This window comes from Lipomyces doorenjongii (assembly GCF_038497915.1).
Source record: "Lipomyces doorenjongii strain NRRL Y-27504 unplaced genomic scaffold V1508scaffold_18, whole genome shotgun sequence".
NCBI lineage: Eukaryota > Fungi > Ascomycota > Lipomycetes > Lipomycetales > Lipomycetaceae > Lipomyces > Lipomyces doorenjongii.
Window position 1 is genome coordinate 1 of NW_027118085.1, and position 64,790 is coordinate 64,790.

The following is a 64,790-nucleotide window of genomic DNA, read 5'->3' on the forward strand; positions in this document are numbered from 1 at the left end:
TGGTTGATGTTGGCGCGAATAGCTTCATGTAGTATTTTTGTGATGGGCAAATGGGCGGTTCGGTGGTGTGGGCGGTTCGCTAGGGAAGTACGTTATATTGTGCGAGAGGATCTTTAAGGGGGCTGCCCGCTTTACGTAAAGCTAACTACCATCGGAATTAACCTATCTCCGACATCTCCGCAATATGCTCTAAGCAGTTCAACTTTAGTAATCTATTGGTTCTTATCTCAAGTTGGCATTTTAAATCATATGTATCTGGTTTATCACACAACCGCCATGCAATAGCAAGCTTCCCACAAACCCTAGTCTGTTAATGTCTGGTGGTACAACTTCATAACGCTCAATAATTCGATTTTCTTATTCTAGGGATATACTCAGAAATGAACTAATTGGCCGTGCTTCAGATAGTATGGAGCTACGTTTGGGTGTCCTTTGATTAGTGCGATTTACAAATAAAACGGAGGGATCCCCGCTGGACTAGACCGATCAGGTTAAGCTACTTCTAACCTCTAATTTCGTATCACAATCGGTAAGGCTGAACGATTAGTGGCACTTTAAATAGCTGATGAGCAAATATGCTCGAATACATTCGATCTACATCATTGTACTGGTGCGTATACACTGTCTTGAGTGTCCTTCGCCATCGCTAGAATGAAGTGCAATTTCGCATGGACTTCCAAGTACTAAATTAAGGTTTCGGCTTCCTAGAACCGCACCCGATGCGGCGATCCTTCTTCTCAGTCTAAGGACCAAGCAAGTCTCATATGAACCTAGAAAGGGGGTTGAGTAATCAATGGACGAATGAGATACATCGATATAGTTAAAGTCGATAGGCGTTCGTGGCAATTGCGCATCGACGACGCTTGACCGCTCCGCAGCCGATCCGAAGCAATCGACCTAATGGCGTAAAGAGGAGCGTGCACATCTATTGCTCACATACACGAATCTGTTTAACATAGATTTTCTGATGATAGTGAGAAAATGGAGCCCTATGGAGTCTGCAATTCTGCCTGATGATTGTCGACACACAATGGTGGAAACTCGATTACATGTCCTCATGCGATCTATGTGCTATGACATATAGGCAGTGACATAGATACCTAATCTAGTGGTTTTTTTATTGCATCGCCAAATTGCTCAAGTTTATAAGTAGAATCGTTGGTCGGACGAGGCTGGCTCCTGGTGAAGAGGAGAGTGATTTAGAAGTCCCCGCCATGTTAAAGTTGTCAGTTTCCGCAGATCATGTAGCTAATCAAATGGTTATATCGGTCAATAAATTTTGCTTGGGTTTTACTGCGTTGCAATAGTTTTGGACGAAACAATCATGCTCATCGGGGTCTTTTAGGAGTCGCGATAATTGAGAAGTTGTTGGAAGACACGGACGACCATCCGTGGACACGGCGGGGGCCGCGGTGGACGGTGCGCCGCTCTACAGTCTATTCGTCGAATTGCCTCGATCGAATCTTGCTCTCTGCAATATTACCCCAGACCAATTATAAGTCGTATACATTGTCAATTCGCAAATATGTCGCAGGTCGAATATCGAAAGTAAGTAGTTTGCTGATTTTTGCCATCGGATCTGTGGATAGAGGTTTTGAGCAACAATCCGAGCCATCGTATGAGCAATTTACTCTTAACACAACACCACAACACTCCCGTTCATTTATGTCAACCAATATTAGTTAGAAACTAACTGGATAGACTTGGCAAATGCGGTCTTCGTGTCTCTGTGCCGATTCTGGGAATGATGTCTATGGGCTGTATGTAGTATTTCCCGAGCTGAATTTATTCGATATTAACTATAGAATTACAGCCTCAACGTGGGAACCCTGGGTTCTCGACAAGGAAGAGGCGCTACCTATCCTTAAGCGCGCTTATGACATGGGAATCACTTCGGTAGGGTTTTACATTTGTTTATATCGTCTGGCAGGGTTTGACCTAGTGACCTAGTGGGATACGGCAAATGCTTACTCCAACGGTGAATCCGAGGTTCTCATTAAAGAAGCCATACAGCACTACAATATTCCTCGCGAAGAGCTCATTATAATGACAAAGATCTACTATCCCGTTCCCAAGGAAAAAGTGGGCGAGGCATTCCTTGTTGATCTGCGCCAACACCCCAGGTTCGTCAACCAGTTCGGCTTGTCCCGTGGTGCGATATTCAAACAGGTTGACGCTTGCCTTGAAAGATTAGGCACTGGTTATATCGATTTGCTTCAGATTCACAGGTATGACAAGGCCATTGACCCAGAAGAGATCATGGAAGCTTTGCACGATCTTGTCAAATCTGGAAAGGTTAGATACATTGGCGCTAGTAGCATGTGGGTCCATGAATTCGCTCGATTACAACATATTGCGGAATTGAAAGGCTGGACAACATTTGTTAGTATGCAGAACATTTACAACTTGGTGTACAGAGAGGAGGAGCGGGAGATAATCCCTTACTGCAACATGAATGGTGTCGGAATCATTCCGTGGAGTCCATTGCACCAGGGTCTGCTGGCGCGCCCGTTGGAAGTCAGCGAGCAAAGTCTCCGCACAAAGACTTCGACTGGCGTTTTCACTCAATTGGAATTGGATGCAGGCGGGAAGGAGATTGTCAGACGACTGGAATTGGTCGCGAAGAAGAGAGGTTGGAGCATGGCCGTCACTGCGTTGGTCTGGCTCACGGGCAAAGTGGTCGCTCCGGTCGTTGGTGTTAACAGTATCAGGCGATTAGAGGAAGCTGCTGAGATTAACGGCAAGAGCCTTACTCCTGAGGAGATCAAGTACTTAGAACAACCCTACTTGCCGCAGAAGATTTTTGGACACTTCTAGACTTTTCAGTGTGATTAGACCCATAAAAGAGGAAGTATGTATATATAATTGAATCATTAACTAATTTGAGTATTCGCAAATATGCCATTAAAACCAAAATTCAATCACCGAACACCTTGCCAGTTATCCCGATCCAAGGTAACGAACATATAAAACAACAGATAGTCTGCTCTACGCATATTGTAGAAGAGTTTGTACCAGCTCTGACTTAGCGTCACTCTTTCCCTCGTTCTTCTCCACCAAGTCTCTCACTCTCTTCAGCAATAGAGCATCGGAGACACTTTGTCGTTCCTTCGCGCTGACGCATTTATTTTGGTTCGTTATCCGTTGCTCCTCCGCAGCAAAATCTGATATGAGTGAGATAATTCCCGCATTTTTGACCAGCGTCCACTCCATTGTTTCAGCAACATGTAGTGCTTTCTTCAGTACTGTTGAATCACTGAGGAGTGTGGCATCCTTCAACGTGGATGCAATACTCCCCATATATCTCTCGCCGTGAATGTCAACAAGGCGATCGACAAACTGGAATACAAACTTATGTATCGGTGGATAGTAAACTGCTGGCACACCACTGAAAAAGTTCCTCGCGATCTCTATAACTCGTGTGTTACCCGTAGTGGCCGCCATGATCCACATTTGCGTAACGGCGTTGACCAAACACGAGGCTCTGACCTTCTCATTCTTGTTCGCATTCTTATCCGTGGACTCGATGCTAGCCCGCCACTTATAAATCGTCGGCGCAACAACATCAAACTGATTCTCAGCTCTTGTGACTAAATACCACATACTTCTCAACGCATCGTTGGAAATTGATAGTCCTTGATCCAAAAATCCAATCCACGAATTCTCAAAAGTAGAACTTATAAGCGCCCGGTACTCCATTTTCCTCTCGGCCGAAACGCTAGTTCTTTGCATCTCACGCATCTCTGTAGATATCAGTTTAATCTCGATCTCGCTCGTAAAAATTTGAAGTCGCAATTCCGACCATCCTGCCAAATATCCTTGATTCTGCACAATTTTCTTCATGTCCAATACGCTATCTTTCGATGAAAACTTGGGGTCCCAAAGTATTTCAGCCGCGGTTGGTGGGCTTATCTTGCCACGAATGAAGAAATATTCGAACAGTTTGAGAAAATCCTCGCTGCGTTGACATGCTTTAAGATCGACGTCCAAGTCTATCCATTTCTGCGAAGGCAGCCGGACGCGTACAGTATTTCGCTGCGATTCTTCCAAGCCTGGACGATAATGAGTTATTAAGTCGTCCAGGACAGAAATAACGGACGAGTAATGTGCATGGACAGGTGACGACGATTCATCTCTCTTTGACCGTGATGAAGAGGGATGCGGTGAATGCTGGAGGTGCTTCCGGAATGAGGCAGATAACTCGTCGAGCTGCTTGCTCTGTGAAATAGTGCCGCCTTCGGGATCTTCCCTTTTTGCATTTGTCGAAGTAGATTTTGTTATTCGCTTTACAAGTGAGTCTATTATTTGAACGGAGGAATCCGAAGACGATGATGAGCTTTTATATCGCACTGAATTCTGTGGTAAACGCGGTAACACCGAGAGCTCTGTCGAATACAAAGACCGTAGAAACTGTGGCCATGTCCTTTGCGCTGAAGGACACATGTTGCGTATCAACGTCTACAGACTTGATGAATCCGTTGAAAATCGACCAATGAATCGGCCGGAATTTCGTTTGGCAGTCAGCAGTCCTCTCGCATATGCCTAAAGCCAAATCTTACTTGGGTTTGGAAACCCCTTACCCAGACACTGCAAATGATCTCCGATCTAACCTTTGTGCTATATCACTATAATGTATAACTGGATATACGTTTACACTATTAGTAAGTCAGACAGTTGAATGATTATTCTAGAGCGTCTTCTTTATTCCCCAAGCTACGATTTTGTGCCTACTCCTTTCGCTTACATGCTCGAAGCTAGACAAGCATCGTTTCGGGTAAGGGCCGACCTTGACTATTAAGCCGCATAAGCAAATTATTGTCAGAAATACTTAATGTCTAAATGGCGTGGCTGATGCTTTCACGGTAAATTGAGGCAACTGAAAACGAACTCTGTTTGCAATATCAATATTTATTAAATACTCGGACTTTGCCATAAACGATGACAAGCAGTATGCCTAACGTCGGCGATCAAAAGGTCAGCTATGTTGAACTCCTCGCCTGATAGTGGCATGGCTAACATGGTGCAATTGCTATAGCAAAGCATTGATCCGGCGACGATTCAGGTTTTGGCTAAGGATGACATGGCATTGGTGGAAATGTGGGACAATTTACTACTGCAGTTTGAGGTTCGTTCTCTTGATATCTGAAGAGATGTGGAAGAATTGCTTATTGACTTTGTGGTTGGTCTTAGACGCATCATGGCCTGCCGCATCAAGCCGCTACGCAGATAGAGGAATCGAATGAAATGACGTTAGGGTCGGCTGAGCAACGAGAAAGCGAAGAAACTGTGACGGAACAGACTGTTCTATCTTCTCCGGCCGGAGCTTCACAACCGGAAAAAGCGTCACATACAAACACTCCAGCTCAAGATATTGAAGACAGCGAGAACTCGGATACGGACGAATGAAGTACTGCTAGCTAGATCGAGCTGCTTCGCTGGCTAACCCTGCGGAGGCGAAAATACAGCGCCGGAATTAGATCAACGTCCTTCTCGCAACAGATGGATAAGACTCTGCAACATATACATCACTCATCTTAGATCGACTTGCAAGGACGAATGACTTAAACCCCTTGTAGCAAGATGAGGTCGTGATGTAACTTTACTCACAATATTGGGTGTAATTAGACGTGCCCTATTAATACAAATGTTGCAAATCGAAATAGTTCATGCATTGCGAAGAAATTTTATATGTGAAAATTGATTCAATCGTGCCTCTTGTCTCATATGTCGGAGGGGGCGCTATACATATGCACCATGGGCATGATGCCCAGCCACCCCATCAGTGTCATCATAAGCGCGTTAATGACAGCAATGGCGACAGCATATAAATCTGCGAGTCTTGTGCACCTCGGCTAAGTGGGAAAGTAGGCCTATTTTCATATCTTTCATGCATGCCGACGACTTCAGGGCCCGAAAATTGTAGCGTAAGACTACCCTGCAACGGAATCGCAAAGACAACAAAGAAACGATGCCGGCGGATGGTGGACCGTAAGTATGCGCTTGATGACAATGCTGTGTATTGCTTCCAGCACAGATATCAATGTGAAAAGTTGTTTAAACACAAGACGGTTTCGGGAGTCAATGAAGGTTATCACAGCGAAATCAGCAATGGTCAGACACCATATCGCCATGGTCAAGCTGCCGGTCAAGCTGCGACCTTTACAAATGAAGTGATTATTCCAATGCGAGAGTCGCTTGCGGAAAAAAAGAAGAATGGATTTTCAAAATTTTGGCGAAGATTGTTTTGCATGTATGTAGATGGTCCATCAGATTTACGCTCAGATCGACAGACTGCAAATCAACATTCTTTCCGCCAGCACAACTTGTCTACTCATCCACCAAGTAGTCACAAGTTGAATAATGCCACAGTGAAGGCTTACAACGTCGCACAGGTTACGCCTGCTGTCAGTGCCAAATATGTCAATCTCTTAGCTGAAGAATTGAAGAAACCGATTTCGCAAGCCGAATGCGACCTTTACAAATGAAGTGATTATTCCAATGCGAGAGTCGCTTGCGGAAAAAAAGAAGAATGGATTTTCAAAATTTTGGCGAAGATTGTTTTGCATGTATGTAGATGGTCCATCAGATTTACGCTCAGATCGACAGACTGCAAATCAACATTCTTTCCGCCAGCACAACTTGTCTACTCATCCACCAAGTAGTCACAAGTTGAATAATGCCACAGTGAAGGCTTACAACGTCGCACAGGTTACGCCTGCTGTCAGTGCCAAATATGTCAATCTCTTAGCTGAAGAATTGAAGAAACCGATTTCGCAAGCCGATGAAGCTGGGTATATCTATATATACGAACTGGCCTTTCCTTGTAAGTTTTTTACGCATTACTGTGATGAGCCACCTAACATTGTTGTATGCAGATCGCAGAAGACAAGTTCACCCCGACACAATATTATATCTCAAAATTGGGCGCGCGAAGAATGTTGACAGGCGAATGCACCAATGGACAACGCAGTGTTCCCATGCCGTAATCCTAACCGGCCATTTCCCGTCTCCTATCGGTATATCTTCCTCAAATATGCACGAACATGTCCGTGGAACCAAATGTCGAGCCGTACACCGCGCCGAACGGTTAATTCATTTGGAACTACGTGCCATGTTTCCGTGTTCTGCTGAAAGAGGCGAGGTGTTTCCGCCTTCGTTGACAGGGTCAGTCAGATATGGAATTTGTAGTAACTGCGGGAAGCGCCATACGGAATGGTTCGCCGTTCGTCAGTTAGATGCGCACGTTGTCCTCAGAATCATATCAAAGTGGATAGAATATGTTGGAGTCATATAAAGCGTGGGATACATGAATCGCTTTTGCTGGTCAATCAATCTTTTGCTACTCAATATATAATTATACAATACGTCAAGCCACGCGATAGTCGTACACGTGAACCTAACTCAAAGAGTAGATCCACATACAATACATAACGATAACTAAAAGTGCGCGTAAATGATGATGATCCAAAGCTAAATCAACTAGAAACACCTATTTACCGCCCTTGCGATACCATAACCCAAAAAGTAACAAAATATAATCCCACGAGACACCGTAATATAACATATGTAACAATTTAATAAATAACATGAACTCATCCCTCACTGTCCCAAAATCATACAAAAATGCCCAATCAAATTTTCGACGCAACTCCGGAAATGTAGTAACCCGCAAACACACTCCAATGGAAGTCACCGAGCAAGCAGATTCTGCCAGCCAGGATGCCGAGTTCTGGCGCAACGTCTTTTGATGCCTGAGACCATCCTGCAGCTTCCTTAGGCTGTGCGGCCGCTGGCTTCCAGTCCGCTGTGGTGGCCGCCACCCCCGCGCCGTTGAAGCAAGCCTTGACGCGACGCTCGAGGTCGCCAAGGATCCGGCCTTCGACTAGTTTGTAGACTTTGGACGCCTCCGCATTCAGATGAGCGGACAGCCACTTCTGGGCGAGATCAGCCATGGCGCTGAGCCCCGGTCCGCGGTTCGGGAAGTGTTCCTTGACCTTGCGGGCGATCTGAAGGGAGATTGCGGTACTGTTTGCCGGCCAACGCAGGTTGTTGGCGATGGACATGGTCGTGTCTGTGGTGGAGATAGTCGACGGCACAACGGGTGATGATGTGGTGGCTGACACCGACGAGGCATCGTCATCAGCGACGAGCACGAGTAGCTCTGCCTTGAGCGCGTCGAGGTCGCGTTGTGTCGGGGTCTCGCCGGGTTGACAGGACGCGACGAGCTGTCTGTACAACGTCAGGCATTGCTGGAGGCATGTGATTTGTGCGACATCAGACTTCAGCGACCGGAGGCGCGACACGTCAAACGCAAACGTCACCGGAAACTCATCCTTCGCGCCTGCTATTGGTTGCTGTGGCGACGCAGACGAAAACAAGGATACCAAGCTCGAAACAAAGACGTCAATATAAGGCACCTTGGGCTCCGTTTTCGACGCTTCTTTGTACGAGTTCTTGAACCACTCGACTGCCTGTTTCACATCAATTTTCCGCCGCTGGACCCGCTGCGCAAAATAATCCTGCTCGAATTCGACCGCAGTCTCAACTAGTAACGGCCGCAGTGTTCGAATCTGGTGGTTCGCGACATCCAACTTCATAGCTTCCAAGATGGTGAAAATCATGCGCAGGCCATCAACCAACTTTGACGAGTCTCGAGTCGCGACACCGGAAGTGATACACGCCAACATCTGATCGACCCAAGCGTCTCGCATGGGCGCACAGTGCGACTTGAATACGCCAGCCAACCAGTTTGCAAGCTTGACGAAGTCAAACGCGGCATGCTGCAACTGCTGGATCTGCAACTCCAAATCCAAAACTTCCTCAATCTGAGGACGATCGCGTGCCGGTAGCAAACTTACGAGGATTTCCCTGAGCGAACTGAGGATACCAGCAAGCTTGCTGCCGCGCTCAATTTGCGCTTCTCGCCGCGAGAGGTATGCCGCCGAAAGAACGTCGCATTCGGCGATGACACCGTCCCAGTATTTGTCTGCCAACGCTTTCTTTCTCCTACCTCGTTCGCCGTCGAGGTTCGGTCGGAACTGGAGCTGCGGGTCGAATACAATGTCGTGACGAAGTTGCGGATTCTTGAAGATTTCCTGGAGGTCGAGTTCTCGCAATCCCTGGAGATTGACCGGTGGCACATTTGAAGATACAGATTCAGATGGAGATGCCACCTTTGACGATCGATGATGGCGATGAGAATGGCGATGATGATGACGACTGCCGCGTTTTTTGACTGACCATTCCTCTATCGCAGACGTATGCAACGACAACAAGCTGATGTCCGGCAATGATTTTGATCTCATTCGGCGATAAGCTGTCCGACTTGGCTCTCCAGCCGGCGACAATTGCAAGGACGGCGGAGCAGGAGATGCAGCCGGAGTCGGAAGCTGTGACCGTGTTATATGCTCCGCTGTTGATGAGGGCATATCGACTTCGGAATCAACATCGGACATAGCACTGTCAGACCTATTTTCATGCTCGAGTTTTGCTCGCTTCGCAACGGAGCACGCGACTGCGTACGGCCGTTTGAGCTTGACGACCGCTATATGACCATCGACAGCGCCTTGTTGCGACGACTGCTGTGACACGACGACTGCTGGCTCCGATACGGCGACCGCGGCAGCTGCAGCAGCAGTTGCCGACGATTCTTCGTATCCTGTCTGGTAGTTCATGGCTTCGAAATCGTCGCAGCGTTCAGCGGCTTCAGTGCCAGGCTGACCGACGGCCGCGGCAACTGCGGCAAGTAAGGAATGGCGCCGTTCTTGCTGATGGTGATGCTGCTGTTGCTGCTGCGCTTGGGTCGAGGCAGAGCCTGGTTTACTGGTCGTTGCCGAAGCAGTGGCTGTGGGGGCAGGGGCCTGGGGCCGCGGTTGTGACTGATGATGGGGATGGTCCATTTGCGTGTTGAATATATAATATGACTAGCTGAGAAGAGTGGTGGTGGCGGTATATTATATTGACATTGCTAATGTGAATTATGAGCGATACGGAGGTTGAGAATGTAAAGGAAGGGAAGGGAAAGGGAAAGGTAACCCGGTTAAATGGGGTGGGAGGCGACGGAATATTTATTCGAAGAGGCACGAGGTGCGGGAGCGGCGGCGGCGTCGGCTACGGTTTAGTTTTACTAATATTTTTGTATTTTCATATCTTTGCCCTTCCCAGTTCCGCGGGATGCCGTCTGACGGCGGTTGAACTACCCGTCCTTAAAATTGGGCATGAGAAGAATAGAGAGACTGCCACGAGTCTTAGGAAGAGTCCGACGCTGCGAGGCGGCGAAAAAACTAGCACAAAGCCAAAAAGTGCGTGTGTATGGAACGTACGGGGATATCTCGAGTCGCCACCAGATATCAAGAGCCGCGTCTTTCAGACGTACCAGCAAATTACAGACTTTGAGACGCAAAGCCACGATACGCCTCGTTCGTCATTGCGCAGAATTCGTAAACTTACATTGCGGCACATCAGCACCCTGAATTGAGCAGGAGGGAACCTGTATTCAATTGTGCATTGAACTGGATCATTCTGATTGCAGTTCTTGGATAACCGTTCACATATTGAAATCCCAAGTTTGATTCATTGGTCACACAGAAGTGAAAGTATTTGCAAGCCATTGCTTGGGAGAAACAACACGCGCGTCCTGTACGAATACGAGTAATATTTCAGTCAGCGACACACGAGTTTCCAAATGCGTCGCAATCAATGCCCATGCCACACTACAGTATTTGGTAAGGATTGCTTGTCATATGAGGTCATCATCAGCAGTCAGCCGAATTGCCTGTTGCGCTCTCATGTGCTCTAGTGATAGGGGCTGTTTGATTTGCAGGTTGCAGCATGTGCGACACCAAAACCTGTCGGAGATCTGGAGATTTACAGCGAAGTTTTGGCGTAGCGCTTTCTTGCAGTAAGTGCACATTCCTACTAGCTTGCCCCGACCCTCTTCAGTATAGAATAAATGCTTCGTTCGCGTCTGAATAGCTTACGATTCTCTGCCAGACGAATAAAGCATGGTACCTGAAGAGATAAGTTGTTTTTATACTTGTTACACAGAATGAAATCGTGTTTTAAAGATCCGCTGCTGATCTTCAACTCGGATTGTGCGACATCTGTCACACGCCCCCTAGATGGTGTTCAATATGGGTTAGGGTATTTATCAAGACTGGGGTCAGGGTTGTGGTTTAGCGCGGATGATGTGGCGCAGATTAGAGTGGCGCGAGGTACGCCCTCTCGGCGGCGCAATTTGATATTTCCAACGCACCAGGTGATATTTTCTACAGCAAGGGAGTCGACACGCTCGATCATTCTCCCACGTTATAAGCATCCACGCCAGTAAGGGGACTTTTTTTTAGCACATTCGACTGCGCCGCCCAGCCGGGTTGCGACTGCGAGTCTGTGCGTTGGATTGCAGTGGGTCCTTCGCATTATTATTACACTCGTGGCAAGAGCACAGCGACAGCTAGCCAGCCGAGCAGCGCTTGCTGCTCACATTTAGAGAACCACTCATGAGGCATCGCAGGTGAATAATACAATTAATCATGTCGATGGACTTAGCAATGCCACTTCTGTGCCTAACACGAATTATACCAACCATATGATATGCAAGGCAGCATACTATACATGACAAGCAAGTTTTATTCCAGCCGTTAGCTGCAACTAGACATTAATGGACTACGCAGTCTTGCTGTGTCTGAGACGTGGCCTCGGTTCTGCGACATTTTGAATCGTCTAGCGATTGCTAGGCGCTTCCTCATATTGCCAGCTTGCAGACTCTACACTGCACTACAGAGGACAAACAAGCGCGTGGTGTGGAGGAGGCGACTATTCATCATCGTGACGGGCGGTACGGCTGTGCTGAATCGAAGGGCATATCTCCCTGATCATGAAAGATGGCGGCTCTAGAAGGTCGATGGGGCTCTGAGCACACCAATCGACGAACAAAGGAAAGCAATAGCGAGCAAGTCTCGGCGCGATCGCGTAGTCTTAAGTGGGGGATGTCGTCGTGTCGCCTCGCCACCCGTGGCATCGACCCTGAAATGACAGCCACTAACTGCCTATAGGTTATCAAACTAGGTAGCGGGTACCAACGAGTCCTCACAAACTCTCAATCTAAATTAACAAAACAGAACAGACAAAGAAGATAATTAGAATATAGTGCTTTGGAATTAACTGGGTTGGCGATTACGATAAATAAGACGTTCTGGAAATTGCCAGGACGCGCTCGTGCCACGACTGCTGCACGACGGCAGTGAGCCTGTACAGTGTGGGCTAGCCATTGGGACACCTAGACAGTGAACAATAATTGGCGTACTGCACCTTGGTTATATATATGTTGTACGTCTTGAAATAAGGTCATCGTTGCGGGGTGGCTAATTTGATTATATCTTAGCGACCTTAACTTACCCCATCAAATACACCCGCCGCGATTTCCAAAACCGTAAGAACAATCAATTCAAACTGTAATAATACCAGACGAAAGATTTGTAGTATTATTGCAATCTATCATGCATACGCCAAGTGCCACATGGCGGACCCGCGGGCAGACCTCTTTTGGTTGGGCCCAACATTTGGACTCGTCATTTGGACTCATCAATCCGGTCGACCGGAACCAAGACCTAGTTTATCGACGCAAATATTATCTTCAATTTGCCCATCGCTTGCTGCTGCTTTGGTTCATGGACAATATCGCCCACACCGCGCTAAAGCATTTGACAGATTAGATAAGACGTAAAAGCACTAGATACGTCTGCAAATAACCGCACTGAAACTGGACCGAAAATCAAAATCAAGAAAAATTGATAATTCTGCTACTTTCGGCGCGCCAAAGCGGACGTTTGAGAATTTAATCAGTGACTAGCCCAGACAATTGCTCTAATGCTTGGAGAATATCCTCCGGTTCCTCAGAAATAGGCACTACTTCAGGAGAATCGTCCTCATCTAAATCCAAATTATCCTGTATGGCTGGCTACTGCAGGAGCTCTTCGTCTGAAGCTTCTGGTAGGATTAAATTTCCTGTTCCGACTTCTCGGCCGATCGAGCTTAAGAAATTTTATGGGGGTAACCATCTGAAGAGGATTCTACACCATTCTCAGAAGTTTCTGAATATAGCTTAGCCATTAGTTCCGGCATCAGATTATATGGTTCTGTAAGGTTGACAGTGGCTGGCAGCTCAAAATGTGAATATTTGGAGGCGAAGCATCTTTGTCTACAATAGTAACCCGAGTCTCGTCCTTCTTAAGCGGGCCCATATTGGATCTATCAACAACAAACCAAACAATTGTCCACTATAAACATCTCCCTAGTTTCTCCGCGAGAGTACAGATCTGTATCTGATGTGGTTTCTTATCGCCGCCTGTTCGGAGACGTAAAGAAATGCGGTTGCAAATTAGTTTCGTTTAATTTGCACTGCATCGAGCGAGTGCAATCTTAACTTTTGCACTCGCGTGGATTTGAGCCGCACGGGGGCTGGCCTCGTGTCGACGACTATCGACACACCGCGTTTGGTGTGGCCACCCAGTCCAGTAGTGCGGGGGCCAAGTTAAATTTCTGTCTGGTCTGTCTGCCGAGCCGGAGGAGACGTTTCGGGCAACTTTGTACGCAAAGGCTCTGCGCCGACCTGCAGCAACAACTCTCAGCTTTCTCCTTGCTTCGTCTGGTCCTTGAGAGAGCCCCACCGTCGCGACCCGCTCCTTGGTCTCAGCACAATATTATTCCAGAGACCGGGACGTTGTGTCGAGTGAGACAGCCCAACCGCGTTCAAGTATTTGGAAGCGCAGGTTGCCAGCATGCGGTGAAATGGTCGACGTGATCATGGAGCTCCTTGCGTCCGCCACTCCACAGGTGGAACTGCGATGTGATACGTCGACCGCAAGACGCAAGACCAAGACGTTCGTCGATCGCTATGCGCCGCTAATGATGCAACGCAGCAATTGTAGCCAGTCCAATCTTGTCCGTTCTCTCGATGCAAATGAGTATGAGCACCATCGAGGGTCCGTGGACGCCAAGTGGACCAACTTCCCTTCCCTCTGATAGATATTAGTCGACTAGAAGGACACGTCTACCACCTGTCTGTCAAAGTATTATTGGAGTAGCGCATCCTTCTCTCTGGCAAGCACTCCTGATTATCCTCGACCCAGCTCCCTGGAAGAAGCCGGGCCACACGATTGCAGTCTGCTCAAATAGGCATTATTCGCGCACTATGCAGACAGTGCAAGCATCTGACGTCTCCCGCTGCCTGCGTTCTTCACACTGTTGCTGTCGGGTGGCGGGCTCATGACTTGACTCAGCAGCACCCGCGCCCCTTTACCTCACTAAACTGTATATTCAAAAACTCTAGAACAACGTCAGTCGCACTGCTCCGCACTCCTTACTAAGCCTTTCAACCTAGTATTCGTCATCAGACGAGGGACTTATCGCCGTTTCTAATCCCGGCTGCGCCGCACGACCACACCACCACACCAGTGGCTATGTCTTCTGAGAGCTAAACAACCAAGGCCAGAGAAACTGACAGCCGTTATGACATGCGATGGAGGACAGGACTGAATTTAGTGTGCAGTGATGTTGTGCGGCTCCCTGCCTTTCGAGAGGGCCCTATTTGGCTGGACGCGTTGAAAACTAATGCGCCTGGCTAGCATATACCGCCAGTCAACCTGTACCATCTAATCTCTTCAGAGGGACAGGAGATGATGTAACAAACAGTATAATAGGAATGAATTCGAATTATCAAATAGCGTCATAGCAATATCAAGTCCTAGGTTCTCACATTTTGTCACGTTCACTAATAATCGAAGAGGTCTGGAGCCGCTTATAGTGCGGCGCTATCGTGATGCCCAGACTCAGCGCCCGAACTGTTCAAGATAATCTCCATGTTTCGTACATCACATATTAATTGCTGGAGCTGACATCCGCGCAAGCAATATCACATTTTGACCGCGTCATTGGATTAGACATGATCTCTCAAGGAAATTTGCAGTGAGTTCACATGCAAACCGGACTACACGACCCTTCTCCGCGGATCTCGTCACATTAGATGCACGGTAGATCACAAAGGGTTTCTTCTCTCGAACGCTTATCATATTGCACTCGTATCTGAGAAGTTTCTCATTTCATTTGCACTATTCCTGCCGGGTTACCAATAATAGAAACCGTTAACTACGAAGGAGACCACGTTCTGTCTTCATGACGTAACACACCAACGTCGCAGCTTAACTTTGCAAACACTGAACACACGATATTGATTATTGACATTGTTTACACTCATTTGGTGACAATTCATGTGTTCTTCAGATTGGCTGTCTATGGCAGATCTTCACACGGTTGATCCTACATGTCCGTGTGATTCATGCGACGACAAGGTTTTATAGTTACAGATATACATGGCATCGACAATGATTAAAGGTCAATAGTTAGAGTTGCCCGAAATCCTGGTAACGAATCTCAACATAGGGTACGATAATCGCACCTCACCAGGGATCATCACCGCAGTGATTTGGCCTATGCAGCTCAATGATAAAGTTATGTTGCGTATTGCGCACAGGCTGAAAGAAGTAAGCCGACAATGAAGCCGAACGTCCCGCAATCCCTTCAGAAACTGCGAAAATTCTTGTCTGTTTGACGTCATTAATATACTCTATTTTGTCACGCAAGTAGATAATAAAATAGACTGTTAACCGCATTTAATGTTGGCTTTATTTTCAGTCTGAAGACGCTAATATACATATATATAAATTGTATAGTTCAGTTGAGTAATTCTATACACAATGAGACAAAATATAGTCGACAGTGCAGAAGTGATTTTGTTCCTGACGAAGCTCGAGTCACACCGGCTGGCAGACCCGCGGCGGCGATTTGTGTTTCAGGGCATCTCAGGATCCGGCGTTGCTCGGTTCCTCGCGGATGGCTGCGCAAAGTCAGCAATTACCTACCACCAACGATCGTACGCGGCCCCCTCGAGATTGCACAGGCGATCAAGGCTCCAGTCCTCGCAAACAATAGATGGAATGCGATAGACCTGTATATTGCTAACAGTAGCGCATCTCACGTTTACGGACGATTAATTGAGCTCACACTCGCTAATAGCAAGCTCGAGAACGCACGGCGGAGATTTACAGGTACACCATCCCGTACTAGTTACTAGTCCTAATTCATGATGCTTTCGCGTCTGAAATACAAATTTGTTAATCAATCGGGACACTTTGACCCCAACCTGTCAGATACGGCGCCGGTACTGCCGCGATCTCGACAGGATAACGCTAGCATAATTACTATCGAGAGACCGCCTATTCACCGAATCGAGACATCATTCAACATCTTCAAGACAATCGCAAATGTACGAGGGCATAAATTATGTGCCACAGATTTACAATACGTGTTTTTATTCTTTGTCGGTGTATTTTGCTTCTTCGTGGTTGAGGAGCCGAAACTTGTGTTCAAGATTCTCATAGCATTGGCTTTGCTCGTCGCCATTACGATTCCAATCACGTCGCAATTCTTCTTTCCTTTCCTCCCGATAGCAGCGTATCTCTTTTTATTTTACTCGTCACGATTTATTCCCACAGAATGGCGACCGCCGATCTGGGTGACGGTTTTGCCGACTCTGGAAACGGCATTGTATGGCGGAAATCTGAGCAGCATGCTCGCGTCGAGCCCACGCGCCCTCTTTGACGTACTTGCTTGGTTGCCATACGGCATTATGCACTACGGCGCACCATTCGTTGTATCGTTGCTAATCTTCGTCTTTGCTTCGCCTGGATCGCTCCCCGTCTTTGCGCGATCGTTCGGCTACATGAGTCTTTTTGGCGTCATCATCCAAAACATGTTCCCAACATGCGCACCCTGGTACGAAAACAGAAACGGCCTTACTCCGGCATCGTACGACATGCCAGGTTCCCCTGGCGGTCTTGAGCGAGTGGACCAATTATTCGGAACGAACCTTTACACCTCAGCTTTCACAGCCTCGCCGCTCGCCTTTGGCGCGTTTCCGTCGTTACATTCGGCGGATGCCGTTCTCGAAGCGCTATTTCTCAGCCATGTGTTTCCAAAACTAACACCCCTTTTTTTGGCGTATGTGCTTTGGATATGGTGGAGCACGATGTATCTCACACATCATTACTTCATCGACCTCATGGGCGGCGCGATGTTCGCCAGTACTGTCTTCTTAATCGCGCGCTGGAACTTCCTGCCAAGTCCGCAAAAGGGAAAACGATCGAGATGGCAATACGAATATATTGAATTAGCAGACTACGATCGACCGCCTACGCGACGGCCGGCGTTAAGTCGGAGGATGACGCCGTTAGGTGCGAGTGAGATAGAGGAGAACGAGATGAGCGATCCGTTGGTGGAATCGAAGAAACATAGCGGCGAGAATGGTTACTATTAGAGTAATAGATTTTTGATGGCATTTGACTGAAATGCATAACATGAGTTGGGCAATGGGGCTGTTTAATAATGGGTGAGCTAAGGGGAAAGCAAGCTGAGCACGGTAGCCTATCGGCACTTGAAACACATATTTTGGGAGAATTGTGTCGTATGCAGTTAGATATCATATTTGAAATGCATCATGTACTATAGGTTGTATGAAAGTATTATGGCATAAATAAACTTAGTGAATTAGAACGAAATCATCACTGATGAGCTCGCAAATGTGAGCAATCCAGTGTCCAAGAGGATCACTAAATTACTTCAGACTCCAGAATGGGAAACAGGAAAAGATACTACATGACTACCCCATCAGCACTACGCAATTGGCTTGGACATACTTTTACGGATAAACTTTAGTTGACTTTCCCCTGAGAAGCTCAAACTCCCAAAAAATTTCGTCTCTTCTCCTTGGGGTAATCGATAAATCTCAGTATAATTACTGTCCTGAGTTTGTCAGGAATTATCGCTCAACGTAACAACGGATCTCGTCTTCGTCTAGGAGCAGAATAAGATTTATGTCTGCACGTGGATCCATACTGGGTCACAAAGCGACAAGCATATCAATTCGAGGCCTCCGCCGTTTCCAACCGTCGTTTCATTCTCCATGCGTCGCCTCGCGGAAATATCTATTTTCGTGTACGACTCTGCGGACTGCATCACAGCCTGCCGTGAATGGGACATCAGGTGGCAAAGCTGTGAGCGAACGATCGCCGCGGGCACTTAGCAAGGAAAATAGGAAGAATCCTAAACGATCGTCACCACGCAAGAACGGAGGCAAACCAAGGGCCGACACAGCTCTGGACATGATGCAACCGATAATTAGACGATCTCCGCATCTCAGCGAAACGCGCAGGCAAAGCAAACTGGAATTTAAAATTCACACCGACGAAGATGCGAAGCATGCACAGACCAAACGCGCGAGAGGGGTCGCCGCCGGAGCGAACAAGCCAGGAAGGAAATCCGACACAAGCTCCGGCAAATCGAACGGTAGCGGTGACTTGAAGTTCGAGACACAAAGGAGCAGAACCAAAAAGGACAAAAGAGTTACGCGAAAGTGGGACCCTTACGTGCTTGCGGAGAAAATTAAAAAGGCACTGGAGAAGGGACAACTTACAGAGTCAGTCACTCTCGCGCGAGACGGACGCGATCAGTCCACTGTCTCATGGAATTACATTATTCAACACGAGTTTCAGAATAAACATGTATCTGCTGCGCTAGGTTATTTTAATGAGGTATGAAGATGCTCTCAATGTTCTCAGCAATAAACAAAGTTCTAAATTGAAATAGATGCGCAAAAGAGGGGCAGCGCCTAATGATCGAACATTCACAATCGTCCTCAATGGTCTTGCAATCAATGCTGACACAGCGCCGACCGCGGTACAGAAATGTCTTCGAATATTCGCATACATCACGGATCAGAAACGGGTTAAAGTGAACAATTTCCATCTTAATGCAGCCCTCAAAGTATGTGCGTCCGCATTAGATGTTGACGCAATGTGGCAAGTTTTAGAGATGGCCGACAATTTAGTTGAGCCGGACGAAGCCACGTACACAACAATTGCTCCGTTACTAGCCAAAGAAGGTACTAGTATCGACGATGTTTTTCCGAAAGAAAATCTCACACACCGATCTTATTCGGCTGAAGTGGGATTTAAACGGCTCAGAAGAGACTGGCAGGAGAAAGATGTATTTCCTGTTGACGAAACTCATGACAATTCCGCAGCAGGCGGAAGAGGAGGTCGACGGAAATATTTTCGCAATGAGAAGTCGCGGGAAGTAGTCAATCATGAATCGTCCTCGACAGACAGAGTCACTATGCCATACACGGAGGGAGAGATAGGTCGGACAAGTTTCTTGACAAGCCTTCATGAAGAAGACGGCCATGAATCTGCACGGGAGTCTGCGAAACCTGGAAGACGCACCAGAATTAGATAGCGATAAACGTTCTATATTATTGTACAGAGCAGTGTGAAACCACGTCCAATACTGTAGGTTATTTATACATCCATATAGGCGAAGTGTAATATAGTACATAAATTTGATTGAGCGGCAGTTAGTCTAACTGCAGAATCGGAATCTAGTGGAAAACTTAGTCCAGCACGACAAACATAGATGTAGTAACTTACCGCTTGTGACACAGGAGTAGGTCCTATTGCGGTCGTTGTATATGCGTCCTGGTCAAACAAAGCCATATCGCTGTCTGTACCATAATCTTCTCCCGACCGTTGTCTCTGAGTTTCCTCGTCACTAGTATGTAGGAATGCCTCGTCATCCATGTTCTCATCCACTTCTTCACGGTTTGGAATCACACCAAAGGTGACTTCTTCAATGCCGTCGTCCGCATCAGGACCTGCTGCCATATGTTTCACCAGTTTCTCTCTTTCTGGGAGCTTCCGTCTGTGCTCTGTGTCCATGCGATTCCCGTGTTGCTCACTCACTCGTTCATGGATGGGTTGGACCATGTGCTCGCCCAAGTCCCGGTTACTGTGTCTGACCCTATCAGCTCGTTCTCGCTCATCCCGCTCCTGCCTAGCCTCTTGTAACATCCTCTGCAGCGATGGAGCATTAACAGTCTGGTTCCATACTATAACCTCTGACGCGTCCGATTCGTTGCCGTCATCCACGTGCTCATATACCGCCTTGTCTCGCACAACAAAAGGAGACCGATAATCCAACACTGGAAGCCGTGGCGGGGGCAACGGCGCTGGTATTAATAGCTGTCCGGTATCATCTTCCGCGGTCGTACTGTGCTCGTGTCGTTCTTCAACATTCACGGACTGGCCCGGTGGAGATGACTGCACCTGAGATGACGATTCAATCGCGGTACTGCCTGAAAGCGTTCTAATTCTTCTGTCGCTAATCTGCCTCGGCGCCGTCATAGATCTTCTAGTGGTGGCAACTTGTGAGTCGCCAGAAATAGATGGCGGCACGAAACTTTCCTGGTTGTCCATGGGACCATAATCGTCGTCTCCATTGCTATAGCGTACAGACATAACTGGTGACGGTCGAGGTGGACTGACTACTGGTGGTAGAACCAGCTGTCGTCTAGAAAATCCGGCTTGCATATTGGTGCTGGGTTGGATACTGTCTGCTGACGCTTCACCAGTAAAGAGCATGAACTTGACCGCTATGTTGTCGTCGCCAAAACGGAAACCTATAGGCAATGTTGGACCACTGAATGCAGCTTCAATTGTGGCACGAAATGAATCAGCTAACGCGACTAGCACCTGCCACTTGCGTCAGCTCGACCGCTCATCTCATCATTGCGCAAAAATATACATACTCTGAGTTCCTTCATGCTAAACACAGACTCGGCATCATCCTCAACTATGACATCATTAAACTTCTCCCAAGGAACCGTAATCGATGTCATTAGCGGCTGCTTGAGAAAATCACCTTTCTTCGCTCCGGAAACGCCATTGGTGTAACTAGACAACTGCACTTTGTCATCCTTAAATTTAATTGAGAATTGTTCTGCTCGGATGGAGGTGTGATCGAGGAATTCTTTTAGCACTGTCGCCTTGACGTGGAAACTATTTGGATAGTCATCGACGGAGTCTAAAATGCGGAACGGCATTTTTTTTGCGTACGACAATTTATATGTTTTCGTAATCCCTGCATCTCGTTAATCAACACTAGCTCAAAAGGCATCGCGAGGGCGGCTAACCTACCATGATGACAGTGCAAATTGATAATTAACCTCGATTCGCCCGTGCCAGTTGTTTTCGCGCCATCTAGAGATATCTCACATCTCTCCACAGCAGAATCTTTCTCATGTCTCCTAAATATTGGTACAAAAAACTTCGTCTGAACTTCAACCGACACTCTAGCTTGCTCTTGCAGATTCACGGCACTAAGTCCCAAACTACCTTCCCTCCGGGACGATGCCTGGCCGATGAAATTGAATCTGTCGAAGAACCCCTGATTGAATTCAATTGACGCGAATGTTGTCTTGCCAGATCCAACGGCGACCAGTTTCACCTATACTCAAATGTATTAGAATGACGCACTAGTATCATCAATAGACAATTAGAATCGTACGCCGTTGTCGTAAACTGCGATCGTGATGTAGCCGTTGATCCGGCTCAGTGCGTATATCGAGCGCGACCAGTCTCTAAACTTGGACCCCGAGCTGAACGTAAGCGAGAACCGAGCCATTCAGTCTCAAGGAACCGTAGGCACGCGGCCACAATGTCAACTGCAAGGCGACGCAAACTGGTGTTGGCCAAACTGAAGATTATTGATGTCCTGGGTGTGACACAGGGTGTTGGAGAACTCTCCCAATTTACCCGGCGTACGCGTCGCGCCATTCTTTTGTCGATATTCCCAAGTCAATAAGGTAGCAACAGAATAATGCATGCGAGCATGATTTTATTTGAGCTCTCCGATGATTCTGCACATATAAATTCTCTTCGCCAGGTTTCATTCTGGAACTGTCTAGTGTCTGCATTACAGATGTACGGTATTGCTTAAGGATAATGAGTAGTTAGCCACTTTTTGAATATATAGTCGCCGCGTACAAATTCAGCCATTATTAACTTACAAGCTGTCAACAATGCGTCGCATTATACCAATTTATTGTATAGGAAGTGTAGGAAGTTGTCGTTATAATTTAGCAAGTATCAGAATCCTCTGGTTCTGGCAAATTAGAGTTTGAACATTCTGCAGACTTTGAACTTCAACCAGACGAACGGGGCACGCTATTCCTAAATTGCTAAAATCAGTGTTTTTGTTGGAGAATGTATTTCATATTACAATATAGGCGCGAAAACCAAAGAGGAGCGAACAAGGAATAGAACTAGTAAACTTAGCGGCGAGGAGTGATCTCTGCCACCATATCTGCCAAGAATTTGAATGAGTTTCAACATGAGTTGATATTGGAACTCGAATGCGATTACAGCAAAGAAGTCAATCGCAAGGCGGAGTATTAGCGATGGCGTGTATTGACTGATGCAAGTAGCCTAACATAAAAAGATGAACGCGCTACTAGCCACGGAGAAGCAGCCGCCTGTGAAGCCAAGTCTATTATGGTAAGCAATTACGTGCAGGTACTGGCGAAACTGGGGAACACAAATAGAAACAGGCCCTTGCATTTTGAAAAGCCATTTTATTTTTTTGATTAATCTTATGCAGTGCCTGCGGAACACGCAAGAAGATATTACTTCCCAGCGCAGTTGAGATTTCGGTATGTGACCGTCATTCGTCGGCGTCTCCTTCATAGTCGGCTTGCCCTCATGGCGTAATGGTAACGCGTCAGACTTCTAATCTGAAGATTGTGGGTTCGAGCCCCACTGGGGGTGTTTAGTAAAACACTCTTAACAGAGAAAAAGCGTCCGTCCTTTTTTTTTATTTCTATTAAGTTAGCTATGATTCTACTGTTTGATTTCATCCAGTATATCATATGCTATTGTTACCGTTGATCGCATGCTAGCAAACGCACTCAATAGAGAACATCAGCTGCATATGTCAATTAAATGGGGGCCAATCACCATCCATGCATAATTACAGTCAGATACTTTATTGTTTAACATAAAATCGTAAGGAATCACTACGCTCGGAATTGCAACAGCAAAACAAAACGAAAATAAATACATAATAAGTAAATAACTACAAGAGAAGTACAATACTACAAGTATTAATTAAACAGACTATATCTGTTTTGAAGGCTCCCCAATGCAACATCAAAAAAACATTCAACAAAACGAAGAAAATCCATTAATAATGCAGAAGAAGAAACTAGACGAGTATATGAATAGGAACATCCCAATCGTCCAAACTAAACATTATACATAGACATCAATTGCTCTACAAAGAAGTTCTAATCACACATGGTAATAATAAGAGAAGAAAATGTAAAAAGCAAAAAAAATGCGAAACTACCAAATGTAACGGGAAAAACGGTAAGAACGACCAAACCAACACCGCGACTAAAAAGCAACCAACTTAATGCAAACATTTCCGGTCTAAACCTTCTCGCTGTACTTTTCATTGTAGTTCTCATTGTACTTCGGAAGCTGAAGCTTGCTGGCTGTGTTACTCACCAGTGGCGATTTCGATTCATCATTGTCAGCCAGAGTCTCAATTTCCCACTCGGACGATGGACTGTCAGTCGGGCTGGCATTACCAGACTCGACCGAGGAAGAGATAGCCCATTCTTCATCCGCGACATAGAATTCCTTAGTAAGTCTGGCTTTGGTGCTAGGACGAAGTCCCATGTCCACGTAGTCGTATGCCCATCGTGACGCCTTGTCCATCTGCACAGCAGGCAGAAAATTTCGGGAAGCGATATAGAAGACGGTCGCAGATAGGATAGCGCCTCCGATCAAGTCAATGAAGTAGTGGTGAGTAAGGTACATTGTTGACCACCAAATCCACAAAACATAGCCAAGAAGTAAAGGAGTGAGCCGCGGGAAAACATATGCAATGAAAAGAACCTCGATAACTGCACAGCCAGAATGAAGTGACGGGAAAGCACCGAAGACCATCGGGGAAGCCGTGAAAGACGACGTGTAAAGATCGAGTCCAAGTATACCGTCAACGCGAGCAAGTCCACCGGGAGAGCCTCTGATATCATAAGTGGCTGGAGCAAGACCGTACATATTCTCATACCACGGTGGTGACGTTGGAAAGAAAAGCTGGATTGAGACCCCTATCAAGTTCATATATCCGAACGATCGTGCAAATACCGGAAGGGTGCCGGGTGCAGCAAACAGGAACATGATAGCTGAGCAAACAAATGGCGCCCCAAAGTGAATCAAACCATATGGAATCCAAGCCAAAACATCAAGAAGGGAGTTATTATGCGCTGCAAGCACGTTACTCAAATTTCCGCCGTACAAAATGGTCTCCAAGCTAGGAAGTACCCGAACCGAGATAGATGGACGCCAATCAGCTGGAATGAACCTGGCGAGAACAAATATATTAGCAAACGTTTCAATTGTATATCGATGTCGAAACCTACCGGCAAGAGTAGAACAGGATAAGCCACGTGCCAATGGGAATGAAAGGAAAGAAGAATTGTGAAGTTATCGGAACCAGCAATGCCAATGTAAAAAGAGCTGCAATAGCCAATTTGACAAATACACTCGGCTCGGTGACTACAAAGAAAACAAAGCATGCAATAGTGAAGGCGAGCAAATACTGAACGTCATAGAGGTTCCACTTGTGACGCTGAACGCGCTTGAGCGTTTTCTTAACGTCCCACGACCGGTCTAATCGAGCTAATGTCGACGATGGAGGAACATCTGACATAAAAAAAGTACGGAACTTGCGCCGTAAGTATGTTGTCGGTAACAGCATGACGAAGAATGTGCGAAAACTAGTTGCGTCTAGCGACTATTAGAAATTACTGTTGGCGGAGTAGGTGATGGACGACTGCAAGTCAGGTAGCGACAGGAGAGCGGAAGGACAAATAAAATGCTTCTACCTGCACGCAGACCGGGTCGCAGATGTAAGCGACCACAAGAGAGGGAGGGAGGATGGCCGCGTGAGTGGAGATAGAGTAACAATCAGAGGAGCGGAATGAGGCGGGCGGCGACCGAGGGCAGATATGTACTTGTCCTCGCGAAATCTAGTAGATTTTGGCTGGGGGGCGAAGTTACAATTTCAGTTAAGTTTAGCACCATAAATGCAGAATTTGTAAGAGGGATATGGCTCAGCGGCTGGACCGGCCCTGGAAGAGGCCGAAGGTTTTTCGGAAGGCGCTTGACAGCTGACAAGCCGTGTCTGTCCGGGCCCCGGCACTCAGCCAGAATCTCCCGAGTTCCCGGTAAAACTGCGTGGAATTCGCCATGGTCGTGGCCTGTAGCTTAACAAATTACAGAATATTGTTATAATGGTACATTCATTCTCGTCAGAAGGACTCTTTCTTTGAGATGCATCGGAAGGTTGTACAAAATGCGCATTATTCCTTCCTTAGAGTCGGCGTCAATAATTCGACCTGCTGATGACGTATGTCCACTCTTTCTAATATTCTCGACAATATCTCGACAGTCCACATTGGATTAGCTGCACTGTTCTTGCGCCCCGCCGTTAAGCCAATACCTTCGCGTATGTATGATACCAACGTCAGCATCCGTTCTTGCAGGTAATACCACTAAAACTTTCACGCCAGCTAGACTAATGCACAAGCTCCGCCTTAGTGTCGATAGCTCGCGCCACCCTTGGCAGTAAATAATGCGTAATCACACATCCTTTATCTCATTTTTAAAAATGGCAACCTACTACCGTCATTGGTGACAGCTCAGCAAGTCGCAACTAACGTCAATTTTCTCCACCAGGATTTCATCTCGTTTTCGGCGATCATGGTCGCTTAATCCCGTAGACTAATCCTTGGGAGACTGGGAGCTACAAAAAATCGCTGTCCCCACCTCCACAAGGGAGTCGATTCAGTAACTATATACATTATGGGCTGAAAACAATTGCATATCTAGGACTGTAATGTATACAAGCTTTTTTTATTGAAAAAGCCGATGTATTAGTAGCTATTTTTTTTGCCTATGGTACAAGAGTAGATTTGGCGTCATCCAAACGCAGAAAGCGGGGTTAGCTCAGTTGGGAGAGCGTCAGACTGAAGTTAAACTTCGGTTAGTAATCTGAAGGTCCTGTGTTCGATCCACAGACATCGCATTTTATTTTTGGTGTCATGATATTTTTTGTTTTAGCAATTTTGTTAATAGATTTAACGTGGGTGATAAGCGAGCCGCGCACATTTCTACTCATCGTATATCTATCAACTTTGACACGACATTTTTCCACAGCAAAATATGGAATCCGCTTCTAAAGAACGTAGACTTTATTAGCCCTCGAAGCTACCGAAAAACACGCTCAGCTAAACATACGACAGGCTGCAACGGAGCCAGGTAATCGCGAAAGGGAGTTAATGCGGAAGGGTGGTTTATCCCGCCGTTCATCGTAGTTCAAGGGGCCAACCACCTCGCAAGCTGGTACTCGGAGAGCAACCTTCCGCCAGATTGGGTCATCAACCCTACCGATAATGGCTGGACAAACAACGAGACAGTCTTGAATGGATTCGACATTTTGATAGACATATCAACCATCGCAGAATATGCGGATATCGATTGTTAGTGATTGACGGCCATTCGAGTCACCGTTCGGCGGAGTTCGACCAGTTCTGCAAGGAAAGGGATATTATCACAATCTGCATGCCTCCCCACTCATCCCACCTTCTTCAACCGCTAGACGTTGAACGCTTCAGTCCACTGAAACGGGCGTATGGTCGCGAAATCGAGGAACTCACCAAGTGTCACGTTACCCACGTGACAAAGGTCGAATTTCTCGTCGCATTTCGGGCCGCATTTTTCGCGTGTATGAACGAAAAGAATATCAAGCAGGGATTCAGAGGGTCAGGTTTAGTACCTATGGGCCCTGAAGTTGTGCTATCCAAGTTGGATATCAGGATACGGACTCCAACACCTCCGCGTCTTCTATCCCCCCACGTCCAACCCTTGGATCTCTCAGACGCCGCACAGCCCGATAGAGGCTGTCTCACAGTCTGAATTCATCAAAGGTCGCATTGCCAGTCATCAAAATATCTCACCCACACCGATTTATAATGCCGTCGATCGGCTTGCAAAAGGGACGCAAGCATTAGCTCACTCGGTCACGCTCCTCAGCGAACAAGTGCGTACACTTCAAAAGGCAAATGAAATATTAAGCAAGCGCCGGCGGGCAAAAAGGACACGTATCAGGCTTGGAGGATCCCTTACCGAACAAGACGGGCAAGACCTGATCGCACACAAAGACGTTGTTGAGCAGCTGGAGCGCGAAACGTGTGAGAGTAGCGGTCGGAGGAAGAGAACAGAGCCAGCTCAACGGCGCTGCGGTAAGTGAAGCCCGGACATAACGCCCGGACTTGCGATGGAAATAAAGAAACGTCTATTATACATAGTTCCGATTAGTTATAATTGATTGACTTTGTTATTGTGTCGTAATTGGGCTTAGACGTTGGAAGGGTCGTAGAATGTGCGCGGCTCGCTTATCACCCACGTTAAACGCTATGCAAGATCTGATCTTATTTTGTCAACAAAACCCTTACGATCATGATGAACAATAGGAATATTCTTAACATATCTAAATTGCTTATATAACCTTGCCCAAATGCATTTAAAAAATTGGTATCCCAGTCCCAAAAGATATGAGTAAAGAACCTAATACACTCTAACGGCCAAACTATACTGTATCCGCCGTCATCTGTTGATCATTCTGGCAGCCATTCAGTTCCCCGCTTTTAACAATATTCATGGTCGTTATGTCATCAGGGACAATTTCCTTCTCCGCTTCTATTTCGCGTCGCTTTTCTTCGTCCAATATAGCTTTTAACGCCTTTCCGATACGCGGAAGGTCGCCTAATAATCCAACATGACCTCTCTCCGATTCTACTTCAGCAGAAATCTGGAATCCTTTCGGCGGCATCAATTGCCTCGCATGCACGACGCCGTCCCCCGGACCAAAAATCAAGTCCGAGTAACACCCCTCCAGTATATCGCGTTCTCCAAACACACGCGAGCCACTGACCGTGGGTACACTGCGACCGTAGACAACCGCTAGTGGCGGGTATTTCTTCCGCGGATCGAAGGCTAGTGATTCCTTAAATTCCTTGGTGCGTACCAGTGTGCGTTGGAGATAATCTACCGCATCGACGAATGGCAAGGAGGACGATTGTGGAGGCGGCGACTGACGAGGGGCTAGCGATGTCGGTGCTATCAATTTGTCGACTACTGATTTCGTGGTCGACAGGCCTTCGCCGTTTCCGTCTTCCTCGTGAGCGGCATCCAATGGCCCCTTATGCGGCTTCACGGCACACGGCGATAATCTGTACTTCACCCATGTATTCACGTCAAAATAATCGAGCCTAATCTCCTCGCCTGTAGTCTTGTCAACAAAGCATCGTCCATCCAGCGGCATGAAAACAAAGCTGCTGCGCATAGTAAAGTTAACCTGTGCGGACAGCACTTTAGAGCTAAGAAGCACGTTTTCGCCGTTCCGAAGCGGGCCTAGAATGTTCACGCAGGAAATTGGTGAGCCGACATATAACAAGCCTCGGAATAGAGATGGATCTTGTTGCATGGCGCCATGAGCTATTAGGCCGCCCATAGAATGTGCGACCACGATTGGACCCTTCCAAGGCTCCTTGCTTTTCCGTTTGAGTGATCTGAGGTAATCGACCATCTGATTTGATATATTATCGGCAGAAAGACGCCAGTCATAGCCATATTCATGTACACGGCAATTGGGATTCACCTAGTACTGTTGTCAGCAGATTGGTTGAACGTTGTACCATTGCAATGAGGTACATACCTGTAATCGTTTTGCCAGCTTGCGAGAAATATCGATCGGCCCTATATGCGAAAGAATTCCGTCTGGAATAATGTCTTGTTCCACGTTCGCCTCATCTTCGTCAGACAACCCGATCTCCAAGTTAATCTTCCGGATATTGAGGCCTACTTTAATTGGAATCCAAACTCTGCGTCTGGTTTTCGCGTCTCGCAAGATGCTCCCTCTGTAACCACCAATGATCACAACATCACCGTCAATCTCAGGAAAAGCGTCCTTAGGGCCCGATGAAAACAAGTTAATCTGCTCCATCGAAATATTAGTCAATAGGGTCTCCTTGACAGCCCGTAGTCGCGCATTATCCATCTGATGTACACGCGAAAACTTGGTCTCGTCTTCGATGAAATCTTGCCTAGGCTCTCGCTGTGGTATATCTTGCGTCTCTTGCCTAATTGGGAGTTGATCGCGAACTTTAGCATGCCCGTTGTGAGAAAAATTGAATATTGGCAATGCAAGTGCTTTCTTGGGATATTTAAACATGAGAGACTTTTCATAATCTTGGTGCCGCAACGACGGCTCAGGAGATGAGCTACTCCTCGACACATGATTGTCTGTGCTACAGATGCCCCCCGATGATTTGCTGCTCTGCCACGACGATGATCTGCCGATCTTAAACTCGCGAAGCTCCTTGAGAGTCGGCAGCGATGGCGCAGTAGGAATCGTAAACGGAAGTGAGAACGAGAAGATCTTGAATCCATTCGAAGAACTCTCGTCGGTAAGGGTGGGGGAAGCCAAGTGGCCGTGCTGCCCAGGAACTGATATGACCTTTGAGTCAGGTTGACCACCCGTACAAAACAGTTCCCAATGGTCCGCATTATGATTATAATCAGTCTTATCCTCGCCGATGTGCCTGGCTAGCTCAGTTGATTGAGCAAACTCAATTGTCTTACTAAAGCTGTCAGTCGAGCTCTCGTCGTCTTTTTCAGGACTGTACTCCGCGTTGTTGGAACCTTGTGGGTGCGAAGGCAGAGCGAGAGAGATGCAAGAACCACCAATGATAGACTCTGCTTCGGCCGGCAAAATCGTGCCAGCGTCAGAATCGTCGCTGTCCTCGTTGGAGTCGTAGTCTTCCATACTTTCTCTCCTCGTTTGGCGATCATCTGACGTCGACGGCGACCTCAGCGAGAGGGTTGATCCGCTCGCATGCCGCTCTGAAACGGTTGCTTCAGAATCTGGAATATAGAAAGGTCGCTTATCGTGTCCAGAAGTATCCGCCGAGTGCCGTCCAAGAACGTGTGGTATGCTGGGAATCCGGACGTGCGACCGAGAGCCGGAGGAAAAGCTGCTCTCTCCTGCTGATGGCTTCATTGCCTCTTTGAGAGAATGGCCGAGGGTCATGTTGTGTAGATCTTTCAATCGCTGTTGGTCGCCGTCGTAGAGTCAAGTTTAAATTCTCGCGGGGAACATTTTTGGAAAGATGCGAGCGGGAATGACTTATTAGTAGAAATAGAGGAAGAGAAATATGAAGATGACCTGTACGGAGATCTAAAGAGGAGTATGATAAGTACGAATGCAAGTGTTCGCCGTACGCATCATGCGCGTGTAGCCGCTTCCTCTGTGGATGCGCTGCTCTCAAATAGAATTCGAACCCAAGGAAATCGTTCAGCACCGATCGCAGTAATATGATGAGTGCGTAAGGAAGTGGAGGCGCACGCAGAAACGTAACCTCCATATTCCCTCTAGTAATTTTCGGCCGGTGATATTTGAGCCGGACTCGCGGACCCGGAAACCATCGGATGACGTCATCGCATAGTGCATATACTTCGGTGCCGTCGGAGACGCGCTAGCGGATATCGGCGCAAACTTTCCGCCGGTTGGTTTAGGGTTGATACATCTGCATGCATTGCTATGCGGTTACAAGCTATAGATTCTAAAATTATATACGTAACCGCCCTCTAAATGCACAACTTCTCCATGAATTTTATGTAGTCAAGTCCCTGCTCCGTCCCGTCTTTCGGCATTATTTCCTCTAGTTGTTCTATCATCGGATCCGGAACAAGAGAATTTCGAAGATCAAACTCTGTGATATACGGCTTTTACGCCGTCTTAGTCAATTGAAAAGTAAAATCAGAGTAGGTTTAGACATACCTTGCCCTCAGCGATCTCCATAAATGACTGAAGGACCTGCTCCGCCGTATTCTGATCTTCTGTGACGTCCACCTATGGAAAATGCAGTTAGCATACACTCCGGAAGGTGGGCAATCGCAACTGCCTACCATGTAGCGGATGAAATGCTCAAATGACACAGTCGGCTCTCCTTCTCGCACATCATCAAACACCTCATGCATCTCGTCCTCAGAGTACACTAGTCCCAGACTGGCCAGCGCTGCAGCAAACTCGACTTCTTCAAGAGAGTTCTGCTGTCGTTTGTCAAAGTACCGGAACACGGACTCAAATTCCTCCAACTGAATAGGCGTCAAGTTCGTCATACTGCGAGCCACAATCTGGTTTTCTATAAATGAGAGTTTCTTTGCAATCGCACTTTGTGCCAGTTTCAACTCATATTGTAGCTCATCGTATGAATATACCGTGTAATCGTTCTCCTCCACATTAGCCTCCTCCAAATCTCCCGACAATCTTTGTAGCGCCGTTAGTAAATCCTTCACAGGCTCCAACTGCCGCTCAACCTTCTTGACCTGAGATTGTTGATCATCGAGTTCGCCATCCAACTGAACAAGTTGAATCGACACCGAATCAATTTTCTCGGCAACGGTGTTCGCAGTCTCGGCAAACTTCTTCCGAAGGTTTTCTTTGATATCTCTAATAGTTTCATTAATCCTCTTCGAGCGTTGGCCTTCAGCCTGGACTAGATGTTTCCACGAAACATCCAATTCTGCCAACGTTAGTCCACTCGGCGGCTCGTAATCTTTTAGTCCATAAGTCGCCAATTTCGTCTTGATGTTTCCCAACATAGATGTTATTTCTGTCTTCTCGGCAATCCAGGACCGCTTCAGCTGAGATTTGTATTTAGAAAAATCCTGGTTTTGCGTTCTGGCATCGGAATACGTGCCACTAAACACTGCGGTGTCCCAGGACTTTATTTGATCCGCGATATTTTCGAGGAGCTTTTTGATGCGAGACTCGTATGAATGTTGTAGATCGTAGCTGGACGACATGACCTCCACAAATTTCTCCACTCGACGGCCCGCTGTTTCGATTTTGTCTGGGTGGCACGGTTGTTAGATGCCTAATCAGACTATAATGCGCCAGTGAGCTTACCCAGTGCAGAGAACGCGTGAAACCAGTGTGCGACATATGTCATGATCGATCTCTCATCTGGCTTCGCTACCAAAACATCCTCAACGTCAAGAAGTTGCTATTAGCCGTTAGGAAAAGTCAAATGTAAAGCAATACAAGCATAGATGTACCGGAATACCGACTTCCTCCGATGCTAATTTCAGAGCAAGTTCAATATTGCCCTTCGCGTCGGACTTGTCGAGTGAGTCGTAGTCAATTAAGTCCGGCCTATGTCGATCCAACAGTGCACAACTGTTACATTGTTAATACATGAAGGTCGTGTAGCACAACAGAAGACGTACAATGCGAGACCGTTATTCCAGCTGGCCGAGAAATCCGTGATCTCCACATCGTCGTACAACACAGTTTTCCGCTGACACCACAGAAGAAGGCCCTCCTTGGCAGTGTGTCCCTCAGCACTTTAATCACGTTAGTTTACACCAATTCGTAGTGACCCCCAACTCATCGCGGCGTACTTAATTTCTGAGATCGAGAAGTTCAGAATCAAAGTCCACAACAACCCCAAAATCAACTTAACATTCCCATCGACAATATCTTCGGCACCAATGTTATACAGCTGAATTCCTCTTCGTCTAATATACTCCAAGGCAACAATAACATTCTCGGCCTTTTGCACTCGCAACTTCGGCCTTGCGGCGTATCGTCCCAGGCTTTCATTACCTATGATTTCAAGCAGTTGAATTAGCTTGACTCCGTCCGAGAAGTCGCTATGGAGGTTTTGCACCGATGTAATTCCTCGAGCTTCTAAATGACTGTTTGTCCATCGTAGGAAGGCTTTATGCTGGGTTGCTACCCATGCTGGTGTCGCTGGGAATGCAGTCATTTCAGGCAGTGTGTCGGAGAGGTCGGATTGTTCAGAAGATATGATCGTCGGTCTAACACGGTAGTAATTTTGGTGATTCACAAGAAAGTAAAGTCGTTTCCATAGAAAGTCTTCGTATTTCAGTGAAGTAATACATTCGCGATTTGTGGATGTCAGAGCTACGCGATGCGGTTTTTCGTGACGCCAACTGAAACTCCTTTGGTCAACGCAAAACACACCTGACGCGTTTCTCTCTCACTATAATTCAGTTTTCGGCACGGCCACATTAACGCGCCACAAGATAACAGCCACAGTCATAGACACCAGGGGTCAGCAAGGTTTTAATGGGTACGAGGTCATTGCAACATAGAAATCAATCGAGAGCAAAAAGAAATGCTAGTCAACTTAAGTTACTCATATATTTTGAATACAACCGTACTATCAAATTTGAATACTAAATGTACAGAATGTTATTTATGTCGTATGGCTTTCTAATGGTACGAAACAAGGCTTTTAATGATTTATCTTCCACGGTACCGCTTAGGTCAACGCCATGGTCCGTCGAGGAGCCGATAACTGTCCAGAAATTGTGATCACCGAAATTTGTCTTCGTTCATAGTCTGACCACACAAGCTACTGCTTATCCACAATTATCATCAAATTCGCATTACCATCTATTTATAAATTGACTATGTCTGGTGGTGAAATGCTTGGTGTCCCAATTGGCCCAGTGGGCTTCGGTCTGATGGGCTTCACCTGGCGGCCAAAGATCACACCGGATAATCAGGCATTTGCCGTTATGAAGCGAGCAATTGACCTCGGAGCTAATTTTTTCAACAGTGGTGAATTCTACGGTTCTACTGAGCCGACATTGAATTTGGATCTAGTTAACAGATTTTTCACGAAGTATCCCGAGTATTCCGAAAAGGTGAGTTGAAATGAACCCGGACTATAAATCTGAATGATGTTGGTGCTGAGTATAGTATAGGTCGTTCTTTCGGTTAAGGGCGGCGTTGATTTAAAGACTCTTACTCCCGATGGAAGACCTGAAGCTGTCCGCGCAAGTGTTAATAACATCATCAAGCATCTCGGCGGAGCAAAGAAAGTCGACATTTTCGAATGCGCTCGCGTCGACAAGAAAGTCCCCATCGAGACCACTATTGGCGCCCTTAAAGATATGGTCAATGAGGGCCTTATCGGTGGAATCTCTCTCTCCGAAGTTGGCGTTGAGAGCATCAGGCGAGCTGCGAAAGTGCATCCGATTGCCGCCGTTGAAATAGAGTACTCGTTGTGGTCATTAGAGGCCTACGAACTTGGAGTGTTGCGAACTTGTGCCGAACTCAGAATCCCGGTTGTTGCGTACTCGCCTCTTGGCAAGGGATTTTTGACCGGTCAGATTCGCTCCCGTACGGACCTTGATCAGGGTGATTTCCGCTTGCACTTTGACCGGTTTTCGGAGGAGAACTTTGCGTTAAATTTGCAACTTGTGGATGAGGTTGAAAAACTCGCGGGAAAGAAGAATATCACTCCCTCGCAACTCGCCCTATCTTGGATTAAGAAGCATGAGGAAGTTATTCCCGGTCTCACTATCATTCCCATCCCCGGTGCGACGACTCTTGATCGTATCGAAGAGAACTACGCGACGGTGCCGCCTTTAACGGATGAAGAGTTTGCGGAGATTGGTGAGATTTTGAAGAAGTTTGAGGTTCGAGGTGGAAGATATAATGCGCATGCCGCTGCTCATTTGTGGGGCTAGTCAGCAGGATGCGAGATATTGTACAATATTAGAAGAACCATTTTACGGCATATTTTATTTCATTCCAACTATTGAGTGTATAACGCTGAAGTCGCTCCGAACATCTGCGCTATGTGCGCGAAGCTTTGCAATAGACTTTGTCTTTCGAAAGACTGATCAGGTAAATGCCCAGATTTGGGGGGGGGGGGGGGGGCTGGCATTTGCGGTGGAAGTGGTCCCCTGCTATCTGTCCTCTATTGGTGCTCTCTCAACTGGTTGCGGACCAAGGCTCTCGCCATTAAGGCAAGTGCGCGGCCCTGGAAAGAATTTTTTCTGACCGCAAACTATGAACAATCCCAAACTTGGATGGAGCCATCTATCCCGCAACTGACCATCTGAGGCTTCTTTGGGTGATAGGCAACGCAAGAAATAACTTTCTCGCCATGTCCCTTCAATTCGTGAACAACACGTCTGGACAGCATGTCCCATGCATAAATCTTGCCGTCTTCGCTACCGCTGATTACATAAACGTCGTTGTCTCCAAAACATGAACGGATGCGATATTCCTTATTTAGATGGCCACTGAACGATTGAAGCATTGTCCCATTGGATTTGTCCATAAGCCTGATCGTGCTGTCCAGCGTTGACACAAGCACGCAGGCGCCATCTGTTGAATCTTTTATCGAAGTGACCGGATCTATAGAAGTCAGCTAAACGCTTATATACGTCATACAGATCTTCCACCTACATCCAATAAGATCCTCACACAATTGACCCATCCGGAGATCATAGACTCTGACGTAACCATCAACCGACCTATCCACAGTTAGCTTCGATGCTCAACTCAAATCCCAAGGGATGGACTCACCCCGTGATAATCTGACTGCCAACGATCTGCAAAGTGGATATGCTATCCTTGGCTTCCTCCAATAATTGTATGGGCCTTTGTGAACTCGACTTCGTATCCCACAGTCTAACTTTCGCATCATAAGACCCTAAGATCAGTTAAAACAACAGTCTCCATGGTAAATCTACATCTGGTCCGTCCACATACCACTAGCAATTACTGACGCATCGGCATTAAAATCCACGGCATTTACTCTTGACATGTGTCCGGAGAACCGACGTGTCGTGGAGCCGGACGTGACGTCCCAGAGATAAATCGTCCTGTCGCCTCCGCAACTCACGAACTGCATGCCTTTAGCATCACAACTCCATATCACGCTAGGTAAGTGAAAACACTACCTTTGAATTATCATATGATACTGCTATGTCTAAAACTTCGTATCCGTGCTACAACGGTCTCAGTTCAAAAGCCATCACGTAGTTCAAGTATTGTGACCTTACAGCAATGTACGATTTCACCAATTTAGAGGAATTTGGATTCCAGAGTATAATCTTCCTATCTTGGCCTCCACTCAGGACATATTGTCCTGTTGTATTATAAGTCACAACGTGAACTGGGCCCACATGTTCCTAGATCGTTGTTTTAGATGGGATGACAAATATTCATTGTATTCAAGACTATACCTTAAGAGGAGCGTTCCGTGAGTACACAGGAAACGGCATTTCCACGAACTCTATTCGCTAAATTGATAGCTCCTAGTCAATAGGTACAACCATGAACAGTGTGCAATAGAATGCGAAATGGCACTATTACCTAGTCCAACGTATTGACTTTCTCAGAGGAAACAATTAAGGTTTGCGCTAGTTGTATTCCACAATGTATCTAGCCACGGATGTTTGCGAGTCAACGACTTTATTCCCTTGTATACATATAATCTGATACAGCCTGAGAAATTGTACATTTCGCTATAAAATAGTTTCCCTTCCAGACGGGGATTACTTAGTCGACGAGACCACTTACAAGCGAGCCGCACCGCGTAGGGCACCAAGCGTGATCAAGGGCTACTATTCACGCTAGCATGATCGCGTCATCGCAGCCACGTCTTGCGAGGGTCTCATAGCTGACAACGATCCAAGTTTCAGATTGGACGGATAGTATTGCCATGACCACTGCCGCAGCCGAAAACTGCTCTAATGGAAAGCGCATATCATGTCTGCATGGAGCACCAGCCAATGTGGTCAAGGCTCGCTTCGGAATCATGTCCCCCCAATATATATCAATCATAGTGGATCCGCAATTTGCGCTCTAGTTTGGCTCCTTTGCTCTCCTCGCACGATTTACGAGTTGCTCAATATCTCTCATCATTGTTCAGTCCGTTTACATTTGCTGCCTGAGCGCGTCAGATCGACTGTCACATACTAGTGTCCAGTCTCACATAGACCGATTGCAACAAACCAGCATGCAAACAATCATTCACAACTTCAACGACACCTTAGCCACCGCAGAATGCTCATAATATGGAAATAATACATGTATATACCAACCAATAATGCAAATGCAATACCCAATATAACGAAAAGATGGACTTCAATGCAAGAAAGAGAAAATCTAGCTGACCTGTTTGCTATAGGGATTCTTCGCTCGCACCTTCGCACCAAATCGGTAGAAGAAGAATGGAATTGGGATCATCGCGATAGCTACAATGCCGATTATACTTGCTCCCCATGGCACACCGATCGTTGTGAACATAATACGGCCGAAGATCGGAAACGCGGCGGCCGAACATGAGCGGAGGAATGTTGTTGCCGCGATCGCGGATGCGGCATAACGCGGGAAAGAGTCGACTAAATAGTTGATGCATCCTTGGAATACCGTCAGGAAACCGGCGGCGAGGAGTACGAGACCGCTCACTGGTGCGAACCATGGGTATTGAACTGGTGATGTCCAGCCGAAGATGAACAGACCAATTGGCATCAAGAGGGATCCAACTTTCATGGCGACAAGTCGTTCTTCAGGTACTGGGTTACCATTTTTTGCGGCAAGCGCTCTAGCATAATGAAGGGAGCCAAGGATGTTGATACATCCTCCCACAACAACTCCAAAAAAGATGGCCAGTGACGGAAGAGTTGCCACAACAGTACCCCAGCCGCGGACGTCTGTGAAAGTGACCGGAACGGCCACGACGCCGAGATACAGAATACCAAAGACAAAGGAACCGTACACTGACATTGATGTTACGATTGGAGTTAGAAGCATTGCGAATGGTCTCATGAAATGCTTGGTTACCATTTCTTGCAGTGTAAAGTCCCATTCTTCGTGTTCCGCGTGATATGCCCAGTTTCCAGTATCTATCCTCAATCTCTTCGCTTTGCGTGCCAACAGCACGGGATGATATGTTTCCGGAATCGTCGTTATTGCCAGAGCAAAAATTACCAGTGCATAAATTCCCGAATAATATTGACTCCACCGCCATCCATTTTTTCCCAGTGTTGAAAATGCAGAACCCAAAATTGGTCCCACAGGCGGACCACCAGTGACGACAAATGAATAGAACACGAGGGCGATAGCGCGCGTATTCGGCCGCCAAATATCTCCTAGCACACCGCCAGTATTTGCAATAGGCGCACCTCCAAACAATCCTTGGAAGAACCGCATCAGTAGGACTGTCTGGAAGTTATTGGCAGCACCACAACCGAATGCGAAAATGCCGGACACGAAGAACGGAACGAGGACACCCATTTTTCTACCGTACACTTCGGATATTGGCGCGAAGAACATAGGACCGAATCCAACACTATCAAGCGATTACTATTTTGGTTTCACTAATATTTTCACGGACGGACATTCACTAATATTTTCACGAACACATACCCTAGTAAGAACATCGAGACCCCTAGCGTTGCCACAATTGTGGATTTTCCATATTCTGCAGCAATATCTTGGGACACCTGGCCGTACATCGATGATGCAACTTGGGGCCCAAATGTGCACAACGCATAGGCAAAAGTAGTGTAAGCCCGCTTCCGGAACGGCCAATTCAGTGGACAGTACGGATCATCTTCGCCTTTGAAAGTGACAAGGAATTTGTCGGAGCCAGCTGCAACTTCCATACTGTCGTTCATCTGCAGTTTTTCCACATCGACACAAGTTCCCGCACGCGAAGACGTAGCGGTGGACGATAACGGCGTTGAACTCAATTCGGGGTCCACAACTTCGCTGGGGACTTTCTGTAGCTGTACCGACATATCGTTGTGGATGCATGTGAGAGCTGGTCGCATCTTTTACCGGTACTAACTGGCCATATCCGAAAGCCGTAATGTTTTCGCAAAAGACGCGGCGTAGAAGGCTGCAAACTTATCCATTATCGTGTGCTAGTGCAAGTGGAAATAAATACCCTAACCCATAGTCAGTGAAGGTTCAAGTTAGTTTAAATTAACCCACTTAAAGGAGGACTTCTAGACTTCATTTATTGGATAAGTTACTTAAATACTGTCAATGACTTTTGGCTTAAGCGTGGGTGACCGCTCAAAGCTGCCGCGGATTCTCCGCAAGTGTTAATGGCATTAATACAATCGAGATGTAATTTTGCAGGTTTGTCTGGTATTCTTTGGTGAAGTTTTAACTGTATGGTGTCCAATTAAAATGGAATTTTGAACGCCATCAAATGGTCGCGTGCCTTTTGGCACTGTGCAGTCGACCTTCCCAGGACGCTTGCTTTAGACGGCCCACCAGGGCCCCAGGAAATCTGGTGGTAACGCCCTGCACCACTAGGGGAAGCAGTCGGCACCGCCCGATGATGTCCCATTGGACATGGTGGTAAGTTGATGCTGCAGTAATACTAACTAGCGTGAAACGTGGTTGAATCACAGACCCGCCTGGATAGAGCGATCCGGAACTTGCGAGCGGGAAAGGGTTTGATTGCCGGATGAGCCGCACTTACTCTGCCTTCAGCATGGTGGTCAAACTGGCGACTCGGAGTAAATCCGAACACTCTGGCCGACATCGGCGCCAAAGCCGCGGTCGCAGCGGTTCACTGTGGCACAGACGATGACTCACTCCGCCGTTATCGCTCGCGAATCGGAGCCTTTACCCGCAGTTACCATTAATGAAAATACTATCATACTCGGCTGGGGTCTGCGGCGGCGGACGGTGCATGGTGGCGATTGCAGCGGATAAACCGAATGCGCGGAATATCATCTATTCCTGGCGCTGGAAGAACAAAATGCCTCTGCTCTTCACAGTCTTCACTGCTTCACTGCTTCAGATCGTCGCTTCTTCTACCTGGCAGCTCGTTGACTCAACTTCTGATGTGAGTGCACCCCAGACACTCCTTCTCACGCGCTTCCTTCTCCCATCCAAGATGTCCACAAATGCAGAAAAGGTCCAGGTTTCTCCCGGTCTCGCGGAGTCGTCCTGCCCGGGAGACAGTGCCCCAGTAACTCGGGAAACGGTGGACGCCGCAAGTGTACACTCGTCCGTGAAGGACAAGGGTACTGAAGACTCTGAATATCTGGTAGTGTTCGAAGGCGACGATGATCTGTACTGTCCACTGAACTGGTCCTTCAAGAAAAAGAGTTTTACAACCATGATGTACGCGTGCTGCACTTTTGGACCGCAGTTCTCGTCTTCTGTGTATGGGCCTGTCATTGGTGACGTAGCCACGCTATACAATGTCTCGACGGAGGTGGCTACATTGGGTGTATCTCTCTTTCTCATCGGGTACGTTGCTTTCGATAGTTTCTGATAATATATTACAACTAACTTTCGCTAGTGTCGGATTTGGACCAATGGTCTTTGCTCCTATTTCAGAAGTGTACGGTCGGAAAATTGGCGTCATTGTTCCTTTCTTTATTTCTGGACTCTTTGCAATCGGCTGTGCCACTGCCGGCAACCTGCAGACCGTAATCATCATGAGATTCTTCCAAGGTTTGTTTGGAGGTGCGCCAGTATCGAACTCAGGGGGTGTGCTAGGTGATCTATGGAGGCCAGAAGCCCGTGGAATCGCTCTTGTGTGCTATGCATTTGTCGTCGCTGGTGGCCCGACAGTGGCGCCGTTAATAGGCGCCTCGCTTTCGGTGTCGGGCGATAATGGCTGGAGGTGGACGAGTTACTTGTGCGCGGCCTACACCTTCGTTGTTGCCATTATCAGTGCCATTACTGTTCCAGAGACATATCACCCGGTGCTGTTATCGAAAAAGGCGAAGAAAATGCGGATTGCCACACAGAACTGGGCATGGCACTCGCGGCTCGACGAATGGGACTTGACGGTTAACGAGATCGTTACTAAGCATATGGCGCGTCCTTTCGCGATGCTAATGACTCCCATCGTCGCCGCCATGTGTACATATGCGGCATTCGCGTTCGGAATTCTTTACCTAGGCGTTGTTGCTATCCCTGTCGAATTTCGGGTCGTCAGACAATGGAAAGAGGTGCCATCGTGTCTGCCAACGCTTGGCATGTTTGTCGGAGTCGTACTCGGCGGCTGTATGAATATCTATGCCGGCCGTCGTTATGCTCGCATATTACGAGCCAACGACGGTAAACCGGTCCCTGAAGAACGATTGATAGCCACTTTTGTGGGCTGCTTCCTCATGCCGCTAGGTCTCTTCATCTTTGGCTGGACATCTCATCCAAAATATCCGTGGATTGCACCGGTCTGCGGCACGACCGTCATGGCCACCGGTTTCTTCACAATCTTCCAGGGTTGTCTAAATTACCTCGTTGACACATTCCTCCGCTTCTCAGCCTCAGCCATCGCGGCAACTACATTCACACGATCATGTTTCGCCGCTGCATTCCCACTATTTGGCAATATAATGTTCACCAATCTAGGCGTAGCGTGGGGTTCAAGTCTGGTGGGCTTCGTTGCGGTCGCTATGATTCCCATCCCATTCGTGTTTTATCGTTTCGGGCCCGAAATTCGGAAACGAAATCCGTATAGTTCACAAGTCATGTAGTACTTCTGATTTATTCCGCAGTATAACAGGTGACCGTTTGCATATATTCGTATTGTATTGGTTATTTGGCATCCTAAACGGTTCTATAATGGGGTTTGAGTTCGGTATGTACCGGTCTTCTAATTTTTTATAAGTTGAATCTGGCTGTTTGGTCTAGACGATTAATACGGTTCCGCTATTACCATTAAATGCAAATAGATATATAATTTTCATGCAATATAATACCTGAAATGCTAATGACCGTTGCTACAGAATAGCCGCTGAAAAACTATCCCGCCGCTTTTGGTGGCAGTCCCGTGTCGGGTTCCACCGGAATCGCGCCGCACGGCGGATGGCGCAGCTGGGGTTGGTCTAGCCACATCCATTTTTGTTTTCCAATTGTAGTCCTAACTAAAGTTCAAGGGTCAGGTCCTAATCTCAACGGATCCGGCCAGCTAGTGTTGGTCCTCCTTACAACTTATTCCGACGACAGTGACGCGACGCCATGGCATAATGAGACTCTTCGGATGCCGCGAGACTTTCAAGGTCCGGAAGAATGAGTTGTGACATCAGGATGTACTCGGCGACAATCATCAACAACGCCGCACTCATAGCCTTCTTATTACATCTTTACTATCTGACCATTAATTTTTTAACCGCTCAAATAATTATAGATACATACATTACGAACAGTCCCTGAGAGCCGTGAGCGATCGTATCTTGGATATATCGATGGATGACAATAATCATAGTTGCGAAGAATATAAATTCATAGTACATAATAACAACAACTCATATCCATGGCTTACATATCAATTCCACCGAACCGTTTCGCAATAAAAATGTAGCTACCAATCTACTTCCAAATATTTGTACAAATTCAAACAAAATACAAATGCAAATAAACAGGCAGAATCCAATCCTCACACCTAAGTCATCCCGAAAGTGATCAATATTAGCACAACAGCAACCATGAGCTTCACGTTAATACAGCCTAGAGACGGGACACCAGCGCTAAATGCGTCCACGGGGCTTACGAAATTACACGTTGCCGTATCAAGATCGAAAGTGTCTCCATTATCCAATGTGCCATTCAACAAACCGTATGCCTGATACAGTCCTTTCTGTGGTAATGGGCACAAAAATTGCAGATTAAACGGACAGTCCTGCATAACTTTATGGCAGACATAACTACATGGCATGAGCTCTGTGTAGTCACCGGGGTTCAACTCATCGTTCAAGAAACTATTTCGTGATGTGCCGGGAGTCCTATATGATAATCCCGAAATCTCCGACAGTCCAGAATTGTCATGACTTCCGTCTGCTAAAGCTAAATTGGTGGACGACTCATAGCAGCGAGGGATCAAAGATAGACACAGCCACCGCTTATATGACGCTCGGCACTGGTCGCAAGTTCGCATTATAGTGTATCGCACGTCGATATTAACATCACATGGGACTATCTGCATTGATTTATTGAACCCTGAATATAGCTCAACAGCAAGGCCATCGTACCAGCTTCTCAAATCATCGCGACTCAGAGAAGTATTTGAGGGCACCGCGTAGCCGACTTCATCGCAGAAGCCGAGGCCATATATAACTTGGCAAGTCGAGTCTGCGGATCAGGTCAGTTGCGATTGTAAAGTAGTGTTGGCACAGTGACTTACTCGTCTTGGTTGTAAATTCGACGAAGTCTTGTATGACTCCAGTGCCGGATATCGTGGAGTTCGCTTCGACAACGTAGGCCTGATACCTACTCGCCGAATTCAATCCCTCTGCAAACATGATTTCTCGGGTACTACTTCCGAGCAGTGTTGTCATAATACTCGTGTTGCTGGCCTGAACAGCAAATCCACCACTAGTTACAGCACAGTAGGATCCGTTAAGGCTCCGGATTGAATAATTATTATCATCATACACGTACATATCGTAAGGTGGACTTGTAGTTGTATTCGATATGGCGCCAGTGGCCAGTAATACTGAAGAGGAGTCCGTATCAACAATAGTCGTATCGAGAGGGTCACCGATACCGTCGAATTGATATAGGGCGGCGAAGATCTGCCCCGTCCACGCGCCATCCCAACTATTGTCGTCGTAATTCGGCGCTATAATGTCGACGCTGATAGTTCCGCTTGCTTGAACGGAAAAGTCCGCATTGAAAACACCGCTTCTTAGCGTGTCGTTATACTGCACACTGGCATTTTCTGTTGGTTCGCCTAAAGCTGTCACTTTCCCAACAAACCTGAGAGCGAGGTCTGAAACGTATGCATCCAATAATGGCGTAGAATCCGGCTTACTGGATGGCTGCGTACAGACCGCAGCATATATATACCAATCCACCCTCTGACTATCGGTATTCGTAAAGGAAAATGTTGCTGTATTACCTCTTCCTATTGAGAATGGAGTCAGCGTTGCCGGGGCGATGTCGCGTATTTTAACCCTGTTCTGAGTAGGCGTCTCCTCTATTTTCATCCGCGTCGACTCAAACCGAAGCTGTCCAAAGAGTCCTACAATTCCATCACCAAAATTTTCCATATTTAAGCCGATATCATCTTCGCGGCCTAACACGGGTGTGGGCCAAATACGAATGTCATCGCCGATATCTTTGTCGCCGAGTGCGAGAGAACATAATCCAGGTGGCAATGCCAATATAATTTCAAGGACCAATAATATCGCTAATCGCATCTCGACTATTTAATGACTCTTGCTCCTCTGTATCCTGGGAAAGGTTAGCATTCTGTGCAAATCTATTAAGTTCGTACCCTTGTATATATATGTATACGCGCCTGTTCATTGCACTATTATGGGATTTACGCACTTTTCCAACCAGAGAGTATGTTGCTCTACACTGATTGCCACCCGCGCCCCAAGTACTAAGGTCTAATATGTGCTTCTAAAATTTATGGCCCAAACTATGACGCATACATCCTGAAACTGCTATCCACCTCTAAAGAAATCAAGCCGCGAGTTTGCGCTTGTACGACTCAGCCGCACTCTAGGCGGCCTCCATTGTCTTGAAGGTGATACGATCAGTAAGAATGGAAGAACTACAATTCCGTAAAATATTTACTTAGACTGCCGAATGCCATTTCATACAAGAAGTCAAATTTAAGATAATCTATTTACATTACAGATTTCAAGAGTATGACTAAGCGCTCTCAACAATCTCCTTAAAAATCTTCTTCGTGGGGACTTTAGCATGCAACCTAGCGCAAAGCAGAAACGCACCACTGAGCTTTCTGTGCAAGCTGTATGTCTCCTCTGGTGGAGGCGTAAGTCGTTCTCGGATCATCACTGGAATTAGTGCGCGCACACGATCAGTAACCGTCTGGTGCGAGAAATTGTACAATGTGTCTTCATCGCCTTCTTGCATGAACGGCTCCGCGAGAGCAAGAATACTATCGACATGCGCGTTCAGCATTGTAGGAGATTCCAATCCCGTCAAATATCCTAACCGCCTGCTGTACAGTTCACACCCTTTCCTATCCTTACGCACCGCAGCTTTTAAAACCGCGACATAGTCCTCGACAAATTCAGTCTTGTATTCCCTCGATGCACCGAAGTCCAGTAGCTCAATTTTACCACTTTGCTCATTGTAGAGGAAATTAGTCCAATTAGGATCAGTTTGCATGTAATGAAACTCCACTACCTCACGCAAGCATAATCGCAAAATCTCGCTCGCGATCCAATCTTTCTTTTCCTGCGGCAAAGTATCGATCTTAGCGACGCCGACGCCCCACATGCGCTCCATTGTTAGCACGTGCGCTCCGCTGCATGCGTCAATAACTTCAGGAACATCGAAAACTGGGTCGTCCTTAAGGAGCTCGCGGAACTTGCGGAGACTTTCGGCTTCGCGGATGTAATCGCACTCCCATGCCAGCTCTGTGCGAGCATTGGCGATGGTTTTGTCGAGGTATAAACCGCTAGGAAGTAACCGCGATGCAGAAAGAAGCATGGCGAGGTTATTTAGATCAGAAGAGATGGAGGACGCGACGCCTGGGTACTGGACTTTGACGGCAACGGGCTGTCCTGTACTGGTCAGAACTGCGGCGTGTACTTGGCCGATTGACGCAGCTGCAATTGGCACATCCTCAAACGACGAAAATTTGTCCCGCCAGGATGGGCCGAGGTCTTGCGTCATTACGCGTTCGAGTTGGCGGCGCGGCATGTAATCAGCGCTGTCTTGCACGCGATTGAGGACCTGCTGGATTTCGGGTGGAAGAAACGACGAGTCTAACAGAGGGATATAGGTTAGCGCGCATATATAATTGAACTCGAGGAACGGCACCTTGGAAACTAATCATTTGACCGAGTTTTAATGCGGCACCTCGCATTCTTGACAACTTCCTAACTAGCATTTCTAAATTTGCCGGACTCATAAATAACGACTGACTCTGTCCAACATGTGAACTCTCCTCAGAATCTCCCATCCGACGTACGCCTTCTCTAATGGCTCCAATTCCCATCCCAGTAACGAGACTTCCGTAATGAAAGATTCTGCCAATGCGTGTCGACGGTACCGGTGATTCTGTCATCGTGTGAACTCGCGGCCGATCAGTTACCACTTCCACCTTTGCTTTCTTTATTACTGTTGCTGGTGCGATTACCGCGTCTGACGGCGGTTTAGAAGAGTACATTCTGATGTTACTGTACCGTCTTGTCGAAAACGATCGTGATTCGTTCGCAGTCCTTGTCGGATCAACAGTCGGCCTCTTTCTGTCGGCACGTAACACAGTGGCAGTACTTGCCGTCCTTGACTCTGTAGCAGACGATTCCGATGAGCTAGCATTCTCTTCTCTCTTAGTAGTCGGTTTCCGCGGCTTACTCCTACACAGCGTGGTCAGCGACGAGGTGCTGAAGAATTGGTCTGCATGCGCCTTGTAAATCTCGCGCGTCCGCTGCCCGACTTGACAGGCCGCTCCCGACAAGCGTATTAAGTCTGGTATTGTCACCATTTGCTATTGCAAATGTCTGCGTGGATTTTGCCGCCAATTGCAAGATTGCAGGCTGACCTTAGAGTTGCTTGTTTAACGAAATCGTCGCTCTGAACGCTGCCAGGCTGGGAAGTATGCGATGTTCCTATTCGGGAAGTGAACATGTCCGTACTGCGAAATATACTTGCAGCAACCACTGCGGTAAATAATAGCAGCCAGAGGCAGTGTTACATTTAATCTATAGCTTATCTGCAAACATGATCACTACGGTCCACAGTTAACGCGTGATTTCATACATTTACTACGGTATAACCAGTGAAACGCGAGTGTAAAAGACTCAACCTCAGCACTCAATCCACCGGTCAACCACCCATTCATCTTAGTCTTTTTGACATGGATAACGATACGCAGCAAAAAAAATGTATCTTTTCCCGCTTACAAAAAAGCGTTATTCCTCAACAAGAGATAAATCAATGCGTAAAAACCGAAGACTGACAAAGATTTTTCTTTATGAGACTAATAAGGAGAAAAGACAATCACTATATCTAATATAGGCAGCATTTTGAATCCAAAAGTTCATTGAACTAGTCGAAACAGTGGATCTTCGATAGCGCCATGTAGAGAAGACAGTAGAGAGCGGATAAAGACGTAATATGGAAATAACCACTCCGGACGGAAATTTGCGTCACCCAGAGATGTTGTGGCCAATTGTTTTCAGAAGAAACGCGAACTATAAAGCACTTATTAACTTAAATTATCTATAAAATTGAATGTTTCACGGAGACATCTCGATTTCATGCCCGAACAAGTTGTGAAAAAAAATTTCATTGACAAACAAGTTGGGCCGCAATTTCAAGCAGGCTCATGTCACCTAACCCTGCGAACGTCGCAAAGATCGCATGCTTACGTTGGTCTTAAGTCTCGTTATGTCAGCGTATGTTAATCATATACGTGCCTTCGCTGCTATCCATCTCCGCCTGTTATGATAGATTAAATGAATTACACACACCACCATTGTACCTTGATGGTTTAAAATCAATATATTCAGCCATCGTCCTCCTTAATCTTCAACAAAGGAATATAACGTGCACTACTATGATATACCCCCCGTCTCTCCATAGTCTACACAAATACCGATCATTCTAAACGAAATAGAAACACCCGTCAGCTCAATAAAACACCCGCAGATAATAACCACCAAGCCAAAACTTTACAAATAATAGTAATAAGTCAATCTTGACATTTAAGCAGCAGCCTCGATAGGAATGGCAGTGATAGTCTCTTTCTCGACGACGACATTGTCAGCCTGGACACCAGTAACAGGGGTCAGACCCAACTGCGCGTCAGTCCAGATTGGCTGAACAGGCTTCGCCTCTTTGACGCCGACGCCAGCAAGCCCACCGACGGCTTCCCAGTCCTTGACGCGCTTTATGCCCAGCTCGGTCCAGACTGTTTCCAGAGCGTTAACTAGATTATCAGCGAGTTTGGTGCCGTGGCCAGGAGTAGGAGTAACACGGAGACGCTCTTCGCCCACTGGGACAGTAGGATAGTTGATGGCCTGGACGTAGATATCGAAACGCTCGAGAAGCATGTCCGAAGCGATTTTAGCCGTCTCGGCATCGCCAACAAGAACGGGAACAATGTGCGAAGGATTAGGGACAACAGGAATGTCTAGCTCGGCAAGTTTACTCTTCACGTAACGAGTGTTGAGCTGCTGAGCAGCACGGTCCCGGATAGTCATCTTCTGATACTCAATGGCTGTGTTAGCACCGGCCATAATGGATGGAGGAAGCGAGGTCGTAAAAATAAAACCGGGAGCAAGGGATCGGATCATGTCGACAAACTTAGCAGAGCCAGCGATGTAGCCACCGACACAGCCGTATGCCTTGCCAAGAGTACCAGTAATGATATCCACTCGCGACATAATAGTGTTCTCTGGACGACCGCTCGCGTGGGCCTCAAAGTCAAGGTGCTCAGCAACGCCAGCACCACGAGGACCGTACATGCCAACAGCATGCACTTCATCTAGGAAAGTAATAGCACCGTATTTATCAGCCAAGTCGCAAATTGCCTCAATAGGAGCGATTGAACCACACATGGAGTAGACAGACTCGAACGCAATAATCTTCGGAACCTCTATGGGGAGCGACTTCAATTTATTCTCCAAGTCTACCAAATCGTTGTGCTTGAAAACAACTTTCCGCGCACCAGAGTGTCGAATGCCCTGGATCATAGAAGCGTGATTCAGTTGATCGGAAAGAATAACACAGTCGGGGAGTTTAGAACCGAGAGTCGAGAGAGTAGCGTCGTTGGCGACATAGCAAGAAGAGAAAACCAGAGCAGACTCCTTGGAGTGCAAATCAGCGAGGGCGGCCTCAAGCTCAACCGCATGTTTGTTGTGGCCAGCGATGTTGCGAGTGCCACCGGCACCCGCACCATAGGTTTCAAGAGTGTTGCGCATTGTCTTCAAGACTTCTTTATTCTTTGACATGCCGAGATAATCGTTGGAGCACCATACGGTGACGCGCTCCACTTCGCTGGCAGTGTGAGCTTTGGGAAATTCCTTCGCAAGTCGGTTGATGTTGTTGAAGTAGCGGTAAGACTTGTCCTTGTGCTTCTTGGTCAGCTCGGCTTGGTAAAAGTCCTCATAGTTGAAAGTGTTGGATTGCATCTTCTTCGTGGAGGTAGAAGCAATCTTGATAGCCGACGCTTCTTTTTCCACAACTTCGCCAGTAGCAGCCTGAGCGGCTTTCATAACGGCAAGGCCATGTTTACAGATGCCTGTATCATAGATCAGCCAATGCAGTCGGAGAACGAGTCACAAAAGCACCTACCCTTCGACGTATCGAAAACACCAGCTTTCGCATGGACAGAGTCAATGCTGGTCTCGTTGGCCATCGCCTGGGAGGACTGTTCAAATTGCAATGGCTTCGTCGACGTCGCATAGGAGCGAGAGGACTGAACTGCCATGGCAGCGCCCATGACGGGACACTCGCGGGCGGCGACCTGCAAGTTTGAGACGCCATTCGAGGACGCAGGCGATGCAGACAACGCGCGGAGTGTGGCCGGCGAAGTCTTGTTGAGGAACGGACAGAATAAACGGGACTGACGAGCGAGAAACTCCATTGCAATAGCAATATGGATCGAAAGATTGACTATAGAGAGGAAAATAGAACGTGAGCGGCCCTGGCGAACTTTTTATCGGAAAGCCTGAGCAGACTCGCCTTGTCGCCTGAGCTGTGACGGACTTGGGCGGTGTGGCGTATCTTGCTCGCTGTGGCTACAACTTCTGCGGCTGGAGCCAATCGCAAGCCGGGTCGTGTCAGCACGCCACTCTCCGAGGCGCATGTGATTGGCTGAGAATGGCGGTGCGGCAATAATCTACGGCAAGTTGATTGGCTGAGCTCTGTGGCGCAGAATATTGGTCGAGACCGTCGCACAAACGTCAGCGAAAGCATTCTTATCTTACTAGTGCTCTTTCGCCACAGCCCTCAAGGTTTATATGCAGACCCAGCCGCAGCTACTTCCTTAATTTGGTCTAGCGCTTTTGAGCATGTTACAAAATTATTTGAGGCTCCAAACCTGCAGCTGCGATAGTCCGCACGGTAATTCTAAGCAGCATGATAGCGATAGCGCCATTCGTACATTCTCGGAGGCTAGATTGCAGCTGAGAAGCAGGCAAACAATGAATGAATTATTTAGTCGGACGGCAGATGACAAGTTGGATCTGTTTCGTTGTTATCATACTGAAAATGGAGTTGTTAACGTCGAGATTTCTTGTTCGATCTCGATCTCGATCTCGATTGCTGTCCTCGTATGATTTTAATATTACATACTTTGGGCTGTTTGTTCTGTCAGATTATGCAGCTTAAATATTTAGAGTCAATTCCCTTCGTAGAATGTCTCAAGTTCACAAAGCACGTTGCATGCTTGAAAAAAATCACGTTATATTCACAGCTTAAAAAAAAGCAGCATATCGTACAGTGTATCATATGAAAGCCCTTGTGTTTGACTAAGCACTATGGCGGCTCATGCCTAGCGGCCCTCTGGCCCTCTGGCCCCCCTTCAACATACTGCAAATCGGGACTGGCTCGCTTCGAAAGCTCTTGTTTTGATTAAGTATAAAACAACAGAAATCCCGATATTATGCAGGAATAAGAATCTTATAATAATGGTTAAGAGCCATAATCATAATAAAATACCTTGTGCCTTTTTGTATAAATTAATTCATAACCTAGTCACAGCCCACAACCTCAATAAGAACCTCATACGTCTGTACATAAGCAGCAGCCGAAAACTCCGGTCTAACCACCCTAGTCCAGTCGAGCTCCTCACCTTTAGTACTTCCATTGTAAAATAACACCGCAATCGCGTGATCACACGGTAATCCTGTTTTCGTCCATGCCATGCAAGTGCAGTGGTTTAGATCCAGATCGACCAAATATTCATTCGCTACCGCTGTCGCGCTCTCGACATTCTCGCACGTCTCGTTCATAGACTTCTTGATCTCCATCAAATCCGGGTCCTTATTATCTATCTCTAACGTACCAAATCTGACCCGCCAAACATTGCAGTCACCCATTAGCGACCTGTCCATTCTCATATGCCGACTTTTAACCCGTCGCTGTGCTTCGCAGATAGACTCGGCGGCATAAGCAGAAATTTCCTGCCGATCAGCTAGTAACCTCCTCGCGCACTCATGCCGCCGTTTAAACAAATTCGACAGTCCAGTCGTCAACTGCTGCAAAAACTGATCTGATGGCACATTGATCCGCGGACACTCGATTTCCGCAGACTCGCTCTCATCACTCGGCGACCGCGACCGAATAAAATCCTTCGTAGGCAAGATCGCGCACGTATCTGCAGGTACGAAATCCCATTCTGCAAAAAGCCGCGTCATATTAGCATCCATGATTCCGTATCGGCGACCAACAAATATTGATTCGGCCCATAGAGATGGGTGCCAGCGATCAAGAATAGATTCTCGAACGCTTGTCGGTAACATGTCTAGTATTCGATCAAACTCTGCTTGCGTGTAGGCTCTGGCGGCATGCATGACGATTTCCGCGTAAGCATAGCCAAATTGACGACAGACGAAGTAGTATAAAAACCGGAGGCATAGGGCGTGTTGTGTGACACTGTCTGGAAACACCGCCGCGACTGCGTTGTGAACGCCGTATCTAAAGTCCGAAACAAATGTTATTCCGCGCACGTAGTCGCAAATATCTTTCACCGAGACGGAAGCATTCCTCGTTGCGCATATGCATTTAATCAAACTCTCCCGGAACAACTCTAAAAACCATGTCCATGATCCTTCGTTGACTTGCCTTACGATCGCGAATGCAACCGGAAACTGTCGATCTTCGGCGTCCCGAGTCGTAGCAACGAGCATGCCAACCGTGTCCTCGCAAAGGTGATCGATCCTTCCAAGCGCAATGACACGCCGACAGGAGAGCATCCCGTTCAATGCACCTCCGTATGCCCAAAACATGCGCCGAAAATTGCACTCTGATGGGTCCGGCAACAACGCGCCCCTTCCCAACTCGTCCCTGATCTCCATGACCGCTCGCCCACGTGCATCCTTACTCGACAAATTCGCACAGAATTTGCCAAGATTGTCGCATAGTAACCAGCATGGCGGTCGCGAGCGAAGGAGTTGTAGTGCCGACTCTCGAGCCCGCCATGCCTGCTTGTACGAGAGGATGACATTATGTGCCAGTCGCATATGTGCAATAACATCGTTTGGTGAAAACCTAGGATCACTCAATATCCGCGCGACAATCCTCCGAGCAATCCAATTAGACGACGCTACGCTATTGCCTTTGTGCATTTTCAAACAAGTATGTTGACCACGGTACACGGTCACCACAAAAGGTGGCCTCAGTCCATGTAACTCATATTCTGGCCCCATCGACTTTGGCCGCGAGGAATGGAGATACCATGGACACGAGTGATCTTTGCAGCGTACGGTATATCGCGTCGAGTTGGACTTCACGGAGACGAACTCCCAGTTATCGCGTACAGCTAGGGTCTTGAGGAGTTCCTGTAGCTCTGAGCGCGAATCGAAGCACATGCCGAGTGCTAGCTCTGGCGTACCGTGTGAGGGTGGTCCTTTCGAGAGAATCGGCGTCATTCTAATTGGTAATTGCCAAGATTGTGATATTTCGAGAGTGAACGAAGGCGCTTATATCCCAACGACTGACCGACGAACCGGTTAGCGAGCGTCGTCGACGAACTGTTCTGCCCTGATCTAGATTTCAATAAGTCAAACCCGCAGGAATACAAATGTGTGAGCAAGCCCTCATTCGATTAGCAAGTACGAGCAGGCTTAGCGCTGTGGCATAACGAAAAGATGTGCCCCCCACGCAAAATTGCGTCAGGGCAATTCAAAATCTGAAAATTGTGGCGCCGGTATAAGACTAGCACACTTGGACTGATCGGCGGAACACCCGGACCATTTATGAGCTGCCAAATCGACCAACAAGCGGGGCATGATCCTGCCAATTACATTTGCCAAGTCATAATTGTGCAATTGTACGCATTTGTCACTATAAGTACATCTTTGTGGTCTCGCTGCGGTAGTTTGGCTGCCTGGACATTTGTAGCAATATTACGTGTGTGACTAGACAAGATTCAGCTTAACCCTAGCTATCTCTTCACACAAGTGTTTTGTCCTCACCAAACTGGCGATGGCCCGGAAGTGTGCAATTGGTCAAGTATATTATGAACGAAGTTTATTATTTGTACCATACGCCATGTCTTGATTACTAGGTCATACTATAACATGATGCAGCGCGATCCAATGCCATTATATACTCTGTCCTCTCTCGGGTCGAATAAATGGATACGGCACTTGAATATCCAGCGACAGATATGCCGTCCGCCTTGGTGAAATAACCTTGATACCTCGCGCTTTGTACACCTCCTCATTCAATTTTTCTATAAAACGCTCCAGCTCCAACGACTTTCGTTTATGATACGACGTGTACACTATCTCGCACAGCCAGCATGTGAGAAAGCCAACACACCCGTCAAGCACGTTTCCCAGCGACAACGGATAAAATGCTTGGTCCAGCTGATCATTGACCTCATGTACTAGATCCAGAAACTCTATCTCGGTCATGAACATGGATAACGGATATCCTGGGAATTGAGGCGTGAAAGCGGGAGTGTTGCTCTCGCGCGGATACACGTAGTCGCGGTGGATTCTCACTATACGAGTGCACGACGCGCCCAATGAGCCCACGGGAACGTGTGGATTTTCTGCATGTGTGCGGAAATAGTCGCGATGTGTAGTACTCGGTACCCACCGGGGATCTGCTATCTGAAGTGGCCGCTCGTCTGGCGGTGGATCATCGATTACTGGACCCAGCGTGTTGATGGTGGAAGCCATGAGGACTATGATGCTTTATAGGGCGAAGGGAACACTAGACGTCATGTCATGTCGGACTCAAGTAAACAACAAAGCATAGAGACAAAGAAGAGGTGCCAGGATCAACGGCGGGTTCACGCATGTGGCCAGTTCGAAGCATAGCCAATGCCCCAAATCGCGCTTCGCTGTTTCAGAGCAGGGGCAACATCGCAATAGAGTTCCGCATCTTGAAGATACTGCCGTCCAGTCATTACCGCTGCTCTAACTTCAGGAATACTGCAATAGCAGATAATATTTTGATCCTATTTAACGCAAAACTTGTTGTATTTTGCTTTATCCATGAATGACAGTTATCAAGCACGAACAACTGCTATGCATTAAGGTCTCTGGCAAACGTTATCCTCTATATTGCTGACAGCGTTGAGTCGTGCTTAAGCCACTTTGGCTCGGAAGCAAGCAATCCGATATGAAGCATTCAGAATGAACAATCTGACAACCGCCGATGAGAGAACTCGAAGGAATGAAGGACCATCTCCCACGAGTTTGAAGCCGCGCAGCACGCGGCTCGAATTAGCTGTCGAATGAATTGCGACAGTTACAACGGTGAAACTGTCTGATCTCGGACGGCACTGTTAGAGACATTCAGGTCCAAGTTGCCTAACATGCGGCATACAAGGACAGCACTATAAGATCCCATCACCCGATAGCTCGCTTCTGATGCAATTCCCTAGTTAGCTGACATTTTCGCTCAAGCCGGCCACAGGCAAGCTGCCATAATCTGGGATTACGAGCAGGAGACAGAGAATAACACTCCATGGCAGCCGACGGTTGCGGAGCTATGCGGGATGACGTGGATTTGCCTCAGGCTAGACGGATGAAGTAGGGGGACGTTGTGCGACGAATGAGGAAGAGAAGCTCTTCAAGACTTTGCTTGAAGTAGCCTAGGCTGTGTTCTTATTATGGGAGGCAAAGAGATATCACAGCATTGGACGACGCCGAAAAGGCACAATTGAAGGAGAAGCTCAAGAAAAATGTCGCGCAAGAGGGTAGATTTTGTCTTGATGAGAATGGCATGTTGGATATGAAGACGGCAGTCCAATATTCATGGACAATGAACACGGAATAGACAATAGTTAATTAGGTCATTTGAGGATTAAGGAAGGGTGTGCGATCATACTATGTGTAATTAATTGACAATATCAGATGCATTGATAGATACAAGATGACAGGAGGAACCATGCCACGGCTTATGCAGATGCGCTCTGGACACAGCACACGATGTCTCATCTTACCAATAGAGACCTGACAGGTAAGGAATCAATAACATCATTGACTCTGCAACAGGCATGCCGTCCCCGCCATTGGAGTAGAAGTTGAGCACAGAAATCCTCGCAGGAAGTGATCTCTCGTTCTGCCTCCCTGTCGCATTGCAAGACGCACAGTCCTCTCACGTTCATCCTTCAGAATGAACTCAACTACTGCGCCATCTGGTGCTAAAGTGCATCTGGCTGTAAGACGACCAATGGGATCTGAATGCACATTGATCTCACTAATCTCACATTACTAAAATATCATATGATGCATTCATTACAGTCAGAAAGTATATGCAATAATCCTTTATATGACGCCAGAATCTAATATGTACAAATACGATTACTTAATCCATCATACCTTCACCGCGCCTTCCGGTAACCCGAGCCAAGTTGCCGGTTCTTCTTCTGGCAAAGCCTCAATCCATTCAATAAACGAATCGAACTTACTACCCTCAGGCAATAGTAATTTCGGAGGTCCAGGCGCAATATCGTAGTCCCATTCGAACACCTTTGGAGTGAACACATGCTCAACGAGATCACGCAAATTCGCTAAATCCGTCTCATCATCGACTTTGGCACCATAGACAGTGTCTGCCAGCAATAATCTGATAGCCATCCATGGAATGTGTTCAGGTGCGACGTTAGATCTGCCCCTCGCAGCCATAGCAAGCCATGTATCAATGATATATCTTCCGAAACCGAAGTCAGAGTCGTTGAAGTCATATGATTTCTTCCAACCGACGGAACCGTAACGCAGACGCTCTTGTACAACGGCGTGGAACCAGGCAAACACGAAATACATTCGGGCGAGCTCGGCAGGGTCAGGTGCGATCTCGCTCTTATCAATACTCCCCAACATGTCTTTCATATTCGCACGAATACCAGGAGGTGGCTCAAACATCATGATTCTCGAAGTTCGGAGGAGATTAATCGGTACATACGCCGTTGTTTCCAGTGACAGGAATAATCTAAATCCCGGTTCGACTCGTAACATGCGGATATGCTTCTCGAGCAAATCAAGCCATCCTGATGCCAAGTGTACATTCTTAAGTAGCACCCAAAATCCTCTCTGAGCGGCTTCTGCAATAGCACGATCGGCCGCCGTAATACTTTCTTCAGAACCCATAGCAACTGAAACACACTTTATGCCGTGCGTCTTGACTAGATTCTCGATTCTGTAGCTTGCATCGTACCCAGGAATGGAGCATATCGCGATGGGCGTAGCTGCTGTCACTTCTTTCATGACAACACGAGAAATGTCTTCTGTAATCTCTGCAAAGAACCTGTCACCGAATGCTTTGCTGACAAATGAGTGGACTGTTTGGACGTACTGATCCGATCTGACCAGTTTCATGAGCAGAATCCTGCATAATTGGCGATCAATATCTGCATTACGTATTAGTACCTCCTTTGCTTGCCAAATTCCGGACAAATGCACTTACCATTAGAATTTGCCTCCGCCTCACTCAAAAACGCATATAGCGATACCTCGTCAACTACTCCATTGCCAGCAAATAATGAAGACGATTTTGCATGCGCGATTAGTTGCGATAATTCGTAACTGTCTACAGACAAGTCCACAAACTGTCGCTCCTTGTCGAACAGTTCCTCAATGATTGAGATTTCACCCTTATTCAGCTTGCCATACGCAAAGAACGTGGCTAATATTAGTACGTCCGAATGATGCAGCGCCTGCGAAGTGCGCCTGTACGCCTCTACATTCAATCTGAATACGATCTCGCTCAATTTTTGTGTCTGATCGGATTCCTTTACATCTGTGGTCGAATTCAATACCGAGGTGAAAATTGACTGGAAGAATTCGAGCGAGAACTGGTAGTACGCATTCAAATTTGGTAACAATTCTAGAATCGCGTATATGGTGCTGCTTGCCTCTGCAACCGGATAATATTGAGCAGCAATCTCTTCAATTTTAGCCATAACGCCGTCGGTTTCCTCCATTTTGCGTGATATGTCTGCGGCTTGAATCTTGAGATTTTCGAGCGTACCGATAACATTGACATCATCCAGGATATTGCCCCGTGAATCATTCAAAGCTTGCAAGAGACTTCGCTCGAGCTGTCTCAAATGCACTATGAAGTCGCGGCGGAGTTTAATCAAGTTGCCACGTTTACGGTCGACGTCAGGCCTCAAAACTTTGAGTAGTTCGTTCAAATTCTCCGCCAGCAAATTGCTTCTAGTCACGGTGAAATTGACAAATGTCGTTCTGCTGCAAATGTCGGGCGCAAACACTGCCGATGGATCACGCGTGCACAAGTACAGCTTGAAGTTTGGCGAGAAATCAATCTCCTGCCCACCCAGCTGGATCAAGATCCTTCCTCCAATACGCTGATACTCTTTATTAAGGACGTGGTTCAGAATAGGATTGAAGTGTTCGGCATCATTGATGAGAAGAGTATTTCCAAACCGCAGCGCGCTCTCTAATTGCTTCACAAACGCGTCATCTAAGAAGCTCGTAACGATGAGACCGCGGTCCGTATGCTGTTTGCGCAAGAATTCGACAGTCCGGCCGGTTGGGTCAATGATAAGCGGATATCTATTAAATCTCTCTAGCATAATGGCATTCTCTTCATATAATTCACCATCCGGAAGCGAGCTATTTTGCCATTTATCTTTGTCCGACATTGACGATAAATATTCAGAGACTGGATTGTTGCTTTTGAAAGTAATGTTGGACTGCTCAAGGTGATCTTGCCAGTCTCGCATTATGTGTTTTCGATATTGCTGGTCGAAAAAACCGCCGTAGACAAGTAAGGCCGCCGCTAATAACGAATCTCCAGCAAGTGTATTTGTCTGATCGTCGAATGATTGGCTCTCAATCCTCCATCTCTCTCTCTCGGCCGCCAAGCTCGACAGCAATTTCACGCTTCTCTCCACCCTGGACTCTACCTTAGCCATCTCGCCTTTGATCTCTTGCACTTCGCTAATGAGCACTGCGTATTCCTCCTTGTACCGCTCAATGCTTGTCTCCAATTCATCAATCACAGCTGTCATTTCTTTAACTCGTAATTTTGTTTCCTCTGCATTTGCAGTGAGCTCTGCGACTTCTTCGCGTAGTGGTCCTATTCTTTCCAATATAAGTGAATAATTAACTTGTGCCTCAAGCCACAATGTCAGTGGACCACATGCTTTACTGGCACGATTGACCGTGTCGAAGTTGAAGTTTGGTCGACTGAGATACTCAGCCTGCATTTTATTTCTCAAAGCTCTTGTCATCTGGCGGTCGGTGTTGAAATTCACAATACTTGAGATAAAGTCGTCACGTCGAATTATAGACTGCACTGTTCGCCAACTATCAACCTTGTGACCCAATAACGTGCAAACAGCTTCCATCGCCATTCTCACTGCTTCGGGGGGGTTGGCCATAGATCGTACTTCTGATAAATGCTGCTTTTTGATGTTGCTGACGCTTTGCTGGGCTTCTACAACTGCAGGCTCGGCTTTTGCCAGGTCGTTCATAACGATTTCCTGTCGCGCCGCAATCGTTTGTTCCTCTATGGCAAGATCCCCTTGGACTTTCAGTGACTCGGCTCGCCTCTGTTCGGTCTCCTTTTGATCAACCACCATCTGCTGGAGTTTTTCATTCGCCTGCGAGCTTTTTAATGCAAGCTGCTCCTGCTTTTCTGCCAAACCGGTCCTGAGATGGCGGACTTTCTCGACAGTATCTTGCAATTTTTCAAGACCAACATTAAGATGTCGCTGTTGCTCTTCTAATTCGTCTCGTTTTTCGTTGAAAATTTTTCCAAATTGGGCGAGGAAATCGAGGAAATGTCGTGGAGTCGCGTAATTTATCTTTCGTTGCTGGATAGCGAGCCTCTCATTTAATGCCCTCATAGATATATGAACTTGAATCAAACTGTTCACGACCGCCTCCCTATGAGATGGAGGCCACGGTAGTCTTCTATAGGCCAGTTCTAATTTCTCCGGAGGTGCATACGAAGGAACGTCCAGATCCAAGGACTGAGTAAGTTCCAATCCAACCTGGTATAGTGCAGAATCTGACCAATCGCCCATCCAGTTCAATACGCATCTATTGAACAATGCAGGAGAGGTTGCAGCTCTGGACGAAAGTCCGTCTTTTGGAGGATTCATGGTGAACACGACGTGAAGATTGCGAATAACTTGTCCCCGGAACCAATTGTAGAGCTCTTCCTGAGAATCAAGAATTAAACCTTGTTGTCTGGCTCCATCGCGACACGCTGATAATAGACTATTATAAGAGTCTCCTTCGAAAAGGCCGGGAATCTCCGCATTGGCAAGGAGCGTATTCATTCGCTCTAGAAACGCCGAGTCCAACACATTCGATTCATCGAGGATAAAGCAGACCTTCTGACCTTTACATCCAGTACTGCGAAGGACATCTCGAAGATCATCGTCGAAATCTTCAGCAGAGTACTTCTTATGTACACTGATCTGGAAAACTCGTAGACCATTCATCCACGCAACAAATCGCGCTAGCGTTGTCTAAATAGTCAATAACGCTAAGCCGCAACTGAATGACGAACTTGACGACGCACCTTTCCGCTTCCACTAAGTCCAATTAAAATTAGATGGCCTTGTGGCTGTCTGAACACCCTGTCAATTCTCAAAATATGATCCAGCGCGTCGTCAAATAAGACCAACGGAACATCGAGTTCTTCTTCGCAGAATGTCTTCAATCGAGCATTTGTAAACTCCCTGAGCTCTGTCAGCCCGACAGGCATGTAGTTCTTGGACAGCCAATTCGAAAACAATATCGGGCCTTCAAGTGCTTCAAGCTCGTTTATGCCCAAAAATTGTTGTTGGACGACCTTGGCGATTTCATGCTCTGTCCAGTCCTTCTCGTCTTCTTCGACTAGCCGGTCGGCAAACAAACGTAACGCCTCATGAGCCCATATCCTTACCAATCCTTCCAAGGAGATCGACTCCAATGGATATATTGTTTCATGAATTCCACGAACCCAGCGTGTAAGCTCTCGAGGACTATACACATAATGGCTTTGCTTCTGCACTGTGAATCGTTTTTGGGAACTACTGTACAGGTCCACCATCGCAGACGTCAGAGCCTCGCAATATCCTCGTAGTGAAGGTGCACTCTTCAAGACAGCCGCATTAAATGTGCCATAAATTTGATTGAGTGACAATTGGCCTGGATAATCGATCATAATAAGTGAAGTATGACGAAGAAATCGCAGTCCCAATGCAGTTCTTCCAGTATCAGTGGGCGGATTGCAAGCTCCCACAAACTGAATACGCTCCAATGAAACCCACGACTTATCAGAAACTCTCCAAAATCCGTTGTGTTCAATCAATTGTCGCAGAAAGAAGATGACTTGTTGAGTGCCATACTTATCTGGTGCCGGAAGATTGATCTCGTCGCAAAAGATAGCCAGTCGACGACCGACCTGGGTTGGCGACAAAACTATGCCACTATGGGTCTTTCTATATTCACAGTACTGTTCAATAGTCTTAATTACAAGCTCAGGACTAGTTGCACTCGAGAAATTGAGACCGGCTACTTCCATATTGGCAAGTTTTCGAAGCGTATTGAAGAGACTCATAGTCTTGCCGGAACCGGGTGGGCCACAGAGAATCAACGCTCGCTTCTCCTCGAGGCAGGAATGCAACAGTGCTTCGTGGCGGACTGTGTCAACTGTTGGAATAACGACATCGGTTTTCGTAACCATATGGGGATCGAGATCTATCTTCGGTACGTGTGATCGCCATGAGACCCAATTGGAGAGTGGTAGTGACGTGTCGTAGTCCAGAACTGAATCTCCACCCGGAAGGTCCAGCGCGGCGAATAGCTGTAGGTGACAAAGGTATTGTGAAAAAACTTGGCGCTCAGACAATGGACAGTCCCCAACGCAACTCCATATGAGATTCACAAGAAGTTTACTGATCAAGAAAGTCTCTCGCTGATCTGTGCTGAGAGTAAAATCGGAATGTTGAGAGTCATATTCGACAATCTTGATGACCGACGAGTTCGTTAACGAAAAAAAAGTATGAAGCGCTCTAGTCGCAGTAAACTCCATGATATGATTGTAACTGGCTGCTTCCTGTAAGATTTCGTCCAGCCAATGCTCACCGAGAAGAATTTTCTCAAGCTGATCCGCAATAGCTACTACCGTGCGATCACTAGAAGCATCAGATATGGTAGTTGTTAAGGCAAAAATGTTATCGCCATCTTCAAACACAGTTGTGCGGAGTTTGTTAATATAGGACTTGACCAGCATATGAGTTGATACAGTATCGACGCTGAACCACACCACACCGCAACGACTAACGGTAGCCAGTGTTGCATATTTCATGCTGTCAACTTCGAAGAATATGCGGACATTGGAAGGTAATGAAAGACGTTCGCCATTTGGAAGCGTCAAAATCCTGTTGTCGTCAAGAACACTGAACCGGGTTAGTATCGTAAGTTCTGCAACCTAAGAGCATTTCTTACCTATTTAAGTTTTCCGCCCATTCGGGATCCACGTCACCATCAAAAACGATCCAATGCCGTTTCAAACTTTCACCTCTAAGATCATCATTGATTTTTCGCAGTATTCCTGTGAATAAACCATCGGTCCATTCACGAGTGGTTCTGTCGAAATTACCATACAAGTTCTCCTTTGACATTACCTTCGAATCGATAACGTAGAATACGCCTTCTGTGCCTTCCAGTTCCTGGAGAGCGCGGAGAAGAGTCCGCCATGTAGAGGACTTTCCGCAACCAGACTCACCGACCAACATAACACCATGATGAATGTTCTGAATTTGATATAACTGAAGCGACTTTGTCAACCATTTATCGCCAACCATGAGACCGTTGCCTGTTGCGATTTTCACGATAGAGTTTTGAAGTCCTATCAAGTCTTCTGGTATGTACTTGATGCCAGGGAATGAATCCTCCTCTACCCTGCATGAAGACTTAGTATATTCGTAATCAAACTGCAACATAACTAGTGCATACTGTATAAATATTTGAGAATCCTCGCCGACTAGTTCGGGAGCGATTGTCTCGTGGATGCTTTGTAAAATCTTCTCATCTTCATTTCGACGCTTAATGCCGCCGTTGTCCAAGTTAAGGCTCTGTCTCCGCTTCAACTCTCCTGACGTCACAAGCACGCTCTTTAGCGCACGAAGACCGAAGTCATAATGAGCTTGATCAGAAAGCCGAGCGACCAATTTCTCAAAGAATGGAACGATTTTCATGGATAAATCTCTAGCGGCTATGAAGCCTTGAGCATAAAGAATAACTTCGGCAATCAGTTCCTTGTCGGGTCTCGACATTGAAATGCTCCGGAAGAGCTTCTTAAGGTTATCAGGTAATTTTGCTCGACCAGCATATCCAGGATTCATCGTAATAAAGATACCTATATCATAGTCAGATCAATAGCCCCTGTACAATAAATAGCTATTATACCGGTATCCTTGTTTATGGTAAACTGTTTCCCAATAAGTTCAACTTTCTCTGACGCATTAAATTTTAAGGTCCGTAATCCTAGCTGAATACTCTGAATCTGTGAAGAGACAGCACTAAGTATTTTTTCATCCAGACGGTTAAACTCGTCGAAGCAGCCCCATGCTCCAACTTGACAAATGCCAAGGAATATTCTGCCCATAGATTGGAAATTGAATGTATCGTCGCAGTTGAATACGAGAACGAATCGGCCGAGTTGTACACCTAACGCTTTCACAGTTTCCGTTTTGCCTTGGAAGAAAGATGTTAAGTTTTTGCAAAACGACAAGTCAATAGGAATAGCATACCTGTTCCAGCTGGTCCAAATAATGACCCACCAAAGCTCTGCTCCAATGCCCCTGTCAAAGTAAGGAAACATTTATCGGTAAGGGGTGTCTGCACCAATCGATCCGGAACGCCAAGATACTCAAAACCGTACTGGAAACAAGCGGACCCCATCCGCACTTGCACTCGGTCCACAAGATTTTTCTGTTCCGAATATTGGAACGTCATTGTCGAGAGCCAGCCGTAATCATCCACGTACACCGCCTTCTGCGACAGCAATTTCTGAATCACGTTGCGCTGGTGAACGAGTTCAGTGATCAGACCTTCACATTTCTTGCGATCAATTCTATTGAGTTCCTGGAGAACTATAGAAGCAAGCAACTCCAGGAGCAAGGTTTCCTGACCAACAATCTCAGTGAGCTTGGACGATTCCGTGGCAAGTGTGTTTTCCGTGATTTCTGTCCATACAATTTGGGAGGTCACAATTATCACCTGTGCAGGATACTTCCGAATCCAGGATATTAAATTTTCTGGCGTCAATGACTTGTGCCTAAACACGATACGATAGTCTCCGATAGAATCTGACAAATATGATGCTAACGTTTCCCGCATCGAAATATCCAATTGGCTGAGCCATTCATTCACCTTGGAAGCCTTTATTAGCGAAATAGCTTCCTTCAAATCAACCACTTCACCCTCCCTGGACGTGAATCCCGTTATTGCTGAATTCTCCTCATCGACGACCAGTCCTGCGATACCGGCGAACATTTTCTTCAAATGCCTCTGGATACGAGTAGTATCCTTGGCGTTTGCAATGATTTCTAGCAGATCTTCATCGCCGACAAAGTAGTACCTCGGAAATTGCTCTCTCTCCCGTTCCAGGTATTCGCCCAATGCTTTCTGAACTTTCGACAGCAAATCTGCAAGTCGATCCAGGGAGGATCTGGCGCCAGGAATATTCAATACGTCTAACACATTCGGCGTTTTCGAGACTTTTCGCATCAGCGTCGAGAACTCCGAGTTCACATTCTGAAAACGAGACGATTCGACAGGTAACAGGTTCTTAATCTCCGCATTGCCACTAAAAACGCCTTCAAGATAAACCCACTGGCGCTGCACGTCAATCCAACTGTCAAAAAGAGAACTAATCCTGCTGAGTTTGTCTTCCCAAGATGTCGCTTCGTCCTCAAATTGTTTGAAGTAAGGCGAATGGTGCATCGCAGTCAGGGAGCTCCTATGTTCCGTGCACTTCTCCAAGAGGGCATCCCACCCTCGAATCAAGCGGCATTTGTTCTGGTAATTGACTAGATCAAGAGTATAGCCAGCCCAAGTTTCGCGAACCTAATTTCTCATCAGCAAAATCGCCAGAGTGCGAAACACATAGCAGCTTAACATACCTGCTTCAAGAAATCTTCCAGTGCCAACTCACCGCGAGCTTGGGACAGGATATCTCGAAGAATTCCCTCATTGATCAGAATATTCAGGTCCCAGACATTGCCCAAGGTCATTGACGCTAAATGAATATGGTCTTTCGGTTTTAGAGCCTTATACACTTTCTCCCAATGACGGTCTTTCATCACCTCAGATCTCAGGTCTGCCAGTATTGGCTCACCTTTCAAGAATTGGCGAAGAATAGTTTGGACATATTCAAAAGACGAGTACTGTCTCATTCGACTGGGCATTTCCTTCGTCATATTTATCAGCTCGTCGATATTCTGTTTGACTTTTCGGGGAACAACGCTGGCCCAAGGCGTATCTCGTAAATCATTCAGTGATTTCCAAACTGAACTCAATGCGAACCACACAGACTTAAAGTCTTGTACTTCCTGAATGGAAAGATCAAGTGCACCCGTAACCGGTAGCTCAATGTCCAGCGCTTCTTTCGCACTAAATATCAGATTTTGATCGTTTTTCAAATTGCTGAGTCGTCTGTCGAACTTTTCAAGTGTGACAAAGGCCACTTCGGGAGCGATGGTTCCAGTAACAGGCTTCTCTGAATTCCAGTCGTTTATTGCTCTGTTAACGTGGTCTAGAACGAGTTTATGCTCAGCAAAGACCTTTGTCCGAAGCGCATCTGTGGGCAATGTTAGTCTG

The 64,790-nt window shown here is 46.9% G+C and overlaps 19 protein-coding genes and 2 non-coding genes across 21 annotated transcripts in view; 8 read left to right on the forward strand and 13 right to left on the reverse strand.

The window, feature by feature from the left end:
- Window positions 1-1,525: 1,525 nt before the first annotated feature.
- V1508DRAFT_431974 (NADP-dependent oxidoreductase domain-containing protein) lies at window positions 1,526-2,817 on the forward strand (the record flags this gene model as incomplete). Its single annotated transcript, XM_066941939.1, has 5 exons — window positions 1,526-1,548; window positions 1,590-1,616; window positions 1,702-1,760; window positions 1,814-1,896; window positions 1,951-2,817. The coding sequence occupies 5 exons, from the start codon at window positions 1,526-1,528 to the stop codon at window positions 2,815-2,817; spliced, it is 1,059 nt and encodes a 352-aa protein (XP_066796361.1).
- On the reverse strand, window positions 2,782-4,514 carry V1508DRAFT_415519 (uncharacterized protein). Its single transcript, XM_066940074.1, has one exon. It carries the CDS (start codon window positions 4,441-4,443, stop codon window positions 2,989-2,991), a length of 1,455 nt encoding a protein of 484 aa, XP_066796362.1. The 5' UTR covers window positions 4,444-4,514; the 3' UTR covers window positions 2,782-2,988.
- A 1,220-nt stretch (window positions 4,515-5,734) lies between these two features.
- V1508DRAFT_415524 (uncharacterized protein) lies at window positions 5,735-7,433 on the forward strand. Its single transcript, XM_066940075.1, has 3 exons — window positions 5,735-6,454; window positions 6,771-6,823; window positions 6,876-7,433. Exons 1-3 carry the CDS (start codon window positions 5,892-5,894, stop codon window positions 7,292-7,294), a joined length of 1,035 nt encoding a protein of 344 aa, XP_066796363.1. The 5' UTR covers window positions 5,735-5,891; the 3' UTR covers window positions 7,295-7,433.
- Window positions 7,137-10,209, reverse strand: V1508DRAFT_415526 (T-complex protein 11-domain-containing protein). The gene has a single exon (XM_066940076.1). The coding sequence runs from the start codon at window positions 9,897-9,899 to the stop codon at window positions 7,632-7,634; it is 2,268 nt and encodes a 755-aa protein (XP_066796364.1). The 5' UTR covers window positions 9,900-10,209; the 3' UTR covers window positions 7,137-7,631.
- A 5,667-nt stretch (window positions 10,210-15,876) lies between these two features.
- V1508DRAFT_84540 (uncharacterized protein) lies at window positions 15,877-17,612 on the forward strand. The gene has a single exon (XM_066943076.1). The coding sequence runs from the start codon at window positions 16,139-16,141 to the stop codon at window positions 17,369-17,371; it is 1,233 nt and encodes a 410-aa protein (XP_066796365.1). The 5' UTR covers window positions 15,877-16,138; the 3' UTR covers window positions 17,372-17,612.
- Window positions 17,613-17,663: 51 nt separating this feature from the next.
- On the forward strand, window positions 17,664-19,431 carry V1508DRAFT_415534 (uncharacterized protein). Its single transcript, XM_066940077.1, has 2 exons — window positions 17,664-18,644; window positions 18,700-19,431. The coding sequence occupies exons 1-2, from the start codon at window positions 17,928-17,930 to the stop codon at window positions 19,345-19,347; spliced, it is 1,365 nt and encodes a 454-aa protein (XP_066796366.1). The 5' UTR covers window positions 17,664-17,927; the 3' UTR covers window positions 19,348-19,431.
- V1508DRAFT_84547 (Rad9-domain-containing protein) lies at window positions 19,058-21,667 on the reverse strand. Its single transcript, XM_066943077.1, has 5 exons — window positions 21,454-21,667; window positions 21,084-21,393; window positions 20,696-21,027; window positions 19,539-20,639; window positions 19,058-19,489 (listed from the first exon to the last, which is right to left on the reverse strand). The coding sequence occupies exons 1-5, from the start codon at window positions 21,568-21,570 to the stop codon at window positions 19,466-19,468; spliced, it is 1,884 nt and encodes a 627-aa protein (XP_066796367.1). The 5' UTR covers window positions 21,571-21,667; the 3' UTR covers window positions 19,058-19,465.
- Window positions 21,668-22,640: 973 nt separating this feature from the next.
- Window positions 22,641-22,712, forward strand: V1508DRAFT_t38. The gene has a single exon. It is a non-coding gene; the product is annotated as a tRNA-Arg (tRNA).
- Window positions 22,713-22,901: 189 nt separating this feature from the next.
- Window positions 22,902-24,939, reverse strand: V1508DRAFT_415537 (uncharacterized protein). Its single transcript, XM_066940078.1, has 2 exons — window positions 24,374-24,939; window positions 22,902-24,315 (listed from the first exon to the last, which is right to left on the reverse strand). Exons 1-2 carry the CDS (start codon window positions 24,709-24,711, stop codon window positions 23,376-23,378), a joined length of 1,278 nt encoding a protein of 425 aa, XP_066796368.1. The 5' UTR covers window positions 24,712-24,939; the 3' UTR covers window positions 22,902-23,375.
- A 1,011-nt stretch (window positions 24,940-25,950) lies between these two features.
- On the forward strand, window positions 25,951-26,040 carry V1508DRAFT_t39. Its single transcript has one exon. It is a non-coding gene; the product is annotated as a tRNA-Phe (tRNA).
- A 1,385-nt stretch (window positions 26,041-27,425) lies between these two features.
- V1508DRAFT_415546 (uncharacterized protein) lies at window positions 27,426-30,510 on the reverse strand. Its single transcript, XM_066940079.1, has 2 exons — window positions 28,732-30,510; window positions 27,426-28,674 (listed from the first exon to the last, which is right to left on the reverse strand). The coding sequence occupies exons 1-2, from the start codon at window positions 30,103-30,105 to the stop codon at window positions 27,604-27,606; spliced, it is 2,445 nt and encodes an 814-aa protein (XP_066796369.1). The 5' UTR covers window positions 30,106-30,510; the 3' UTR covers window positions 27,426-27,603.
- On the reverse strand, window positions 30,511-33,042 carry V1508DRAFT_369098 (calponin homology domain-containing protein). Its single transcript, XM_066937432.1, has 7 exons — window positions 32,481-33,042; window positions 32,307-32,423; window positions 32,136-32,256; window positions 31,987-32,083; window positions 30,984-31,930; window positions 30,856-30,927; window positions 30,511-30,800 (listed from the first exon to the last, which is right to left on the reverse strand). The coding sequence occupies exons 1-7, from the start codon at window positions 32,846-32,848 to the stop codon at window positions 30,663-30,665; spliced, it is 1,860 nt and encodes a 619-aa protein (XP_066796370.1). The 5' UTR covers window positions 32,849-33,042; the 3' UTR covers window positions 30,511-30,662.
- Window positions 33,043-33,100: 58 nt separating this feature from the next.
- Window positions 33,101-34,753, forward strand: V1508DRAFT_415552 (NADP-dependent oxidoreductase domain-containing protein). Its single transcript, XM_066940080.1, has 2 exons — window positions 33,101-33,755; window positions 33,816-34,753. Exons 1-2 carry the CDS (start codon window positions 33,519-33,521, stop codon window positions 34,581-34,583), a joined length of 1,005 nt encoding a protein of 334 aa, XP_066796371.1. The 5' UTR covers window positions 33,101-33,518; the 3' UTR covers window positions 34,584-34,753.
- Window positions 34,754-34,768: 15 nt separating this feature from the next.
- Window positions 34,769-36,385, reverse strand: V1508DRAFT_415553 (WD40-repeat-containing domain protein). The gene is made up of 8 exons (XM_066940081.1): window positions 36,223-36,385; window positions 36,093-36,149; window positions 35,910-36,038; window positions 35,808-35,855; window positions 35,617-35,752; window positions 35,431-35,557; window positions 35,311-35,378; window positions 34,769-35,259 (listed from the first exon to the last, which is right to left on the reverse strand). Exons 2-8 carry the CDS (start codon window positions 36,129-36,131, stop codon window positions 34,907-34,909), a joined length of 900 nt encoding a protein of 299 aa, XP_066796372.1. The 5' UTR covers window positions 36,132-36,149; window positions 36,223-36,385; the 3' UTR covers window positions 34,769-34,906.
- A 632-nt stretch (window positions 36,386-37,017) lies between these two features.
- On the reverse strand, window positions 37,018-38,519 carry V1508DRAFT_403745 (major facilitator superfamily domain-containing protein; the record flags this gene model as incomplete). The annotated part of the gene is made up of 2 exons (XM_066938577.1): window positions 37,018-38,203; window positions 38,281-38,519. The coding sequence occupies 2 exons, from the start codon at window positions 38,517-38,519 to the stop codon at window positions 37,018-37,020; spliced, it is 1,425 nt and encodes a 474-aa protein (XP_066796373.1).
- A 1,250-nt stretch (window positions 38,520-39,769) lies between these two features.
- V1508DRAFT_353358 (major facilitator superfamily domain-containing protein) lies at window positions 39,770-41,366 on the forward strand (the record flags this gene model as incomplete). The annotated part of the gene is made up of 2 exons (XM_066936879.1): window positions 39,770-40,128; window positions 40,181-41,366. The coding sequence occupies 2 exons, from the start codon at window positions 39,770-39,772 to the stop codon at window positions 41,364-41,366; spliced, it is 1,545 nt and encodes a 514-aa protein (XP_066796374.1).
- A 674-nt stretch (window positions 41,367-42,040) lies between these two features.
- Window positions 42,041-44,285, reverse strand: V1508DRAFT_415565 (stretch-activated Ca2+-permeable channel component-domain-containing protein; the record flags this gene model as incomplete). The annotated part of the gene is made up of 3 exons (XM_066940082.1): window positions 44,132-44,285; window positions 43,013-44,064; window positions 42,041-42,960 (listed from the first exon to the last, which is right to left on the reverse strand). Coding segments are annotated over exons 2-3 (1,699 nt in total), but the record flags the coding sequence as incomplete, so codon positions are not given.
- A 208-nt stretch (window positions 44,286-44,493) lies between these two features.
- Window positions 44,494-45,982, reverse strand: V1508DRAFT_403748 (ABC1 family-domain-containing protein; the record flags this gene model as incomplete). The annotated part of the gene is made up of 2 exons (XM_066938578.1): window positions 44,494-45,578; window positions 45,634-45,982. The coding sequence occupies 2 exons, from the start codon at window positions 45,980-45,982 to the stop codon at window positions 44,494-44,496; spliced, it is 1,434 nt and encodes a 477-aa protein (XP_066796376.1).
- Window positions 45,983-47,522: 1,540 nt separating this feature from the next.
- Window positions 47,523-49,405, reverse strand: V1508DRAFT_431991 (pyridoxal phosphate-dependent transferase; the record flags this gene model as incomplete). The annotated part of the gene is made up of 2 exons (XM_066941941.1): window positions 47,523-49,060; window positions 49,114-49,405. 2 exons carry the CDS (start codon window positions 49,403-49,405, stop codon window positions 47,523-47,525), a joined length of 1,830 nt encoding a protein of 609 aa, XP_066796377.1.
- A 3,620-nt stretch (window positions 49,406-53,025) lies between these two features.
- Window positions 53,026-54,148, reverse strand: V1508DRAFT_415573 (Golgin subfamily A member 7/ERF4 family-domain-containing protein). Its single transcript, XM_066940083.1, has one exon. It carries the CDS (start codon window positions 53,670-53,672, stop codon window positions 53,088-53,090), a length of 585 nt encoding a protein of 194 aa, XP_066796378.1. The 5' UTR covers window positions 53,673-54,148; the 3' UTR covers window positions 53,026-53,087.
- A 1,064-nt stretch (window positions 54,149-55,212) lies between these two features.
- The window catches only part of V1508DRAFT_84965 (dynein heavy chain, N-terminal region 1-domain-containing protein), a 14,064-nt gene continuing 4,486 nt past the window's right edge, over window positions 55,213-64,790 (reverse strand). The window contains exons 10-17 of the mRNA XM_066943078.1: window positions 64,094-64,770; window positions 62,720-64,037; window positions 62,376-62,663; window positions 61,923-62,325; window positions 61,413-61,868; window positions 59,500-61,363; window positions 56,407-59,446; window positions 55,213-56,350 (exon numbers count right to left, since the gene is read on the reverse strand). Coding sequence (XP_066796379.1) covers window positions 55,317-56,350; window positions 56,407-59,446; window positions 59,500-61,363; window positions 61,413-61,868; window positions 61,923-62,325; window positions 62,376-62,663; window positions 62,720-64,037; window positions 64,094-64,770 — 9,080 coding nt within the window. The 3' untranslated portion in view covers window positions 55,213-55,316. The remainder of the gene's footprint in view (window positions 56,351-56,406; window positions 59,447-59,499; window positions 61,364-61,412; window positions 61,869-61,922; window positions 62,326-62,375; window positions 62,664-62,719; window positions 64,038-64,093; window positions 64,771-64,790) is intronic.

What these genes read in the sequence shown, in the direction of transcription:
- V1508DRAFT_415552 (XM_066940080.1), top strand. Translation starts at nt 33,519, where the DNA reads ATGTCTGGTGGTGAAATGCTTGGTGTCCCAATTGGCCCAGTGGGCTTC. An exon ending in ATCCCGAGTATTCCGAAAAG is followed by an intron (nt 33,756 to 33,815) that starts GTGAGTTGAAAT and finishes AGTATAGTATAG; the next exon opens with GTCGTTCTTTCGGTTAAGGG.
- V1508DRAFT_415524 (XM_066940075.1), top strand. Translation starts at nt 5,892, where the DNA reads ATGCCGACGACTTCAGGGCCCGAAAATTGTAGCGTAAGACTACCCTGC. An exon ending in GAAGAATTGAAGAAACCGAT is followed by an intron (nt 6,455 to 6,770) that starts TTCGCAAGCCGA and finishes GAAGAAACCGAT; the next exon opens with TTCGCAAGCCGATGAAGCTG. An exon ending in ATACGAACTGGCCTTTCCTT is followed by an intron (nt 6,824 to 6,875) that starts GTAAGTTTTTTA and finishes TGTTGTATGCAG; the next exon opens with ATCGCAGAAGACAAGTTCAC.
- V1508DRAFT_415546 (XM_066940079.1), bottom strand. Translation starts at nt 30,105, where the DNA reads ATGACCCTCGGCCATTCTCTCAAAGAGGCAATGAAGCCATCAGCAGGA. An exon ending in AGCTGGCAAAACGATTACAG is followed by an intron (nt 28,675 to 28,731) that starts GTATGTACCTCA and finishes CAACAGTACTAG; the next exon opens with GTGAATCCCAATTGCCGTGT.
- V1508DRAFT_415534 (XM_066940077.1), top strand. Translation starts at nt 17,928, where the DNA reads ATGTCTGCACGTGGATCCATACTGGGTCACAAAGCGACAAGCATATCA. An exon ending in CGCTAGGTTATTTTAATGAG is followed by an intron (nt 18,645 to 18,699) that starts GTATGAAGATGC and finishes AAATTGAAATAG; the next exon opens with ATGCGCAAAAGAGGGGCAGC.
- V1508DRAFT_415573 (XM_066940083.1), bottom strand. Translation starts at nt 53,672, where the DNA reads ATGGCTTCCACCATCAACACGCTGGGTCCAGTAATCGATGATCCACCG.
- V1508DRAFT_415537 (XM_066940078.1), bottom strand. Translation starts at nt 24,711, where the DNA reads ATGCTGTTACCGACAACATACTTACGGCGCAAGTTCCGTACTTTTTTT. An exon ending in ATCCTGTTCTACTCTTGCCG is followed by an intron (nt 24,316 to 24,373) that starts GTAGGTTTCGAC and finishes TGTTCTCGCCAG; the next exon opens with GTTCATTCCAGCTGATTGGC.
- V1508DRAFT_369098 (XM_066937432.1), bottom strand. Translation starts at nt 32,848, where the DNA reads ATGACTGCATTCCCAGCGACACCAGCATGGGTAGCAACCCAGCATAAA. An exon ending in TGGAATAACGGTCTCGCATT is followed by an intron (nt 32,257 to 32,306) that starts GTACGTCTTCTG and finishes ACAATGTAACAG; the next exon opens with TTGTGCACTGTTGGATCGAC. An exon ending in CGGAGGAAGTCGGTATTCCG is followed by an intron (nt 32,084 to 32,135) that starts GTACATCTATGC and finishes AACGGCTAATAG; the next exon opens with CAACTTCTTGACGTTGAGGA.
- V1508DRAFT_415519 (XM_066940074.1), bottom strand. Translation starts at nt 4,443, where the DNA reads ATGTGTCCTTCAGCGCAAAGGACATGGCCACAGTTTCTACGGTCTTTG.
- V1508DRAFT_415553 (XM_066940081.1), bottom strand. Translation starts at nt 36,131, where the DNA reads ATGCCGTTTCCTGTGTACTCACGGAACGCTCCTCTTAAG. An exon ending in TGGTGAAATCGTACATTGCT is followed by an intron (nt 35,856 to 35,909) that starts GTAAGGTCACAA and finishes AGACCGTTGTAG; the next exon opens with CACGGATACGAAGTTTTAGA. An exon ending in GTGTGAGGATCTTATTGGAT is followed by an intron (nt 35,260 to 35,310) that starts GTAGGTGGAAGA and finishes TGACTTCTATAG; the next exon opens with ATCCGGTCACTTCGATAAAA.
- V1508DRAFT_84540 (XM_066943076.1), top strand. Translation starts at nt 16,139, where the DNA reads ATGATGCTTTCGCGTCTGAAATACAAATTTGTTAATCAATCGGGACAC.
- V1508DRAFT_415526 (XM_066940076.1), bottom strand. Translation starts at nt 9,899, where the DNA reads ATGGACCATCCCCATCATCAGTCACAACCGCGGCCCCAGGCCCCTGCC.
- V1508DRAFT_84547 (XM_066943077.1), bottom strand. Translation starts at nt 21,570, where the DNA reads ATGGCTCGGTTCTCGCTTACGTTCAGCTCGGGGTCCAAGTTTAGAGAC. An exon ending in TCGCAGTTTACGACAACGGC is followed by an intron (nt 21,394 to 21,453) that starts GTACGATTCTAA and finishes ATTTGAGTATAG; the next exon opens with GTGAAACTGGTCGCCGTTGG. An exon ending in CAATTTGCACTGTCATCATG is followed by an intron (nt 21,028 to 21,083) that starts GTAGGTTAGCCG and finishes AACGAGATGCAG; the next exon opens with GGATTACGAAAACATATAAA.